The sequence below is a fragment of the Oryctolagus cuniculus genome, chromosome 7, assembly GCF_051225735.1.
Source record: "Oryctolagus cuniculus isolate XC-2025 breed Fujian yellow rabbit chromosome 7, ASM5122573v1, whole genome shotgun sequence".
NCBI lineage: Eukaryota > Metazoa > Chordata > Mammalia > Lagomorpha > Leporidae > Oryctolagus > Oryctolagus cuniculus.
The window spans coordinates 60,499,152-60,570,125 of NC_142873.1; the positions used below are offsets into that span (position 1 = coordinate 60,499,152).

At 44.6% G+C, this 70,974-nt stretch overlaps 3 protein-coding genes, 1 long non-coding RNA gene and 1 other non-coding gene across 9 annotated transcripts in view; 2 read left to right on the forward strand and 3 right to left on the reverse strand.

Moving 5' to 3' along the window:
• Positions 1–18,004: 18,004 nt before the first annotated feature.
• Positions 18,005–19,933, reverse strand: LOC100354796 (uncharacterized). Of its 3 annotated transcripts, none has more exons than XR_016237118.1 (3): positions 19,638–19,933; positions 18,450–18,646; positions 18,005–18,222 (listed from the first exon to the last, which is right to left on the reverse strand). It is a non-coding gene; the product is annotated as an uncharacterized LOC100354796 (transcript). The 3 variants fall into 3 exon arrangements; XR_016237119.1 differs by lacking the exon at positions 19,638–19,933 and adding an exon at positions 18,939–19,067; XR_016237117.1 differs by lacking the exon at positions 19,638–19,933 and adding an exon at positions 18,730–19,033.
• Positions 19,128–23,798, forward strand: LAMTOR5 (late endosomal/lysosomal adaptor, MAPK and MTOR activator 5). 3 transcript variants are annotated; one of them, XM_070077915.2, is made up of 4 exons: positions 19,128–19,434; positions 19,929–19,990; positions 21,884–22,001; positions 23,347–23,798. In XM_070077915.2, exons 2-4 carry the CDS (start codon positions 19,930–19,932, stop codon positions 23,405–23,407), a joined length of 240 nt encoding a protein of 79 aa, XP_069934016.1. In that variant the 5' UTR covers positions 19,128–19,434; position 19,929; the 3' UTR covers positions 23,408–23,798. The 3 variants fall into 3 exon arrangements, with proteins under 3 accessions (XP_069934016.1, XP_051713361.1, XP_002715477.1); XM_051857401.3 differs by having other exon boundaries at positions 19,128–19,413; XM_002715431.6 differs by having other exon boundaries at positions 19,128–19,183.
• A 442-nt stretch (positions 23,799–24,240) lies between these two features.
• Positions 24,241–31,097, reverse strand: LOC149125589 (uncharacterized). Its single transcript, XR_016237120.1, has 2 exons — positions 30,959–31,097; positions 24,241–24,458 (listed from the first exon to the last, which is right to left on the reverse strand). It is a non-coding gene; the product is annotated as an uncharacterized LOC149125589 (long non-coding RNA).
• On the forward strand, positions 28,977–52,493 carry SLC16A4 (solute carrier family 16 member 4). Its single transcript, XM_008264713.5, has 9 exons — positions 28,977–29,145; positions 30,137–30,248; positions 35,009–35,141; positions 35,856–35,999; positions 36,163–36,324; positions 37,963–38,469; positions 40,186–40,397; positions 41,258–41,351; positions 51,788–52,493. Exons 2-9 carry the CDS (start codon positions 30,162–30,164, stop codon positions 51,961–51,963), a joined length of 1,515 nt encoding a protein of 504 aa, XP_008262935.1. The 5' UTR covers positions 28,977–29,145; positions 30,137–30,161; the 3' UTR covers positions 51,964–52,493.
• A 17,465-nt stretch (positions 52,494–69,958) lies between these two features.
• RBM15 (RNA binding motif protein 15) overlaps positions 69,959–70,974 on the reverse strand; it is a 7,489-nt gene continuing 6,473 nt past the window's right edge. Inside the window, exon 2 of the mRNA XM_002715788.6 lies at positions 69,959–70,326. Within this exon, the coding sequence (XP_002715834.1) occupies positions 70,304–70,326 (23 nt within the window). The 3' untranslated portion in view covers positions 69,959–70,303. The remainder of the gene's footprint in view (positions 70,327–70,974) is intronic.

Below are 70,974 nucleotides of genomic sequence, written 5' to 3' on the forward strand. Positions count from 1 at the left end.
ACATAGGAAAATACCAATGAGACAAGAACACAAGCCCAGGATCAAAGGAGTCCAACTCCCAGTGGAGGTCCAGGTTATGGAAATGCATTTGTCTCCCTAATTCAGGCCACCCAGTGGAATAACGGCTCTTCCTTGGGGAGCTATGGGAATGGGGTTATAATCCATCAGTACTTTCCCCATCCCTGATTGTTCATAGAATCAGCTGCTTTTATTTATTTATTTTTTAATTTTGGTAAAGAGGCCAAAATTGAGCCCTGACAAGGCTGCGCAGGAACCCTGCCTGGGCAGGGGCCATGGGACACACACACACATGCACACAGGCCACCCTGATTTCTGTAGGCTCACGGATTTCCCTCTTCCCTCCTCCCCAGTTAATGCTTCCTCTTTCCCAGTGGCTCTTTTCAGAGAGGTCCTCAGGCCAACGGGCCTTATGATGCCCGTGGATGTCCACCTTGAGAACTGTTGTCCAAAGGCCAGTGGCTGATTCTTTAAGGACACAAGGACTGGGGTGGCTACAGGGCTATCAGCCAACCTAATGGGGTGTCCTAATGTGTCCATCCTCTGCACACACCCCACAGAAGGGGCCACAGAAGGGGCCACAGAAGTGGCTCCCAGGCCATGGACAATGGTAGTGCTCCCCCTCACCATCTCCCTGCTCCCCCCGCCCCGTCTCCCTAGGCTGGGCTTTGAACAAGATAACAGCTAAACAGAATGTGGTAGATTCCTGGAAAGGAGTGGTATGTGTCCCTGGCATAGAACGTTGGTCTGTTAGAAGGGGCCTCTGTGTCCCCCGGGGGTGTCACCAGGCAAGGAGAGGTGGGCACAGAAGAGAACCCAGGCAAAGAACACTCCTGGGAGGGGTCACAGGCCCAGGAGGGAAGATCACTGGTTTGGAAACACACAAGATGACCCCTCTGCCTGGGTGCACGTGCACGCATGTGTCTGCACACAGGAAGAAAAGTTGCAAATAAAGAACATCAAAAGTTGAGACTTTTTCAAATATTTTATTTATTTTTTTGAGGTAGAGTTACAGACAGAGAGAGATATCTTCCATCTGCTGGTTCACTCCCAAAATGGACGCAATGGCTAGAGCGGGGCCAATCTAAGGCCAGAACTAGGAGCTTCTTCCAGGTCTCCCACGTGGGTGCAGGGATCCAAGCACTTGGGCCGTCTTCCACTGCCTTCCCAGGCCATAGCAGAGAGCTGGATCAGAAGTGGAGCAGCCGGGACGCAAACAGGGGCTCATATGGGATGCCGGCGCTGCAGGTGGAGGCTTTACCCACTACACCACCTACTACACCTACCACACAGCGTACTACACCACAGGGTATGACACACTACCGGTCCCTTGCTGAGGCTTTTTCTTGACAGGGTGGGGTTGCTCATGACTGTGGGTTATTTTGTTTTATCTTTGCACAGTTCATATATTCTAAGTGTTCTTTTTGAGCTTGTGTTCTTTTTATAACACAACACCAAAGAAAGGTTAACTTTTTTATTGAAGATGTATTTATTGGCTTGAAAGGCAGAATGACAGAGAGTGAGGGAGAGGCAGAGAGAAATCTTCCATCTGCTGGTTCACTCCCCAAATGGCCACAATGGCAGGAGCTGTGCCAGGCTAAAGCCAGAAGCCAGGAACTCCATCTGGGTCTCCCCTAGGCATGGCAGGGGTCCAAGTACTCAAATCATCACCCACTGCTTTCCTAAGTGCATCAGCAGGGAGCTGGATTGGAAGTGGAGCAGCCAGGACTGCACGCAGTGCTATGAAATCGGATGTGGGCATCACAAGCGGCAGCTTAACCCACTGCACCCAACACCAGCCCCAGATCCTGCTGTAAAATAACTAAGTGAGAGGAGGAGGAGAAACCAACAAAGAACAAGTTTGGGGTTAGGGAGCCGGCACTGTGGCATAGTAGGTTAAGCCTCCTTTTGCAGCGGTGGCAACCCATGTGGGCTCCATTTCTGATCCAACCCCCTGCTGATGGCCTGGGAAGGCAGCAGAGGATGGTCTGGGTGCTTGGGCCCTGCACCTACCTGGGAGACCTGGAAGAAGTTCCTGGCTCTTAGCTTTGGATCGGCCCTGTTCCAGCCTTTATAGTCATTTGGGAAGTGTCTCTCTCTCTCTCTCTCCCTCTCAAATAAATAAATAAAAGTTTGGGGTCACTGAGCAACGGCTCAGCTCCCCATTCTCCTTGTCGCTTGTTAGCTGGCATCCTGGGACCCTTCGTGTGGCTTCCGGGCTGGTTTCCACCCCTGGGTCACCTGAAGAGCAACCTGCTGCCCTGTGGGTTGTTGCCTTCGCAGCAGGAGGCTCGGCAGCCAGGCAGAAAGTGGCAGCGGTGCCAGGAAGAGTCTCAGTTTCCTCTAGGAAGACCAAGGGTGTCGAGAGGAAGTAGGAAGCCAAAGGAACCCCAGAGGAGGTCCCACTGGGCCATGTTCCCCCAGCCCTCCTCCAGCCAGGTACAGAGCATGGAGAACAAGTAGAAGAGAGCTTTGGGGCTCCGATTGCGTCTGTGGCCTAACAGAGCTGACGCTCAGGGAGCCGGCGTCTCCCAAGGCAGGCAGCAGGCATGTTCTTTCTGAGACACCCTGGATGTGCCTACAAGTGGGGGCCGAGCCGGGGTGGGGGGCGGCGCTGACGGATAGGCCTGCAAGCCGCTGAGAACCATGGCCAAGCAGAGAAGCTGGGCCTGCAGGGCAGAGGCACCGGAGACACTGGGGGACCGCAAGACAGGGCCGGGCGTGGGAAAAGGGGCAGCGACATTCCCAGGGGCCCAGTGGCGTCTGCTGAAGGGAGCAGCCCCGGCTCCACTCTGCCGCCGACGTCTCGCTCCAAAGCACTCAAGTTCGTTGCAGCCAGAGGCCCCCAGAGCTCCCGGCTGCATCGCCCAGTCTCTGAGGCCAGTCCTAAGAGGAGCAGCTAGAATTTGTCAAGAAATTAATTGAAAACAGCAAGGAGAGTCTTGTGAAATTGTAATTGAGCAGTCATTTGCTGCTTTCTCTAAGGCCGACTGGACGCCAGCTTTCTCCCTCTCTGGGGCCTGCTGACCCAGGGCCCCCAGTTCCTGGGAGGAGACCATCCTGGCACCAGCAAACAGCAGCTGTTCCCTCTCGCACAACTGCAAACCATGTTCTCAGCCATCTCCCAGCCCAGCAGGGCTTCAGGCTGCCTGGGGCACCCAGGGCTCCTCTTACAAGAGAGGCAAGGAGAAATGCCTATGTGTGCTCCACGTGCCTGAGAGCGGCTCTTTCATTTCTGATCTGTTTCATCTTCTACCTCCTTTCTTATGGGAGGGATTACACCAAACCCAGCCAGTACTCCCAGCGTCCAGAGCAGCACCCAGGGTTTAGCTGCAGGCTCGTGGTTTGATGGGTGGGAAGAGTGAGGCCGGGGGAAATGACAGGACAGCCAAGGTCACAGAAGCAGCGGGAACACAGGTCTGCAGCTGCCAGCCCGCTCTGGCTGCGCCTCACTCTCCAGTGGGTCAGCCCATGAGAGGGGGTGAGGACTAATGAGACACAGAGCCCGTGCTCCGGAGACTGGCAGGAAAGAGCGACATATAGGACTGTGCTCTTGAACAGTGATACTCAGAACACAAACCAGGCCAAGAGCGCACAGCCAGTCTTCCCAGCGTGACTGTGGACACTGTTTCACAGGTGACCCAAGGGTTGCTTAATTCCCCTGGGGAGAGCGTCTGCCTTGGACTTGGCTATTTCCTAGCGAGGGGCTTGGACTGTGAGGTTACACGCTAACTCGCCATTCGATAAAGCTATAAATAATGTCTAGACAGTAGAAAAGATAACACCAGGGTTTATGGTTTTTGATTACCTGGCTTTATTTCATTTTAAAAGATGTTTAATTTTGGGGCCAGCACTGTGGCATAATAGGCTAAGCCTCTGCTTGTGGGACCGGCATCCCATATGGGCGCCGGTTTGAGTCCTGGCTGCTCCACTTCCAACCCAGCTCCCTGCTAATGCTCCTGGGAAAGCAGTAGAAGATGGCCCAAGTCCCTGGGCCCCTGCACCCACGTGGTAGACCCGGAAGCTCCTGGCTCCTGGCTTCTGATTAGCCCAGGTCTGGTCGTTGAGGCCATTTTGGGAGTGAACCAGCGGGTGGAAGACATTTCTCTCTGTCTTTCCCTCTTTGTAACTCTGTCTCAAATAAATAAATATATAAAATCTTTTAAAAACAACAACAAAATGTTTAATTGTGGCCAAAGACACATATCATCAAAGTTACGGTCTTAACCACTCTTCAGTGCTCAGCCACTGATATGAACGTTCACACTAGTGTGCAACCATCCCTACCTCCCATTTCCAGAACCCTTCGTTTTGCAAAACTGAAACTCTGTACCCAGGAAACACTACCTCTTCGCTCTCCCCAGCCCTGGGCAAGCCCCTCCCCCTGCTGTACTCTCTATGTCCATGAATGTGACCACTGAGGACACCTCGTATAAGTGGACGCATACAGCACTTGTCTTGTTGTGATTGTCATATTTCACCTTGCATGCTGTCCTCAGGGTTCGTCCATACTGTGGCAAGTGTCAGAATCCGCTACCATTTGCAGGCTGAAGCATATTCATGGCATGTACTCCACTTTGTTTATTCATTCATTTATAGATAAACACTCGGGCTGCTCCCACCTTCTGGATTTTGTGAATGAACATGGGTGTATGAGTATTTCTATGAGTCCCTACTTTCAATTCTTTTGTGGCATATACCCAGAAGTGGAATTTCTAGGTCACAGAGTAAACAAACATTTGATTTTTTTCACGGCTGTGACACTAATTTACATTCCCAACAACAGCACATAAGGGTTCAAATTTCTTCACACTCTCACCAACACTTGTTACTTTCTATTTTTGTTTTTTTTTTTTAAGATTTATTTATTTATTTGAAAGTCAGAATGACACAGAGAGAAGAGAGGCAGAGAAAGAGAGAGAGATAGAGAGAGGTCTTCCATCTACTGGTTCACTCTCCAATTGACTTCCACAGGTGGAGCTGTGCCGATCTGAAACCAGGAGCCAGGAGCTTCTTCCAGGTCTCCCACACGGGTGCAGGGGCCCAAGCACTAGGGCCATCTTCTACTGCTTTCCCAGGCCATAGAAGAGGGCTGGATCAGAAGTGGAGCAACCGGGTCTTGAACAGGCGCCCGTATGGGATGCCGGCACTTCAGGCCAGGGCTTTAACCCACTGCGCCACAGCGCCGGCCCCCATTTTTTATAATAGTTCTGAGTCTTCCTAATGGAAAAGAGGTGGTATCTCATTGTGGTTTTTTATTTTGTTTCTCTTAACAGTTAATGATGTTGAACATCTTTTCGTATCTGCTGGCTGTTTGTATATATCTGTTCAAGTTCTTTGTCAATTTTTAACATATATATTTATTATTTGAAAGGCAGAGTAACACAGAGAGAAGAAGAGACATAGATATCTTCTATTCAGTGACTCACTCCTAGGATGCCCACAATAGCCAGGGATGGGCCAGGCCAAAGCCAGGGGCCAGGTCTCCCATGTTGGGTAGCAGAGGCCAAAGTACTTGGGCCATCACCTGTGCCTCATAGGCACATTAGCAGGAAGAAGGATTGGAAGTCAAGACAGGACTCCATCCCAAGCAGACCAATACAGAATGTGGACTTCCCAAGTGGCAGTGCGGTCCAATGCAACTGAATGTCCACTCCCCTTCGTCAATGTTTAAAGTCAAATAATTTGTTTTTTTGTGTTCAGCTGTAGGGATCCTTTATATGTTCTGGATAGGGACCCCTTTATCAGATACACAAGCTGCAGGAGTTTCTGCTCAGTCCCTTGGTGGCCTTTTCACTCTGCTGATAGTGTCCTTGGATGCACAAAGGTTTGCAGTTCTAATGTAGTCCGATTTATCTATTTTTAAATTGCCTATCCTTTTTTTTTTTTTGGTATCACGCCCAAGGAATCATTATCAAACACAATGTCATCAAAATTTTCCCCCAAGTTTTCTTCCAAAAGTTTTGTGGTTTGTATTCTTCTGTTTAGACCTTTGATCCATTTTGAGTTGATTTTTGTTTGTGATTTAAGGTAAGGTTCCCACCTCAAGTCTTTTGGAAGTGGATAGGCAGCTACCCCAACACAATTTATTTAGAAGGCTGTCTTTTTCTCCCCAAATGCCCTTTGTATCATTGTCAAAAGTCATTAACCACAAGTGCAGGGGCAGCAAGCTTCAGCTACAGACTAGGAAGTCTACTGCAACGTGTCCTTTTTCAGTGCCTATAGCTGCCCAGCTCCTTAAAATGCGAGTAGGGTCGGCTTTGCTTCCTGAGGGGTCCGCCTTTGTGAGTCCCGGCGCCCGCAAAGCACTTAGGAGAAGTAAGTACATCCGTTCCGTACTCACAGGAGAGCCGTGGTTTTAACTTGTGGGCATTGTGCTTCGGCAGTGACAAGGAATTAACACGGTGCCCCGGGAGAAGGCTGGCACGAAGATCACTTCCGGTTGGGGGAGTCAAAGAACTTGTCCCAGGCTGGGCATTTGGCATGGCAGTGGAGACACCACTTGGGAGGCCCTCAACCCACGCAGAGTGCCCGGGTGCCAGTCCTGCCTCTGCTCCTGAGTCCAGCTTCCTGCCAATGTGCACCCTGGGATGCAGTGGTGATAGCTAAAGCAGTTGGGTCCCTGTCACCCATGTGTGAGAGCCTGGCTGAGTTCCTGGCTCCCCGCTTCAGCCTGGTCCAATCCCAGCTGCTGAGGGCATTTGCGGAGTGAACCCATAGATGGGAACTCACTCTCTCTCTTTAATAAATAAATATTTTACAAAGCAAACGTGTCCCTTTGGAGATTTGCCACGTGGTCACTGCCTGGACTTGGGGGTCAGTGTACTGGACATCTGGGGCCCTGGGAGCGGCTGAGAGAGTGTTTGCCTTCCTGTAGGCTTTCTCTCTCAAGGGTCTACTCAGCCCAGTCCCCTGGCCACCATGGAGGTTAGCCTCCTCCACCCAAAGTTCCCCCACGCATTGCCTCTCTTCCCGGGGCCACCACGGGAGGTCCCTGCTCCACCTCCAGGTCAGCCCAGCTCCTCCCAAGACCCCTCTTCTCCCCGACAAGAGGCCGGAAGGGCCTGGCCTTTCCATCAACATTGCAGGACATCTTCCCTTCTGCCTTAACCAGGGAATTGCTTCTCTTGGCTGTCTCCCGCCTCCAGAAACCTCGATGAAATATCTCCCTGACAGCTTCTAAATGTCACCAGCATCAATCACGGGGCCGCGGAACAAACAAGCCTGAGACAGAGCAGCCGTCTCTGTCAGATCCACGGCGGCACTGATCAGGAAACTCGCTTTTGGCCACGGAGTGACCTTGGCTTTGGCCTCATGTGTCCCCAGCTGGGACTCTATTCCGGAGGGAGCTTCTGCCCCCGCTTGGCACCAAGGGTCAGCCTTGAGCACGGAGACATGTGGACTCTGCACATCTCACCTGCGCACATCCTTTGATGTGTGTTGAGGTCACGGTGGTGTGATCCCTGGGACTCCTAACCGTCAACATTGTCGGAGGCTCCCGGAGGCCACAGCAGCTGGCACTGCAGCTGGGCATCTTAGTGTCCTGGATTCTGAGCGACAAGGACACTGCGGCAGGCCTCAGCTCACCCCCCAGCAGCCCACGCATGGAAGCACCCAGAGGTACCTCAGCACTGGTGAGGCAGTAAGACCCTCGCCCGCAGGGGGCTGCCTCCACCCCTGCCTGAGCCTCAGTTCTCAGGACCCCCTGACGGAGACCCCAGGTGGAGCAGGGCTCCCTCCGCGCTGGCCGAGACTGGAGTGAGCGGGGTGCGGGGAAAGCCCTGTGGTCTCTAAGCCGGGCTACTTGGGCTGCTCTCACAATTGAGGAGTGAGGAGTGTGCATGTCCTGTGTGTGGCTGGGGCAGGCCTGCGTCGGTTTTCACCGGTTGCTGGCAGGCTGACCTTTCAAAAGCCTCAGTTTCTGTATCTGCAAAATGGGGCTGAAGATAAGGATGTTTCCCCGGTTTAACACTTAAGGCTGTGGAGCGCAAACACAGTCAATGCCTTACAGCGGCATAGGTGATAAACCATATAGGCCACGGCGCCCTACAAAACCACCCTGGAGCTGGAACATTCATATCCCCTAGCAATCCTGTAGTTGTCATAGTGTCGTGGCAGGGCCCACGGCCCATGTTTGTGGAGATGCTGCCTGAGGCCTCCCACACCGCCTACACAAGCAGCTCCTGCCATGTGTCCGGTACATAATCCTCGACAGTGACCATGAACGATGGGGCTGCTGGCTTCTTCACTTACCAGACTGCAGTTATAAAACAAACATTTATTTAATTTGGAAGGCAGAGTTACAGAGAGAGAGAGAGAGAGAGAGAGAGAGAGAGAGAGATCTTCCATCCACTGGTTTACTCCCCAAATGGCCACAGTGGCCAGGGCTAAGCCAGGCCAAAGCCAGGAACCTGGGACTCCATCCAGGTCTTCCATGTGGGTGCAGGGGCCCAAGCACTTGGGCCATTTTCTGCTGCTTTCCCAGGTGCATTAGCAGGAAGCTGGATGGGAAGTGGAGAAGCCGGGACTAGAACCGGTACCCACGTGGGATGCCAGTGTCACAGGGGTGGCTTTACCCACTATGCCACAGCACCGACTACATACTCCCATTTTGTAAACAAATTCTTACTATTAAAGTGTGTGCTGTACCCCCTGTGTGTGATGTTCCCCTAATCTCTGGATGGCATCATTTTCTCACATGCATCATTTAATCTCACATTGTGTTGTTCGTCATGTCCAAAGCATTCCAAGTCCACCATTAACATGGCCAGTCAGACACCACACTGAGTAACTGACCTGGAAACCAAATTCAAGGTGACCAAGGACGACGGAGGTGGCAACTCAGCCATGGCTATGGCTCACCGGTCAGGCTGGTCCCATCACACCACAGCCATGACCTTGAAGAACAAGGACAAAGTGATGGACGCAGTTAAGGGTGTGATTCACCGAAGGCAGTGAGGCCAAGGAACAACTCCAGGAGGGCCTCCTCAGAGGTGGAGAGACCTCCACTCACCCGGCTTCAGCTGAAGTCCGGTCAGCACCATCACCGGCCCAGCCGAAGCAGACGGTTTACATCATAACGGTACTGCCCGTCTGTGATGCTGAATTCACTGCTAACTCAGGGTGGGTCAATGACGTGAGACTCTCACTCATCAGGCAACGTGAAAGCGAGCAGTGCACCTGCACGTGCTGGGAAGAAGGCAGCCGAGGGATCTGGGGAAACCCCAGAGAAGCTGATGGTGTTGGAAGATTACTCACCCGAGAAAGTCTTCCAGGATGGGGGACATCCCCCTGTTCTGGGAATGGATGCCTACAAGGGCTTCCACCCAGAAGAGGCCCAGGGAGGCCAAGTGCCTGCAGGCCCCGAGGCTTCTCAGGATGGGGTAAGGGATAGGATGTGGCTTGGGGGCGACCCTGACTGCCACAGATTGAATGAGCTGTGATCTGGCACAGTGAGGACCCCGGGGCCACCAAGCATATCAATGAGCCCACACCACCAGGGCACGGCAGTGGCACTAAGTAACAGATGGCCCAGCTCCTCCTCCAGGATGCCCTCCTGAGTTGCTATGCCAGCATGCCTTTAGAGATTTTGCTTATCTGGGTTTGTGTAAGTGCACTCTAATCACACAGCAAAGTCGCCCAACAAGACAACTCTCAGGACTTGTCCTTCCAATTTATTATTTGTTTGAAGGGCTGAGTGACAGAGAAAATGACAGAAAGGGAGAGAGAGAGAGAGAGAGAGAGAGAGAGAGAGAGAGAGAGAGAGAGGTCTTCCATCAGCTGGTTCACTCTCCAAACAGCCACCATGGCTGGCGCTGGGCCAGGCCGAAGCCAGGAGCCTAGAACTCCATCCAGGACTCCCACGTGGGTTCAGGGGCCCAAGTGCTTGGCCAATACTCCTGTGCCAGGAGTCAAACCAGCGCTCCTAGGGGATGCCAGAGTTGTAGGCAGCAGCTTAACATGCTGGGCCCCAGGACCGACCCCCTTAACTATTTCTTTAGGGGCAGAGACCGATTTTGCCCTTTGTGGGTATCATGTGCATAAAAAATAAAATAAAATCACAAAGTCTTGGGGGAAAATGAGTGGAAAGGGGCTGGAGGTCTCTGTGCTTCTGTTCCCAGGCGCTGTCTGCGCTGCCTCCTGATGTGTTCACCCACTCGCACGGGAGAGCAGTCCTCGTTCCTCAGTTCAGTGATCCACTGTTATCTCCTGACAGTCATCCGTGCCGGCCTCAGAGCATCCCTTCTCCACCTTGACAGGGGGGATTAGAATCATCTCTCTCCTCCCTTGGCAATTAAGGACATCAATTTCCTAGCCTCCGACTTTCTCCTGGGGAGCACGCCGATGGCCTAGCATTATTAACGTGGCCGCTGAGTCACCGCGCGGGATCTGGAGGCACAGGGACCAGTCTGGGAGTCGCTGGGGACGTGACGGGGAGAAGGCAGCCCTGGTTGTTTTATGAGAAGAACTCGCAGGCCTGTGCTATCTAAACTGGCTCAAGAGACAGAGTCGAGGCAGAGCCAACTCCCCTGGGTCCCACATCCCGGAGAGTGGCCCAGCCTGCAGGACCTGCACAGGTTCACCGGCCTCTGCAGACCTCAGCATCCACAGAATGGCAGTGGGATGAAAACGAGACAGCATGGGGCCAGCGTTGCTGCGCCGTGAACTAAGTTAGCACCTGCAACGCCGGCATCCCTATTCAAGCACCGGTTCGAGTCCTGGCTGTTCTGCTTCCAATCCAGCTCCCTGGGAACGTGCTTGGCAGAGCAGTGGATGATGACCTGAGAGCTTAGGCCTCTGCACCTACGTGAGACACCCAGATGGAGGCTCCAGGCTCCTGGCTTCTGCCTGGACCAGCCCCGGCTGTTCTGCCATTTGAGGAGTGAACTAGTGGATGGAAGACCTGTGTGTGTGTGTATATGTGTGTGTGTGTGTGTCCCTCTCTCAATCACTCTGTCTTTCAAGTAAATAAATCATTGATTAAAAAATCAGACAACACGTATGAATGGATATGCTTTGTAAATGTTGATTTTTTATCTTTAAATTCAAGAGTAAATGCAATGTTCTCAAGTGCAAAACTGACAAGCACACAGATGTTAAAACTGAGGCCTCGAGAGACGAGATTGTGGCAGCTGAGTACTCCGGTGCTGTTGGCGCCTGTGCCTGCCCTCTTCCCACCTATGTCCTAGCAGCTGGAGGCAGTGGGGAAGGGCTGCCTGGGGCCAGTTTCCTGTGAACACCACAAAGGGGAGCTGTCCACCTGCTTACCGGAGTAACAGATGCCTCCCCCAAGCCTGATGCTGTTCTGGGCGTCATGTAGGGCGAAGACCAATCACCAAGTCTCAGACCCGAAGTCTAGTGATGGGTTCCAAATTATTCTCCTTCCCCTTGCTCTCTCGTCCTACCTCCCAGAAGCAGCTGTGTCCCTGACACGCGTGGGGAGGGACAGATGCCTGCCCACCCTTCGTCCTCTCCCTAGAACCCCATGCCTGGAAACAGCCGTGCTGGCCGCAGGCTCGGCACAGCGCAACGCGTGCGAGTCGATGTTGGGAATGATCATTGGTCTGCAGGGTTTCTCTTACCCAAGATTCAGCTTGAGCTTTGGGGGTTTTGTTTTGTTTTCATTATCTTGAGCTTATTTACTGTGTGGGACACAAGCTCCTGCGGTGGGAAAGCTCTGCCCGATTTATTGCAGCTGTCAGTACAGGACTGGGCAAGCCAGGGGTGAGGGCTGTACCTCTCCAGTGAGGCCACAGCATGCGGTAGGCGACGGGGGACTTTCAGCTGCCCTTCCCAGCCCCTTATCTCTAGGCACACAAAGCAAATTGACCAACGGCTCGCAGATGCCCTGTAGAGCTTGGAAGGCAGAAGATAGAGCAGAAAGCCCCCCTCTGCCATGCTGCCCAAGAGAGTTGAGGAAGGGGCCGCGGGTGCCCTGCCCTGCAAAGCAACAAGCCCTCTGGAGGAGACCCTTAGATGCCTGCTTTCTGCCCAGCCCCAGACAAATGGCTTTGCTGTCTTTCAGGCACGCTCAAGACAGTCACAGAAATCAAAACATTTCCACCCCAGGCTCCTTGCAACCGAAGCCTGGCATGTGATCCAGGCTCTGCTGCTGAAGTTCACCTGCACAGGACTTCAGCTCAGAGGCCACTGTTTGGCAAGAGCGGTGGCAGAGGCGGCTGCTGCAGGGACAGTGGGGGTCACAGGGCTGTGTTCCTGGCATCGTGGTGGGTGCAGTCGGACAGGGGCACCTGTGCCTTTTCTTCCAGGGTGGTTTGCAGCTTTGTCATTCCATAGCCAGCTTCTATTGCTCGCAAGTAAGAGCCCTGAATGGGAGGCTGCTCCACATCTGCCCCAGCTGTTGCTCCTGGGGACCCTGCAGGGCATGCCATAGTGCTGGGCACCATGCCAGGGGCTGCACCTGCCCTGTCTCACGGAGCCCTCATGACACAGGTGTTAGGTACTAGCTTATTTTTTGTCAGTTTACCTAAGATCCCTGAGCGGAGCTGCTTAGGGGGAAGGGAAGCTTTTTTAGGCTCACAGCCTTGGAGGCTCCCAGTCTGAGAGCAGGGGCCCTGTTAGTCTGGCGTCCCATGGGGGCAGAACACGTGCACGTGAGCCAGGAAGCAGGGAGGACGCACACTCATCTGACGCAACCAGCCCTCTCGTGAGAGCCGGTTTTGAGAGCAAAACCCCAACAACCTAAAGACCTCCTGTTAGGCCCACCTCCCAGATGCCGTAATAAGATCAAGTCGGCACCCTGAATCTATCAACCACTCGCATTACTCTATCAACATGAGACTTTGGGGTTTAAGCAGTCAAGAGTCTAAGAAGCCAAATCCTGTTCACACCACAATAGTACTGCTCTATTTTTTTATTTATTTTAAAGGCAGAGTTATAGAGGGAGAGGCAGAGAGAGAGAGAGAGATCGATCTTCCACCCACTATTTCACTCCTCAAATGGCTGCAGTGGCCAGGACTGGCCAAGACAAAGCCAGGAGTCAGGAGCTTCTTCCAGGTCTCCCATGTGGGTGCAGGGGCCAAAGGACTTGGACTATCCTCCACTGCTTTCCCGGGTGCTTTAGCAGGGAATTGGATTGGAAGTGGAGCAGGCAGGACTCAAATGGGTGCCCATGTGGGATGCCAGCATTGCAGGCAGCTGCTTAGCCTGTAACGCCACAACAATGGCACCAACAGAACCCTTCTTGTCTGCACTGATGGTGAACAAGAACTGAAATAGCAGGACATCCCAGGACCTGTCCAAGGTCATACAAGAGGACGATTAAGTGTGGTGCTGATGGGTAAGTTTTTGGAGCTAACCACAGTTTCTAAGCCATCACTTAGATAGCTCTTCATGCTTTGCTCCATGGTGGGGCTGGCAGAGCTGGCAGGTCATGCAGTCTCATAACATTATCTTCTCTTTCCCGACATAAGGAGCAGTAATACCTTACTAAATTTACAGGTGGTAAAATAAAGTCACAAAGATATCTCACTGTCCAAGAAAGACATTTCCAAGACACCATCAGAGACAACTGGCCCCACTGCTAGCTCCCACCTCCAGGGTCTCTGCAGCTCACCTGGGACCAGGCGTGCAGGCGGGTACACAGCAAAAGGAGCCGCAAGCCTGCCTTCAGCACAAGGTCTCGGTGCACAGCCTTGGTGCAAATACATCTTAACACAGGTGATTTCTTTTCCATCCATTTTCAAGCTCTTATTTCATTTCCCCAATTCCAAGACCAATACATCTTGGCATTAGGGCTGATTTGATGTGTGATGTAGACAGTCTAATTAAGGGGAGGGTATTTTATCAGCTCCTCTAAATTTTCTTTGCTCTGACCTACAATTTTTTATACTGGGTTTACGTTGCATTTATTCATAAGGGCCGCGCTCCCATTTGTCACGGCTGCATTACCGGGCCATCTAACGAAGACTCGGCTATAGCAGCCTGTAGCTCATTCATCCTCCACAGCAAAACTAATAACGCAGCAGGCAAACAGCTGCCTGCTCCAGGGCTTCTGTGGGCCTCCAAGGCATCCAGACTTTATTTTTGCTTAGCTTAGCTCCAAACTGTAAGAGACAAGTGTCCGGTGTCAACTTCCAGCCACTGACACCTCATGTCCTAGTCCCCTGCGCAGCCCATGGCTTAAAAGAGGCTGGGGTGAGAGCGGCCAGGAGCCTGCTTCTCCACGCGTTTACTGAGCGCCACCTACAGGCCGGGCTCAGAGTTGTAAAGCTGCAAATGAGTGATGCCGTCGCTCTTGGCCAAATGTCCAGGGAAAGAAACAATTCTCTGCTTAGCCAAGTACCAAGGCTGTGGGCAAGCCGGCAAGATCGTCCACTCTCGCCTCTTGGCTCTGTGAGGGCGACCTTCCCAACCCGTCCTGTGCCACACGACCGTGCTGTCTCTGACTTGTGGACCTGACGGATGCACCAGTGCGTGTTGTTGCTGGCAATGCTAACAGACCCCAGCGAACGGAGCGGCTTAACCCACAGAAGTTTGCAGTCCCAAGTTCTGTGGGGCAGAGGTCCACGGTCAAGATGTCGCAGGGCTGCTTCCGCTGAATGTGAGTGGGGAAGGTGCTGCTCTGGGCCTGTGCTGCCTGCATCTCCTCCCATCGCCTACCCTCTTTCCGCTTCTGCATCCGCATTTCCCCTCTTTGCAAGCACACGGGTCGTGCTGGAGGAGGGCCCACCCCAGCAACCTCACTGCGGCTCAGTTCCCTCTATCAAGACCCTGCCTCCAAATCGTGCCACATTCTGAGGTGCTGGAGGCCAAGACTTCCACACAGGAATTCTTGGAGAGCAAAGATGTGGCCGGAGCTAATTTAAGTAAAGCTCACAGCCAGCCCCCAGCAGCACCCTGCAATTGGCACACTGGAAAGCAAGCTAAGAGTTCACAGTGGAGCGTTCTGCACTGGCCACTGCTTTCTGAGCCTCGGGTTTCTTCTCTGGAACACAAGAGCCCTGCACTGGGCCCCCGAGAGCCCTCGGAGTTCCAGGGCCCAGTTGCTGGCGGAGCGATGGAAGTCAAGGCCACGGAGCAGGGAGGGTCTCTGTGGGCTTCCCCTCTCCCAGGCAGGCTGGTCTGAGCAAATACCGAGATCCGAGCCTCAGGGGTGTTTTATACTGCCAACGGGGACAGTGATAGCATTTGTCCTTATGAAGGTGGAGGCTGCTAAGGCTGTGAGGGGCCGGGCACACAGCTGTCACTCCGTGTGTGTGACCTGCGATGGGCATCACTCTGGCATCAGGAGTGAGCTGGCTTTGCATCCAGATCTTGGTTCTCAGGTGGCGGCTGCTGGGAATAAGGACGGGGTGCCCATCCCCCACCTACTCCCCTCCGGCGTCCTGTGCTGCAGCACGAAGGGACAGAGAGGCATGGAGGCCTGGGCTGGCAGGCTCCTGGGGACCTGGTGGCAGGCCCTTCCCCACCTCCATCGTCTCCCAGGCCTGCCCCATGCTACCTGACCTCACACGCACGTGAGGGCCGGAATCTCAGGTGACAGTTTTGCTCGCTGCATTTTATAATCTGTATGAGCTACATTAGACTCTGGGAAGGTCTCACAAGTGTCTCTCTCCCATTGGGCACCGCGGGACACAGCAGCTACATTACACCAGCCTGCTTGAGGTCTCCAGCCACCACGTAGCTCACGGCCACCGACTGTCAGTTATACTCTGATGTCTGTCCTCACCTGGGTGACAAGCAGCTCGGGGAAGCTGCTTTTTGATTCCCACGCTGAGCCAGCCCCTCTGACTGGTGGGTACCCCTACATCACACGAGTAGGTGGAGGGAGGCGGGCAGGCAGGATGCAAATCCCTGTCGGTCTGACTCCAAGGCCGCCCACCTGGCCTAACGCTGTCTGGGCCATGCTTTGCCAGCCCCTCTGACTCATGGATGCACTGCTCTCAACCCATGGTTGTCTGTGGTGGTGGTGCCCCCTGGTGGCACAGGAGGGCTCCACAGGCACTGGGCAGCAGAGTCCTCTGCACCCAGGGCACAGCTTGACTCCGCCAGAGCTGTGTTTCTCAGAGGCATCCCTCAGAGACATCTGCTTGGGGTAAGGGCCCAGCAAACAGCAGTGAGATGACTTCTGGGGTTGGGGCTCCCCCTCTGCATTGCATCCTCCCAGTCAGGGCACGCGGACGAGGGCCTGCTGGGATTTCCATTTTTCCAGGCACTGGTTTATGGAGGAGGGGAGACAGGAGAGGATAATGCAGTCGGCATTCAGGACTTGAAGACTCTTTGCCTGCCATGCAGTCTTTTCCCCGGGCCACCATCAAGACGCTTCAGTAATCTATGGAACTCCCGTGGTGCTCTGTGGCACTCGGGAGGCAGACCCAGAGAAGGAGCTCTTTCCGACATTACAAAGTGAGCATAAAAAAAGTACAGGGGCTGGCAGTGCAGCGCAGCAGGTAAAGTTGACACCTGTGACACTAGCATCCCATATGGGCACCGGTTCAAGTCCTGGCTGTTCCACTTCCAATCCAGCTCCCTGCTAATTCACCTGGAAAAGCAGTAGAAGATGGCCCGCGTGTTTGGGCCCCTGTCCACATGGGAGGCCTGGAGGAATCTCTTGGCTTCTGGCTTCAGCCTGGCCCAGCCCCAGCCATTACATCTGGGGAGTGAATCAGAGGATGGAAGACTCTCCTTGCCCCTCAGAACTCTGACTTTCAAATAAATAAGTCTTTAAAAAAAAAATACTAGCAGGCAAATGCTCCCTGTGCCAGACTGCATGGGGCAAACCAGTAGCAGCAGAGAGCGAGCCACTTGGCGGAGCAGGCTGCCCTCCTGCCTCTGGTGTGTGCCCACTGCCATCCTCCTCCCTCTGTTCCCCTTTGCCGGCATTCCTTGCAGCCTAAATACCAATGAGCAGCCTCAGTGCCATCTGGCTTGGCGGTCATCTGAGATCCGCGGGAGCCACATTGACCATTGCTGTGGCTGCCAGCCTCTCACGGCTGCTGAGCACTTGAAACGTGGATCCTGTGAATGGAAATGGGCTGGTAAGCATGAAATGTACATTGGATTTTGAAAACTTTATGTTGAAAGGATATTTTGGATATACTGTCTGGGTATGTAAAATATTTTCTTAAAAGTTAATTCACATGTTTTTAGACTTCTCTGATGTGGCTACCAGATCATTTCACATAAGGATTGCCCTGTCATCTTATTTCTGTTTGCAGGCTGCCTAAGAGGTTAAACACATACACACACACACACCAAAAACCCAAGGCTGCACCTCGCAGCCCGGTAAAACGTTACACACCGAGTAACCACAAGGGGGCGGTCCTGCAACGCATGACCAGCAGGAAGCAGGCTGGCTCCCCAGCCAGCCGTCACAACTTGGTTTCCAGTAGTTAGTAAGTACTTCACTTACATGTCTGATTGCAATCTTGTGAGGTCAGCTTTTAAATCCTTTTTCCTAAAAATGTCTATGGTCCATATTGTGTTGTCCTTTACCAGAAATAACTCTTCTAGGGCAGGAATCCAAAACCCTTGAAAAGCAACGCACAAAGTGGGATTTGAAGGAAGCTGGAAGCTCCCCTCTGACCTCTGGGAATGAAGAGGGACTTTGCCCTCCAGGCTGAAAGCGCCCTGAGCTGGCCATAGTCAGCAGGGAGCCCGGGTAACAGCTGCAGGTGAGAGGGCTCAAGCACGCTTCCGGTAAGGCGAGGCTTAGCAGAACTGGCAGGACACACAGGTGCGCTCCTGTTTTCACCAAAGTGCTACCATCTGAGTGCACGCTGGCACTACCTCTGTGCCGGCAATTCACGTCCATCAAGTCTTAAAAACAACCATATCCTTTGGCCCGGTAATTCCACTTCTAGTAGCTTACCAGGAAAATTTTAAACTGCACAGAGATTTAGCCAAGAGGATATTCACCCAGCAAGCTAGTATCCAAACTGTACATTAACATGGAGTTGGTCAAGTCAGTTAAAGCACATACGGCTGAGACATGGAATATTTTGCAATTAATAAAAACTAAGTATTTATTTTTAAATATTTATTTTATTTATTTGAAAGAGCTGCAGAGAGAGGTAGAGACAGGGAGAGAGGTCTTCCATCCGCTGGTTCACTCCCCAGATGACTGCAATGGCGGAGCTGTGCCGATCCAAAGTCAGCAGCTTCCTCCGGGTCTCTCTCGCCAGTGCAGGGGCCCAAGGACTTGGGCCATCTTCTACTGCTTTCCCAGGCCATAGCAGAGAGCTGGATCGGAAGTGGAGCAGCTGGGGCTCAAACTGGCGCCCATATGGGATGCTGGTGCTTCAGGCCAAGCCTTTAACCCACTGTGCCACAGCACCGGCCTCAAAACTAAGTATTTATTAACACGAACAGACATTTATGCTAAAACCTGTGCAAAGGCTCAGCAAAGGAATCATGTCCAATATTTTTTTTTTTTGCTTAGAAAAGAACAAAAGCCATTTAGAGCATACCTCTGCAAATACATCCACCTGAAAGGGACTGCAGTCACTTCTGGCAGTGGAAGTGTAGGAAGTGTGGCTGGTTTCCTTCCTTTATTTTTAATCTTGGCTTTGACAGCTTGTAAAGCTGTTTTCAGGGAGTGTCACCCCAGTCCTCCTTATGCGTTAGGTATCACACGGCACCTTCTGGCCCCAAACCTTCCTGAGCCCTGATCACAGGAAAAGCAGTGTCTTAGTTAAAATTCCAACACGTTTTGCCAGCGCCCCGCTCCGGGTTTTACCCGCGGGCCACCTCGTCCTTTGTCCCGGGTGTACGCCCTTCAAGGAGCCCGTGGCTCCTCTGGCCACTTGCTCCATCCCGCCGGGCCCGCAGGGTTACTGTCAAACACCATCCTGTCCTTGGGTCTCGGAGTCGTTTGCACTGAGACCAACGGACAAGAACCACTGGGCCAGACTGCAGGCCAGGAACTGAGGCGCTGGGGCCTGGCTGCAGACTCTCACCCCGCGCAGCCCGAACCCTCAGGGAGACGGGAGCACGGCTCGGCGCCGTCTTCCGGGAGAGAACTCGGACGTGGCGCCGCGGCGAATTTTGTCCCATCGGCGGCGCCGTCGCGGGCAGCGGAAGGCTCGCGTCACGTGACGGAGGCCCGCAGTGAAGCGGAACGCGACGGCTCCGGGGGCCCGGGCGGGGGTGCGCTGCCGGCCGGCGGGATGGAGGCGACCTTGGAGCAGCACCTGGAGGACACGTGAGCAGTGCGGGCCTCTCCGGCCAGTTCTGAGGTCGCAGCGCGGGTTACGTGCGGGACAGCGGGCGAGACCCGCGAGCGCCGGAGGGCGGCTCGGGGACGCCGTGCCACCCCAGAAGGCTGGCCGAGGGGACGGGGCCGGTGGCCCGAAGTTAATATCCCGCTGGGGCCCGCAGCCTTCCTCTCGGGGCGCCGTCCGCAGGATTAGGTCGTTCAGGAGGGTGTCGCAGGTGTGCCGTCGGCCGCACCGGGTACACACACACACAGATCGTGTGTGCGATCTGTCATTTGGTGTTTAAGGAAATACCTGTTCCTTAAATGTGTTAACGTCTGTGTAAACTCAAAGCTGCAAAAGTCTAAGGTGTACGTGCAGACACCACCCTCCCAGCCACTCCCTCGTCATCCCACTTCCCTTCCGGGAGGCAACGCCTCTTAGTTTGTCCAGTTGTCTTACCTGAGCTGTTACGTAAAGCGTGCGGTTAGAACGGCGAAAAACCCCGCATCCGAACTGTTGCGTGCGCCTAGGCTTCCCAAACCCAGCAGATACTCATTCTTCTCTGCAGCTGGCTTCAATTACTACTTTAATTTTGCTCGGGGTTGGGGAGTGTGGTAGGAAAGAGGTCGAGAAACCCATTTAAAGCACTTAGGCAATGCCTGATAGCATGGCAGGCCCACGGGCGTCATAACCGTTTGCATCCACTTTCTCAAGCCCTCTGCCTCACCTCTCCTGTGTTTCTGGAATTAGGATGAAGAACCCGTCCATTGTTGGAGTCCTGTGCACAGACTCACAAGGCCTCAATCTGGGCTGTAAGTATCTCCTGCCAACCCTTTGCTGGACTGCGCCACACCTGGTGTTGACCAAATAGTATTTGAGTCATTTCAAACTGGGCCTAGACAGGACTCGCCCATGAGAGCTGTGAGCATGTGCTGAGCCATATGCGAGGCTCCACCTGCCTTGCTGCACTTTCCACAGTATCCCTGCATGATGGGTGGGTGCAGTGTTCTAGTCCAAGTACACCAACAGTGAAAATAGGAGATTCTGAGTTTGGCACAGCTGAGTTCAAACACTCCCCCCACCCCCACCCCGTTCTTTCATTTGCTAGTTGTGTGAACTTGGGCCTAAATGAACCTTTCAGGAACTTTTTTTTTTTTTAATATTTATTTATTTATTTGAAAGAATTAGAGAGAGGGAGAGACAGAGAGATCTTGCATCCTCTGAGTCATTCCCCAGATGGCTATAATGTCCAGGGCTGGGCCAGGCCAAAGCCAGAATCATCCAGGTCTCCCACAAGAGTGGCAGGGACCCAAACACTTGGGCGATCTACTGCTTTCCCCAGACCTTTAGCAGGGAGCTGCATCAGAAATGGAGCAGAAGGACACAAACCGCTGCCAATATGGGATGCCGGCATCAGAGATGTGTCATGGCACCGGCCTCCATGGCATAGCTTCACTGGGCTCTTGTTTACTGAGACTAGTGCTTACAGAATTGCGTGCTCTTCCTTGAGTTCCAGGTACCATTCTAATGGTAACTCACGCACTCCTCCTAACAACCAACGTGAGGCACAGAGGTAAAGTAGCTTGCCTAGGGTCATAGGGCGGTAATTGGCTGAGCTAGAAATGGTGTCAGGGTCCAAAGCCTCTTCAATCACAATGCCGTGAGATTATATAATATGCTTAAGACAGTGCACACCCAGATGGAACATGCTCAGAGAATGACAGCAATCACAGATGAGGAAATGATAGATAAGGAAAATGATAGATAACTAGAGCATTTAGTTAATGTCAGAACTAGTAAACCCAGGACACGTCTTAGTGCAAGAATTTTTAAAGCTCTGAATTTTTGCTGCAAGGGTAACAAAGCGGTAATCTATAACTCAGTTGCTTGGAGAAAAAAGGCAAATGTTTTGACGCTTTTGCCAGACTCACTAATGGAAATACTGAAATGAAGTGTGAAACTCTATTAGAGTTGCTTCAAGAAAGCTTCAAGGTGCAAAAGATGGCGCCGTGCTGGTGAGTTGCTGTCAGGAAATCCCTCTGCCCACCAGCCACAGGCACGGTTCTGCTTGGCCTGCCTTCATACACACATACAGGACACAGTAAACTCAGCAGTTACATTTTGTGCTTGGGACCCAAGGTTCCGTTATCATATACAAGCTAAAGCAGTCAGGAGTAGAAGACAATCGTGTGGGCATTTGAAAACAGCCAAGTAGCTATGCTAGCAGAAATAACTGCTCACAGAATGTTCACACGTGCCATCGAGGAGATCTGAGACTGCGTGACTCCTCAGGAGAGGAAATCCGCTTTCCCATGAGGAATGAATTAGCTTCAGCAAGCCTCTTGCGCGTATTGACTGCTTTTTGTCAATCTCACCTCTAAGCTTTTTGTTTTCGCAAGGTTCCTATCCAGTGAATTTATGGTTTTCAGAGTGACCTGAATTACAGCGTCCTGGTATGTTGAAGCTGTTTACAGATGGTGATAGGTGTGTCAGTTATAGCTTACTGATTTATTGATTTTTGTTGCCCGGCTTTCTCACTGATGTAACCACTGAGCGTCAGGGAACAGTCACTTCATGTAAGCACCAAACTTAAAGGACCAGGACCTGAACCTCCTCTTTGTGAACCATTCAGTGAGATACTGTTGCTCCAAACTTACTTGTGGCTCACCAGGTGCCCTGATACCATCGTTCTCTCTCTCTCTCAGGCCGTGGGACGCTGTCAGATGAGCATGCTGGAGTGATCTCTGTTCTGGCGCAGCAAGCAGCAAAGCTAACCTCTGACCCCACCGACATTCCTGTGGTGTGCCTAGAATCAGATAATGGGTGAGTAGAGGCCTCAGATCCTTTCCTTTCTGTTCAGAAAAACCCCTGGACAACTTGACTGAGGCCTGCTCTGTGTTCCTCAGTGACTCCATACTCAAAGTATGTCGGAGCAGGTTCTTGACCCTTTGGGCCATGGGAGCAGACAAGAATCTTGGAAGCCAATGTGCTGGCAGACCACAGTGACACTTAAATGAAGAGTAAACTGTTATTAGTCTCCCAGGAAAACAGAAGTAATTAAGTACCACAAAAGAAAACTAATCAAAGCATCAAGCCTTTTTTCTTTTTTTTTTTTTTTTAAGATTTATTTATTTGAAAGAGCTACACAAAGAGGGAAAGAAAGAATCCTCCATGTGCTGGTTCACTCTTCAGGTGGCCACAATGGCCAGGGCTGGGGCAGGCCAGAGCCAGGAGCCTCATCCAGGTCTCCCACATGGGTGGCAGAGGCCGAGATTCCATCTGCTGGTTCACTCCCCAGATGGCCAGAATGGTTGGAGCTGGGCTGATCTGAAGCCAGGAGCCAGAGCTTCTTCCAGGTCTCCCACGTGGGTGCAGGGGCCCAAGCAGTTGGGCCATCTTCCACTGCTTTCTCAGGTGCATTAGCAGGGAGCTGGATCAGAAGTGGAGCAGCTGGAACTCCAACCAGCGACCATATGGGATTCCAGTGCCCCAGGTGGCGGCTTTACCCGCTTTGCCACAGTGCCAGCCCCCATCAAAACTATTTCTAAAGTAATAGAAATACTAAACGTATTCCAAGTGAGGGTCTTTAGAATACGATGATGTGAAGAGATAATACAAAACTATGCACAATATTGTTTTGTCCAAAAGAGAATATATGCAAATAGGAAAATTAAAAATAGTTGTCTATGAATAATAGGATTAAGAATTCATTTCATTTTTGTATTTTACACTTTTTTTTTTTTTAATTTATTTATTTGAAAGGCAGAGTTACAGAGAGGCAGAAGCAGAATCTGCCATCCACTGGTTCACTCCCCAAATGGCTGTAATGGCTGGAGCTGGTCCAGTCCGAAGCCAGGAGCCAGGAGCTTCTTCCAAGTCTTCCACATGGGTGCAGGGTCCCAAGGACTTGGACCATCTTCTGCTGCTTTCCCAGGCCATAGCAGAGAGCTGGACTGGAAATGGAGCAGCTGGGACTTGAACCATTGTCCATATGGGATGCCGGCACTGTGGGCGGCAGCTTTACAGCACCAGCCCCCTTAAGCTTTTCTGTATTTCCCAGAAGTTGTGTCCAAAATAAAATACTGTTTTTTAAAATTGTGTCCTAAACCAGACAACATCTTGTCTAACTTGTGATGCTTTACTGAGTATTTTCCTCTTTGCCCTTCAGGAACATCATGATCCAGAAACACGATGGCATCACAGTGGCAGTGCACAAAATGGCCTCTTGACATCTGTCAGCAGTGCTCCAGCAGCATGTCAGAGACTTGATCCAACATGTTATGGAGCTTCTAAAGTTCCAGAAGTTAGGCACTATTCTATTTATTTTAGAGTTAGTTGCTTTTTAACACTGTATGGACAGACCAATCAGGTTATTAGTAAAGTTTATATTGTACTGATCCAGGTTACTTGTGTGTTAGATTCTTGTTATGTCCAATAAATCTGCTTGAAGGCAAGCTTGCAGCTTTTCTGGATTCTTTAAACTCTTATTAAATGCTCATTTTTAAAAAATTATCAAATTGTAATTTTTTCAAAAAAGGACTCTTCTAAATTACTTCCTCTTTCAGAAGCTTTCTGTAATGTCTGTATTCTCACGGAAGTGCCTATAAATATTTAAATCAAGCATACTCCTACTTCATTATAACATATTAAGTACTTACTACATGCCAGGATTGAATGCTCATTACCAACTCTATACATTAGGTACTGTTGATTGCCCTATTCTACACTCGTGTAACTAAAGCTAAGGAACTGGCAGTCACCATTGGAGTCAGGACTCTCAACTCACAGCCAGTCCTCTTCATCAGACCACCAAATAGGTATGTTTGGTCAGAAAAAAAAAAAAAAAAAAAAAAAAAAACCCTTAGCGTTTGGAAGTGTAAGTCAACATTATCTTCTCTTCAGCCTTTACATAGTTCACAATAATTTGTATAGAAAGGCACAAAAGTCCTCAATGTGTTGCTCTTTAGCAATTTAACACTTGACAATATAGAAAGATTTCCAGATTATTTAGCCCAAAATAATAGGCATCTACAATGTATAAGCTGCTATGTGAAGACAATGATTTTTTTAAAAAAATATTTTTTTATTTGAAAGGCAGAGGTACAGTGAGGCAGAGGCAAAGAGAGAGGTCTTCCATCTGCTGGTTCACTCCCCAAATGGCCCCAACAGCCAGAGCTGGACTGATCAGAAGTCAGGAGCTTCTTCTGGGTCTTCCACACGGGTACAAGGGCTCCAGGACTTGAGCCGCCATCTACTGCTTTCCCAGGCCATAGCAGACAGCTGGATTGGAAGTGGAGCAGTCAGGACTCAAACCGCCACCCATACGGGACGCTTTACCCAAAGGTGACGGCTGTACCCACAGCGCCGGCCCCAGAGAATAATGATTTTGAATAAGACATGGCTCCAGCCCTTAAAGACTTTGATAGAAGGGGTGTGTGTGTGTTTACCACACTTAACCTGAGATACATACAGAAAATGGGCACTGAATAAATACTTGAACAGAAGAATACCTGATAAAACAGTCGTACCATAAGAACTGGACCAGCAAAGACACACGCTTTCCCAAGCAGAAGACGAGGATGGAATAGCCCAAAAGGAATATTTATGTAATAGCAGACACTTTAGTATGGCCTGTGAGAGAGTGGAAAAACTGAAAGGTAGGGCAGCTAACCTGAGGAACTTGAATATCCACTTTTTAGGGATGTTGTGCCTTATCTTGTTAACAAGGGGTTTTGGAACAGGTTAAAGTAAATATGGAATTTTAAGATTGATCTGTAGACCAAACTCATTTTTTTTCCAGAAGAAAAACTTCCTCTTACTCACCTAAGTATCTTTAATTCCTATCCTAAACTATTAAGAATCAGTATTGAGTTTTTGCTACATGCTAGGCAATACTAAGTAATTTGCAAGCATTTAGTCCATTTAACCTTAAACCTTATGAGGTATTATCCCCAATTTACAGAATAAATAGTATCAGCAAGATAATTAGCTCAGAAACAAATATGAGACAGAGAAAGCAAACTGGCAGAAAGGGAACAAAGAACGAAGAATTAAAGGTGAGTTTTCTGGCAGAAAGGGAACAAAGAACGAAGAATTAAAGGTGAGTTTTCTAGTCTAGGTGACAGGAATAACGAGTGCCTCAGAGCCAGTCAACTCGAGCAGAGGAAAAGATTAGAGAGATCTAATGTCTGGGTTTGATTCTGGCTGTTCAGACTGGACTTGACAGAGCCTCCTGGTGGTGATGCTCAGTAACACACGACCTGAGTGCTTCCTATGTGCTAGTCACAGTGCTAAGTCTCCCACTGCATTTGGAACAAAATCCAAAATTCCTGCCACGGCCTCCCAGGCCCTACATGACGCAGGCCCTGCTCCCGAAGTGCCACATTTCCTGATAGCCTCAGTCCGCCACTGTCTAGCAGTGTCTGGTACACAGATGGCAACTGTGAAGTGAATGAAGGGAACACATTAACACCCTTTCTCACCCTTCACAACCCTTTCAGGTAGGTTCTAGGGTACTTGATGCCAAAGGGGCAGATTTTCCAGGCTGTACAGAGCTAAAGCTGAAGGGTGACGGGCTTTCCCAGCACTGCATCTAAAAGTTACCTTTGTGTTGTCAATGGGGCCACAAGGTGCCCGACTATTTGGCTAATATTTTTTTTCTGGGTGTGTCTTGGAGCATTTCTACATTTCAATGAGTAGACTGGGGAAGAAGATGGCCCTCCCCCATGTCGCTGGGCCTCAAGCAATCCCTCAAAGGCCAGAATATAAGAAAAGTCTAAGGAAAAATTCTCTGTGCATCTTCAAGCTAGGACATTGGTCTTTGTCCTGCCTTTAGACCTCGACTTGGACTGGACAAGTCTGTTTTCAGGCCTGGGGACTCAAGCCAGAATAGACCTATGCTACCAACTCTCCAAGGTCCCCGGCTTGCTGACTGCAGATCTTGGGCTTCTTAGTCTCCATAATCGTGTACACCAATTTCTTGGAGTAAATCAGTCTCAATCCTCTTCTCCCCGGAAGTTCGTTCCCGCTCTGGAGAGCCCAGACATCAGGTTTGATGATTCACTAAGAGGACTCAAAGGACTGTTTGTCGTTTATTAAAGCAAATGGATATGAAGCAGAATTAGCTGAGAAAAGATGGATGGGGCAAAATCCAAAAGAACCCAGGTGCAAACTTCCAAGAATCCTTTTTCAGTGGAGTCACACAAGATGCATTTAATTCCTGAAGCAAATGAGGTGTGACATGTGTGAAACATTGCCAACCAGGGAGTCACTAGAGACTCAAAGTCCAGGAGGGGGCTGGTCACGTAAGCTCCCCCTGCCCAGCACACACGGACTCGCAGACTCCAGAGGATGGCAAGTGTTCAGCACCAGTGTTTGCAGTCCCAGCACAGTGAGCTGCTCGTCACGCAGAGAGTGGCGGGAAGCCTCATGAAATCAGAGCACCCAGACACCAGTCTGCGGCCACCCTTGTAAGCCAGCCTTTCGGAGCACAGCAGTCTCAGGGCTGCTATGTTTAACTCTTCCCTGCACAAGAACTGAATGAGGACAGGCAAAGATTTAGTTAACAACAGAATCTCTTCATTCTAGATGGTAACGCTGCATAAAACTCTCCAAGTTCCTAAATGTTGAGAATTCTCCACTAGCTATATTTGCCAGTGGAATGAGGGCAGTGGTGGTGGCTTAGGAAAGCGAGCGGCTTTCTTGTTGAACAGTTTTAGGGCAGAGTTAACAGGTTAGAGCTCAGGGTTCCTGTTGTGGCAGACTGGGCCACCACTTGAAATGCTGCCTTCTTGTGTCAGAGAGCTGGTTTAAGTCCCAGCTGCTCTGCTTCTGATCCAGCTGCCTACTAATGTGCTCCAGGAAAGCAGCAGAAGATGGCCCAAGTGCTTGGACCCCTGCATCCACTTGGGAGACCTGGATGGAGTTCTAGACTCCTTGCTTCAGGCCTAGCCCAGCCCCAGCCATTGGGGCCATTCGGGGGTGAGCCAGAGGATGGAAGATCTCTGTCTTTCTGTGTCTCTTTCTGTCATTCTATCTTTAAAATGATTAAAATAAGTCTTTAAAAATAAAAAGGTTAGAGCTTGAAGGAATCATTCATATTTAGTTAAAGACCCTATCAGTTTTATTAAGTCCACTAGGTAAAGATGCCAAAATGTTCACTAATATCTCAAAAGTGGCTTAAGAATTCTTTGCTCTTGCTATTAGCCCCCACCTGGCTAACCAGAATAGATCTATTAATAATGTGCATTCACCTTAGGTATCTATTGTTAATTCTCACAGCAACCTTGCAGAGATAATATTACTTCCATTTTAGTTTTGGAAACATTCAGAGACACAAAGTACAGAAAAAGCCAGATGTAAACTTCCAAGAGTGGAGTCACACAGGATGCATTTCATCCCTGCAGCAACAAGCTACGACAACACCTGTGAACTGCCGTCAACCAGGGAAACTCCTCAGACTCCAAGTGGCAGGCGGGGCTGGGTGGAGGTGCTGGGCACATATGGAAGCTCTACCTAGCACATACCAAACTCTGCACGAATAAAAGTTGAATTTCTAACCCAGTCTACATGTCCTACCACGGCTCAAAGCTTCCTGCTAATGTACCCACATGAAAGATAGGTTTGGAACTTCTCTGAGAATTTTGTAGCCCTCTCAGCCTCTGAATGACTCACTGTCCTGCCACATTTCAAAACAGAGCCCAGCCCTCAACCTCAGAGTTCTCTATCAATATCAAGCCTCGGTTCATCTCACCCTGTGATTACAATCAAAGACAGCCCTGCTTCAAAAGAGCAACGGACATACCACTAAGCAATCAGTCCTACAGACAGGAACTAAAAATGTGTTCTGGAATGTGTTGGCTCTGAAACGCATTTACCTTCTCATTGGATTTTTGCTGTGTGTTGAAAGGTTATTTGGTCCCTACAACCAAACCCCACAAAACCGCATAATCGTTCCATGGTCACACTTCAAGGACACCCTCCCCAAAGACTAAGCTGTCCTTCTGCAAGCACTTTCATCAAAAATTATTATAAAGTTTGGTTTTAAGAGCCTGAGAAGCCTCTTGCTTTCAAAAAAGGAACAGGCATACATATGTAACAATTTTCCAGATAAAACAAGAAAAACAACACCTTAGTCTACAATAAACTCTGGTTTAAAATCTGGAATGTTGGTGTGAGGGGGATGAAAGGCAATTTCCTGGTGACTTTTTAAGATTTTTTTTTAATACAGAGGGTGGGGCAGAGGAAGGAGACAGAGTGGGGGTAAGTGGAGTTGTAATAGCCACATAATTTAGGAGACACAGCCTTTACCATTTTCAAAATGCAGTAAGAAAGTTTCATTACAATTACTCTAAGAAAAATCATTATTACAAGTAGACATCTTTCATGGGAGGTGCCTGAAGTTGAGGTAATCAGATAGCAATAAAGTTAATTAAAATGGGGCCCAAACTAGTAACCTGAAGGCTGGGGTCAATACACAAAGGCCACCCACAGAGGTCTCTTACGGAGTGGTGGACTGGCTGGAGTGGCGTAGGGAAGTACTTCCCACTGCCTGGACAGCTGCATACTTCTTCCTTAGGAAAAGCAAGTCTTCAGGATCTCCCATGGGAACTTCTGAGACACTGGTATTTGAGTCCTGGAGCCCCGCCCTCTGCCTTGGGCAGTTACAGAAAGGATTTTCCTTTTGGTTTAGTCAATGACTGTTTTTGAGCCCCGGGTAAAAAAAACTCTACCTCACTAAGGGTGCCTGGAGGGCGGGCCTGGAGGGAATCACATTACAGCCTGTCCTCCTCCCCTCAGGAAGTGCAGTCCACCTAAACTGGCCTGCTCTCCTCAGCTCTTACAAGGCTCACTTGTTTTCACGGAGCAGTGGGGTAAAATGCCTTAGGAGAGAAACGTTCTAGAAGACAGTGTATTCCTTCTGAAATTGCCTGGTCTGTAGAAGATTCCTTCGCTGAGCACACCAAGGGTAAGATGGAGATGTGACCGTGGGGTGGGTGGGGTTGCGTGGGGTTGGGTGGTTGCTGACCCTGTCCCCATCCAGCCTGCTCACCACACAGCCCATTCCCCTTCCCAGTAGGAGACTGTCTTCAACCTCACAGTGGGAAATGAGTGCTCAATCTCTTCTGCACATTTTCTTTTTGCCACCTCTCTTCATGTATTTTACTGAACCATTCCTAAAATCCCAGCAGTCCTGAATACGTTAGCATGTGTCTCCCTAGAACAAGAACATTCTCCTGCACAGCCACAAGACATTCTACCCAAGAGCCCTCACCCTGATACAGTATTCTCTATTACGCAGTCCAGACTCAAATTCCCCCACTGCTTCCAAATTGTCCTCTACAACTTTTCTTTTCCTAATCCAAGATTCACTCAAGAAACAGGCATTGCATTTTGTTGTCACATCTACTTAGTTCCTTAGAATACTTAGTTTCGCAAGTGCTTTGTAAAGGGAATGCCTAAACCCAGTGCTCCCCTCCTCCCTTTTTATGTCTCTAAAAGCAGGGGTGGAGAACGGAACACCTAAGGCCCATGAAATAATTTGGTCTGGCCCTGCCAAGGTGGGACACACAGATGAGACACTAAATTAAATAAATCTACAGCCAGCTACTTTTCAAATTGATAATTTTGTATGGCTCATGGATTATGTTATAAATATCCACATGGCTCTTGGCAGAAACAGATTCCCCAGCCTCCTGAAGTCAAGAGCTCACCCAGAGGACCAGGAGGGTGATATGTGTCCCCAGGAACTGACCTGCAGAGCTAGGGGAAGGATAAGGACCATAATTCTAGGCCTGGCTATTCCACAACCAGAGGGCAGGATTTGTAATGCTTAGTAACATGAGGCAGACGTCACATGTAATTGAGGTTAAAATACAGTGCAAGCGGTTTTACATTGGAGAGAGGTGGAAGTTAGATACATTCCTCATCAAGTGAACTGTGTCTTGCACTCATCATAGGACTGCTGCACTTCAGAGAAGCACCATGCTGAAGAGGGAGGGGAAGGCTCCACCTTACACTGAGGCCCTGGATGGAGGATGGGGATGGATGATTGTGTTTCATTTTTTCCTGGTAAGAACCTGTTCTCCCCTTTCCTACTACCTAGGCTCTCTGGAGAGGGGATCAGAGCAGCTTAATAAGACCACTTAGCAATTTCTTGACGTATGCATGAAAATGGAATACCAAGAGACCAGAACTACCAATAACTGCTGAGGTCAGAGGTCAGAGGCCCACACTGAGCCCATCTTCCTTGAGTGACAGCAGCAATATCCAGTCCTCTACTCTCCCTCCCTACCATCCCTCAGGCCAGAGAATGCTCCAGTCATCATCAGCCACTGTACCTTCCTCGAAACCCCACTGCAGAGTCCTGAAATGTGCTTTTGGGGGCAAGCTCCCCAGCTCAGCCCAGCATATATGAAACCCTGGCAGCAGTGGCTCCCTTCCCTGACAAAGGCTGGGCTTGTCCTCTGTTCTGCTTGGTGTTCACTTCCCACCCCAAAGTGTATTCCTGACGCACTGGAAAAGAAGGATGTGGATTCTGAAGCAGGAGACTGAGTTTTCTCCTTTATCCCTAAGTAACCGCATTAGGCATTGTTTTTAAATTAATTCCCCTCAGCTTCCCAGGAGCTCCAGGGCATGCTATGAGACAGCAGTGACCCCCGCACCAGCCTGCCGTTCTGATACTGGTCAGTCTCCACAGTCGGGTCCTAAACAGCCCCGCTGAGTGGCCAGCTCCACGGTTAGAGGGCTCCCAGGTAAGCTGTTAACTGAGATGTACTCACAGAAACACCATTTTCTCAGGTTGCTCCTCTCCTGGTCAGCCTTCTGCAAGCAGCTCATAGGGCTGGAAACATGGATCCTGGTGACTAGTAATATAGTGTACAGTGTGAATTCTTCCAAGATAGAAAAGGGGAAAGCAGTGCTCCCCCTGGCAGCACACATACTACAGCTGGAACAAGAAGGGGAAGCAGGGGCAGAGATCCCTAGCCAGGACTTATTTAATGTCAAACTCCTAATAGAACACTATTTGTTAAACATTAGCTTCACTACCAAAAGATATGTCAACTTTTTTCCCCAGATGTGTTACTAAAGGAAGACTACAGATGCCCTGAGAGCTCTTCCTGTGGCTGGGCCACCTCCCAAGTCAGGCTTTGCAGAATTGTCATTGTGGTGAGAATCTCACATTCTCCCGTTCTCCTCCCAAGAAACCATTCTTACTTTTACTGTTATCCTCTGTGGATGGGAAGTTATTTGACCAATCTAGTAGTTGTTGCTACTAAGAAAAAAAAAAAACTGATTAATTAATTAGCCCATTTGGGGAGTGTGAAGCCACTTCTTAGAGCACACACAAATTACTGAATCCTTACAGGCTCCTCACCCACAGTGGTGATATGGATGCTTGTGTTTCTGTGAGTTACTTTTTTTAGGGCTGACATTGTGGCATAGCAGGTAAAGCTGCTGCCTGCAATACTCACTCTATATGGGTACTGGTTTCTGTCCTGACTGTTGCACTTCTGATCCAGCTCCCTGTTAATGGCCTGGGAAAAGCAGCAGAAGATGGCCCAAGTGCTTGGATCTCTGCCACCCATGTGGGAGACCCAGAAGAGCTCCTGGCTTTGGCCTGGCCTAGCCCCGGCTTTTGTAGCCATCTGGGAAGTGAACCAGTTTGGAAGATCTCTCTGTATGTCTCCCTCTCTGTAACTCATGCAAATAAATTAATATTTTTTTAAATGTACTTTTCTACAGTAGATGAGCTCCTGAAAAGATGAGTGCGAAGTAACAGAGTGTTCTTCCAGAGCTCCCTTCTTCCCACACTTTGTATCTCTGTGTAACAGTTTTCTGTATTCAGTTAGTCTCACTAGTGTCCCATGGGGTCAGGGACCATGTCTGCAGGCTCCTCAGTGTCCACTGACTACCGTATACCAAGCCAAGATATACAGCCTGGAGCACAGCAGACACAGGATGGATGGATGAAATGAACTGAGACACATTTATGAGTAAGATAGGGGACAAGTGAGGAAATTGGAGAGATGCGCAGGAGCGCTGAAAGATACGCTAAGGACAGTGTCTCCTGAGGCTATGAGGAGCTAATAGGGAAAACTGAGCAGGAGAGTGATAGGATCAGATTTAAGTCACAGAAACAGCTCTGCCTACAGTGTGTATAATGGATGTGAAGTCTGGGGGCAGGAGGGGAACCCACCAAGGTTGGTGCAAGGCATACAATTAAATAAGATAATAAACTCCAGGAGTCTACTTAGTTAACTAAAGGAAAACCTAGACCTCAGGTGAGATTTCCATTATTATTGTTATCATCATCATCATTTTAGATTGATTTACTTGAAAGGCAGAGTGATAAAAGAGTAAGAGATCTTCCAAACACTGGCTCACTCCCCAAATGGCCACAACAGTTAAGGTGGGCCAGGCTCTAGCCAGGAGCCTGGAACTCCATCCAAGTCTCCCATGTGGATGGCAGGGGACCAAGTACTTGGACCATCTTCAGCTGCCTTCCCAGGAATACTAGCAGGGAACTGGATGGAAAGCGGAGCAGCTGGGACTTGAACTGGCTCTCAGACATATATGCTAGTGTTACAGGTGGCAACTTAACCTGCTGTGCCACAATACTGGCTCCAGCAGGAGAGATTCTCATTTATCTGAGTCAAAACAGAAACAAAGCTAGAACACTTCAAATTAAGGGAGGGGAGCAAAGCAGATGCAAAGGCATTGACCTTGGCCTTCACACACAGCAGAAGCCACAGACCAAGTTATCAAAGCAAGTTCTATCCACTCTGTAGCTATGCCCAGACACAAAGATCAAAGAAGAAAACTGGCCAAATTCAGGTGGCTAAGAACTCAAGGGGCGAGCAGCCTGTAGACACCGGCACAGAAACCATGTCCACAGAATAAGGACACTTGTTTCACAGAATGACACACCTCATCTTAGGGTTCTTGCTCATGAGAACACAACTGCCATCCTTTATTCTGAAATAAGAGAAACAAGTCTGGGTCATCTGAGGTTTGTGTATGTTTTCTAGTTTGATTTCCTGATGTAACTGCCCTGAAAAAAAAAAACAAACAAACAAAACAAACAAACAAAAAAAAACATGGTTCTAAATAACATGAACTGGGGCCTGATAAAATCTCTTTCAGTTCTGAATATACTGCCCTGTGGTCTACATCACTGCTCATTCTAAGTTTTGTACTTTTCTGTCAAATCAGAAAGAGAAGTGAATCTGCTACAAGACTTCCTCCTCACCAGCCCAACCCCTAAGCATAACCACTGACTCTTACTTCATTGCCCGCAGACAATACTAGGCTGACAAGAACTCAGTGATGGGGATGAAAGGAGAGCAAGGTCTTGAAGATTATTTAGAAAGTAGGGGAAGTAGGTGAAGGGTCTAAGAGGAAGCAGGACCCTGACTCAGGTGAGGAGGTGGATGGTCTGAATCAACATAACTGAAAAGAAAAGGCATGGGCTAAGGGTAAGATCCACCTGGGTTTGGCCAACTTGACCAAAGGTAGACAGATAAGGTGAACAGTTAGGAGAGGGAAGCTCTTGGGAAAACAGAGATGTAACACAGTAACAAAATCACAATTAACTGCTTAAGTGCCAAGAATTAAGTATACGTCCCCAGAATCCCTCAATCTTTACAGCCCTTTGAGCTAATTCATAATTCCATTCTGCTCACTTTGCTGAAGTTTCCTCAAAGTCACACCTCTAGTAGGAAGCTAAGCCGCAATGCAAGCCAAGGATGGCTGCAGAGCCATACTCATAAACTACCCCTCCATGAGTAACCTTCAGAGTGGATGATGTTAGGACAGAGCACAGAGGAACCAGTGAAAGGGAACCCATGGTTCTGTGGTTTCTTTAGCAGTGCATAGCCATTGAAAGCAAACAAGATGGCCCTGAAAAGAGCCAACACAACATCAAAGAAAGGAAGAGGGGAAGCTAGGAAGCCACTGAAGACAGTGAGCATCCAATGGCTTCTGGGCTTCAACAGTGAACACAACCCCTGGTTAGGTTTCCCTTTGAGTCCCTGCTCCTGACCCTATAAGGGATAAACTGGCTAGCAAGCCAAAGGGAGAGGAGGGATAACTCTTCATTGCCTGCAGGCTAAATTCCTACAAACAAGTTAGTACCCCACAGAAGGAATCAGTATTTAAAGGATTCTCCCAGTGGAGGGATAGAGTCGTGCCCACCAAGGATTAGGTGGGATAAAGGGTGGGCACATGACCCACCCATAGGGGATCCATATGTCCTCATTAACCATCGCTGTCCTGCCATCATTAAGCATTCCCTTTCACTCCAGAGTGTCCCGATTTGGACTGATAAATTACATAGTCAACCTACTGATGGATCAAGTGAGGGAAGGTTCTCAACTTAGGAGCAATTACAACAAAGCTAACCTAAGAACTGAGAGGACCAATTCTTCCTCTTGGACAATTGTTTTATCCCGAAAAGGTAACTGGAATCTACTGTTTGTATCAGACACCAAGGTAACACCAGAGTAAAGCAGTGGTTGCTCTGGAGTCAGCTCCAACACCCCCATTGTAAGCAATTTTTTTCTTTCTGAACTTCAACTTGCAGATCTCTTTAATATTCATAAATCTATTCTGTAGCCTGGAAATGAGAATTAAATGAGATTCTTTAATGTAAAGTGCTCAGCCACTCTAATCGAAGGACTCCCCCATAACATAAAAGATGTACAGATAACCACCAATAAAGCACACCAGTGAATACTGGCAGGACAGGGAATCCTAAGTCTAGCAGCTGTAACCTCCTTTGCAATTGCTCACATTCCGCCTGACTTGCACTTTGATCTGCTCTGATTTAGGTAAATGTGTTTGTGATGGCAATGACCAAGACTTTTGCAATTTTCTTTGTGGTCTTTAAAGAAGAGTTTGAAGGTACATCGGAGCAAATTGGCTGGATTGGATCCATCATGTCATCACTTCGTTTTTCTGCAGGTATAAAACTGGTAATAAGCTTGCTGTCCATGAAGAAAGACCACAAAGGGCAATTTCAAGGAGATTCCTGCATCAGTCATTCAAGACTAAGCACTGCTAACACTCACATTCATTTATCAACATGAGTGCTGAGAAAGTACAGAATTACAATGCTTAGCCTCTCCCTGACTTGATGACTAAGTTGAGAAAAACAGGGTTCAAACAAAGTTAAAGCATCAACTACTTAATTCCATGATTCAATTTTTTATGGATTTTCTTTCTACACTCTGGTAAAGCCTTCATTTAAGTTCACTGAGGAGGCCCTTAACTGGGAACAAATTATGAAGTTCTAATCACTGAAGTACACTCAAAATGCTGAACCAGTTTTTCCTCCTCTAGTTTTTTTTTTAAGTTATAATATAGTAGATGATCAGATTAGCCTTATTCTAATCATAGACTGCCATATGCAATCTCATTTTGTAGATGGTTCATAATGCATTTTCACTAAGCCTTCCCTCCAAATCTGTTTTTTTTTTTTTTTTTTTAAACCCTCCTTCTAAAAGCGAAAGAGTGGTAGTATAAGAAACCCAACACAAGCACTTTTTTGGAAGGATGCACAGAGTGCAAAGTAGAGTCCCCTTGTTTTCCTTCAATCAATCATTCATTCTCATGGATCAGAGGGGAAGAGATTCTGAGTATATTTACCTAGTACTTGCCTTTGCTTTTTCTCCTCAGGTCCCCTGGCTGCCATTATTTGTGACATACTTGGAGAGAAAACTACCTCCATTCTTGGGACTCTCCTTGTTTCTGGTGGATACCTCATCAGCAGCTGGGCTACAAGCATTCCCTTTCTTTGTGTGACCATGGGATTTTTACCTGGTGAGTCCACTGTAAATTTAAGACTAGAAAAGATAGCAAAGAAATCGTCCCATCTACTGTCAATGGATCCAAAAGGCTTATTTATATTTTCTAAGATCCAGGAGACTATCTCCTCTGGTACCAAGCCACTCACACTGATTCCAAACAATTATTTTTCTTTTAGGTTTAGGTTCCGCTTTCTTGTATCAAGTAGCTGCTGTGGTAATGACCAAATACTTCAAAAAACGACTGGCTCTTGCTACAGCTATTGCCCGTTCTGGGATGGGCCTGACATTTCTATTAGCGCCCTTTACAAAATTCCTGATAGATCTCTATGACTGGACAGGTGAGTCATTCTAAGTTTCTAAAAAATGTTTACTCTGCAAGAGTTCATGGTCAGCACTCTCCCTTAGATATCTGAAAATGAAGGCTTTTAGAGCAATCGATTTCACAACATATTACCCCAAAGGAAATGAGCATCATGGCTAAACATGCCCCTCTTCCTTAGCAAATATGACAATAGAGATTTCGAACACCTTGCAGGTTTGCCTGCTCACACAGGCAAACCAGAATTCACCAGAATTCAGTGTCTGAGGAGATGGAGGGCACTATGTGCAGCTGAAAACACCCTGTAGTTAAGAGCGACACTCATGGGCTAACAAGACACCCTGCTTCCCTCACCAAAGTGCTCACTTTCACTTTTTTCCTTTAGAAACACACCTGCATTTAAAATAGCCTCCTTCATCAAAGAAATAGCTTAGTAAAGAGAATTATGTTCCTTAATAGCTAACCTTTTATATATTGTCCATTATGAATTTTCACAACACAATTCCCTCACAATTTCTTTGTTCTTGAGAGTAAACATTTGCGTTAAAATAATCTGAAGGCGCTGGTGCTCTGGCACAGGTTAAGCTGCCATTTGCAAATAAAACAAACAAAAAATGCTGTCACTTGCAAGGCCACATTGCATATTAGACCAGTCAAAGTCCTAGCTACTCCCCAACCAATCCAACTTCCTGCCAATAAGCCTGGGCCCCTGTCCACCCATGTGGGAGATGAGAATGGAGCTCCTGGCCGTTGGCTTTACTTATGAGGCTATTTGGGGAGTAAACCAGTGGATGGAAGATCTCTCTCTGGTCTCTCCCTCTCTTTCAAACAAATAAATATGGGCCAGCATTGTGGCGTAATGGCTGAAGCCACTGCCTGCAAAGCCAGCATCCCCTGTGGGGTTTCAGTCTTGACTGCCGCACTTCCGATCCAGCTCCATTATGTGTCTGGGAAAGCAGCAGAGGACGGCCCAAGTACTTGAGCCTCTGCACCCATGTTGGAGACCCAGATGAAGCTCCTGGCTCCTGGCTCCTGCCTGGTCCTAACCCTGGCCTAGTCCTAACCACTGCAGCTGTATGGAGAATAAACCAGCAGATGGACGATCTCTCTCTCCCCCTCTACCTCTGCCTTTCAAATAAATTTTAAGTGTTTTCAAAAAATTAGTGGAAAATATGTGTATATGCAAGTACATCTATATCTACGTAGCAGTTTTGTTGAACTTACTAAGTGAAAAACTATTGAGTAGTTTCTGGGTGAGTGGGAGCAACTGACTAACTATATGGCAAAGTAGAGTATAATGTCAGTTCAGTCCTGTAACTAATCCTGCATTTTCTGTACCTAAATCTATTCTCTCAATTCAGGATATTTTAAACCCCCACTTAAAACACATTACTTTCTACCATTTAAAATACTCCCCCTTCCATCCTTCCAGGAAAAAACCACTCGATTTATTCTTTTCCTTCAGCACAACCACCTTTCCTCCCATCCCAACATTGGTAAAGCTTTCTGATTTTTCTATCTCAAAAAGACTCCATTTTTAGAGGGTTACAACAGTGGAATTACTGGACTCTGTAGTAGGGTCTCTTACAAGCCTATGAATACAGCTGTTGTCAAATGAGAGGTTTTGTTAACTTCTCAATTTCTCTCTCCTATTTAGGGGCCCTGATATTATTTGGAGCTATTGCGCTGAATTTGGTGCCTTCTAGTATGCTCTTAAGACCCATACATATCAAAAGTAAGAACAATTCTGATATTAAAGACAGTAGTTTGCCCCAAAACGGTCCGGTGGAACTATGTGAGACAGAAACATATGGCGATGAAACACAAGAATCTACCAACAAGGGCAGCCCCAAGCAGAAGGCTGGACAAGCTGGTAAAAGTTTAACAGTCTCACAAAATCAAAGGGAAGAGTTCAACGAGCCTCAGAGGAACAGAATGCTGCTAATAAGTAATGAAGAAACTTATGAGAAAAAGGCTATTTCATGGAGCTGCAAACAGAAACTCTTTGATACTTCTCTCCTTGGGAATCCTTTCTTCTACATATTTACCTGGTCTTTTCTTCTCAGTCAGTTAGCCTATTTCGTCCCTACCTTTCATCTGGTGGCCAGAGCCAAAACACTGGGGATTGACGTAATGGATGCCTCCTACCTCGTGTCTGTAGCTGGTAAGAAAGCCTACTTCAGCCTCCTACTCAAAAAGAAAAATGAGCTGAATTTTACAAACTTTTATTATTAATATAAACTAAAGAAAAACAACAATAAAAAAGAAGCCTGGTTTAAGTTCTTGCTTTTTATTTCTGAGATGTGTGACCTTGGGCCATGTTTTGCTTTTTCTGTACCTTAATTTCCTCATCTGTAATATAGGGATAATGGCATCTACCTTCATAAGGTTGTCTGGACTAAAAAGTAATGCAGGTGGAGTTTAATAAAGTGCCTGGCCCACAGCAAATATTAAATAATTTTCTACTGAAACTTGTAGCTAAGTATTGCTAGTCAATGGGTTGGCTGATATTTAAATAAATGAGAATGTAAACTAAAAATAAAAACCAGTTTTAGTTGAATATTCATAAAAATGGAAACAGGACTCTCTTAACTGACAAAACAGTGAAAAGGGATGACATGAAACTGATTTGCTCAAACTACTTGGAAATTCTCAGCCATTTAACTTTCCTTGTACTAATTTCTTCAGGAAAAAAAAAACTGCATTTATCATGTTCTTACAAAATTGAATGTATGCAGTTTCAAATATTCCAATTGCAAAGATCTTCTGCTTTAATTAAATAAAACTTATACACACAAGAAAGACAAATGACTACACATTTTTTCCCATTAAAATGTCTGCTAATATCAATTTAAATCAGATCAGGGCCATACAATGGCAATAAAAAGCAAAACATAAAGCATCAAGATGTGTCCTAGGAAATAACGATCTCCACATGCTTACAAGGACACTTAGATAAAAATTCATTTTGGTGCAAAAAACATTTTTTAAATCCATTTAGGTTTTTCATGATATGCATTTTCTATGAACTTCTTGAAGATCCCTCACAGGAATGACAATGTCCATTTTTAATTCCCCCTTTTAATGGAGGAATTGATGTTTGAACTACAGGAAGAATATGAAGGCCAACACAACTGGAGTTCATGCTACTCTTGGTGAAGATCTCTATTTTAGTATTTAATTGCTACATTATCTGTATTAGAATAAAGGGTAAGAATACTCTGTTATCATAAAACCGAGTAGGGGAAAAACATGATTCTTAACTTTTTCAAGTTATACCGTAGCTCCAATATTCAAAATAGGATCTCCCATTTCCAGGACTTCCTACATATTTTCAAATAAAGCTTAATGACCTTTGAAGGTCTTAATCCCCCAAACTTCAAATGCAATTATAAAAATAAAAGCACCAACATCTATGTATTTTTTTTTTTAAATTAAGACTTTTTATACTCCAACCTTTCACCACATGACTTCTCCAGAACACTAACCTGAGGGTCTCCTAGCTACTCAGCAATCTCATTTCCTCACTTGTAGGACCAAAGGGAATGCAAGGCCTCTTGAGTTTAGGGTCCACTGTAACTAGGATTCTCAGTTCAGCAGTATGAGATTTCAAAACACAATCAGAAAACACTTGTGACAACATGATGGTCTTCTACCAAATCCTGGAGCAGTCTTTTTGGTATTTTATGAAATGTTGTTTGAAACAGGTAAGAAATGGTAGACCCTATCAGCACACAAATTAAACCAGTTTTTTTTTTTTCCCCCACACATTTTGTCCTTGGTATGGGGTCACATTGAGAAAAGATATCTACATTCATTTTGCAACGGGACCTGGAAAATGGAATTTGGATTTTCTAAGACGACTTCTGTATTGTTGCAGGTATCACTGAAACAGTTAGTCAGATAATTTCTGGATGGGTTGCTGATCAAAACTGGATCAAGAAGTATCACTACCACAAGTCTTACCTCATCCTCTGCGGCATCATTAACCTGCTTGCTCCTCTAGCCACAACATTTCCACTACTTATGACCTACACCATCTTCTTTGCCATTTTCACTGGTGGTTACCTGGCACTGATACTTCCTGTACTGGTGAGTAGAAACACTGATTAACACTGGTAAACCATTCAGTAAAAATACCAGTGACAATCTCTCCAGAAGAATCCGTATTTTGTATTAATTTTATAACTTAAAGAAATCACACCAAAAGCCTCAGAAACCCTGTAGCTATCTCCTGTCCAATTATCCATTTTACCTTGGGGGAAGGGATGATGAGAGGACTCTCTCCATGGGACAGGGCAGAGGTGAAAACAGAAGGCTCAGCAGGATTCCATTTTGCTTATCTTCCTCCTCCATAAGGCTTGTATTCACTTCTCTCCTTCAGCGCCAGGAATTCTTCTGGTTCTCCTTAGACACAATCTTGAAGAGTTCCCTGAGAATTTCAAAGGGGTTTCCTGACCAGTGTGGCTTCTCTCCTACTCAGATTGTTGCCTGGACCCTATGGACCTTAATAGGGACATGGGGTTTCCCATCCTCTCTGGTTTTACCCCAAATTGAATCCTATGGGTTCTTAGAACCAGGTCCTTCATGTCCTGGAACAGAACCCTGAACATTTCTGGTCTCATATCAACACTAGGTGCTGGACACCTGTGGGCATAGGCAAAAATCAAGCTTCCTAAAACTGAAATCAACTCCTTGTGATATCTGACTCCCAAACTACCTAAGAGATTTAAAAAGTGCTTTACTAATAAACTGAATATACTGTCTGCATGGCAAAAATTACCGTTCCCTATTCGACCTCCACTTTCTTTCATATTACTGGGGCAAAGGTGACCCAAATCACCTCAAAAGTCCAAGCAAGATAACATAAATAGAATTTGTCCTTTTGTAGGCAAAGATCTCAACGAAATTTCTTCCTTAACATGGATAACACTGAGTTCTAATCCCTACAGGTTGATCTGTCTAAGAATTCTACAGTGCACAGTTTTTTGGGACTTGCCAGTTTCTTTGCTGGGATGGCTGTTCTTTCTGGACCACCTATAGCAGGTAACAATTTAAAGTGTAAAAGCAATGACAGAAAACACTGGTAAGGATTAATGGTAACATGTAATGACAATATCAAGGTAAAGAAACTGATATCCCTGCCCTTCCAGTACCTACTCTCAATAGGACAACACAAAATCCGAGGAGTAATTCAATAAATGCATCCCAAGCAGATGCTTACATTTTCTTAGGGGCCTTGGTGCAGAAATTGGATGTATGTCTACTTGTCTGGAGGAGACAATCCAGAGTTGTCTCAAAGATACAAATGCTAAAAAAAAAAAAAAAAAAAACAGAACCACTGGCATCTTTATATCTAAACAGGGGTCACAATTTGAAGGCTGCTGGCCTGGCAGCTTTGCTCTCTGAGGTGCCAAAACCGCTATCTAGGGCTGCCTGGGAAAGAACAGATGGAGGCAGGTGCTTCGTATGCTATCTGTGCTGGTGTGGGAGGATATTTGGGGTCAGAATCTCTCTGTGCAGGGCATATCTGAAGCCACTGGTAAATATATGCAAGTATATGGAGGAGTTCTGATTATTTAAGTTAACTTTAAGGCAAAGTACAGTTTTACATTCACATTTTCCCTGACTGGATATTTTGTGCTTGGACATTTAATCCAATACTATTAAAATCTCGACTAATCACACAAGAATATTTCTAGGGAACAGAATTAAACCTTAGTTTCATATACACAATGAGTTCTAAACATACATGAATATACAGATTGCTACAGCATTTCTAATCATCCACAAAAAGAAACTTAGTTTAAACTCACTTTTTCAGCCCTGAAGTAAGAAAACAGAGAAGGGATCTGATGTTACCCCACTATTCTTTTTTTTAAAGAACTAAGTTTTATAATGATGCTAAGTCTGTAATTTTTAAGATTTGTAAAATATTAAACATAAAAGAAAAAGAATATAAACTTAAGATACAAAAGTTACTTCGAGGGACCGGAACAGTGGTGTGGTAGGTAAAGCCACAGCCTGCAATGCCGGTATCCCATATGGGTGCCAGTTTGTGTCCTGGTTGCTCCATTTCCAATCTAGCTTCCTGCTGATGGCCTGAGAAAGGCAGTAGAAGATGGCTCAAGTGCTTGAACCCCTGCAACCCATGTAGAAGACTGGGATGAAGCTCCTGGCTCCTGGCTTTGGCTTAGCCTGGCCTGACCCTGGCCATTATGGTCATCTGGGGAGTCAACCAGGAGATGGAAGATATCTGCATCTCTCTGTAACTGACTTTCAAATAAGTAAATAAGTCTTTGTTATTTCTAGGAGAAGAAAAACAGCACTCTCTGAAATTCACTTTTGACATATTTATTCTAAAGGAAAAAATTATACAAATATACAACAAACTCCCTTATGAACATTTATGAAGATACTGCTTCCCATACTGTTTGTCTCTGAGACTATACTTCATACCTGGAAAGAGGCTACAATTTTCAAGTCAAGTCCACAATTGTGATGTACTGACTGGTAGAAAGAAATCAATTATCAGAGTTACCTAGCAGAGTGACTCCATTATTAATACTCAGGATAGGGAACATACAATACAGTTCACTGATGCATTTTTTTGTCTTGATCCTTCCTCACTGGCTGTCCCAAAGGTGCCCTGGAGTTTTTCAAGTCTATTAGGCCAAAAGTACCAGGTATAAAATATCTTATTCAAATGATAAAGGAAAGTAACAAACCTACATCAATGTTTAATGTTTTAGATGTTGCTATATACACTTTAAAATGTTTAGAGGGTTCAATATATGAGAAGACAAAGCAAGTTTGGTGAGAACCATTACCTAAAAAGAAAAAGCTAAAGTTGTTCATGTAAGTCTTCAAATCACTTTGTTGGGTAATGATCTTTTTTTACTTTGTTAATGAAAAACAGTAGACTACAACAGAGTACATTAGAAAACAAAATATATAACTTTATTGTGAAACTTTTATTTCATGCAAACATGCATCTATATAGCGTAAAATACACAACATATAAATTATGTCTCATTGTCAATTAGTAAAAAAAAAAAAAAAAGTTTAGAAGTTTCTTATTACCCAAAGTCTACACAGATGTTACTGAAATCATATAGAAAGATTTTTAGCCCACAAGTTGCTTGTAGTTTCTTAAACAAGATCATATGGATATTTAATTCAGTTTAATCTCCTTTATATCATGATCTCTCACTGACCACAATGTTATACTGCTAAGCAGCTTGCTGAAGGGAGGGATTGTAGGAAAAGCTTCAGATTTGTCCCTAACTTATCACTCTGGCACCCACTACTAAATAAACAACTGAAATGTTGACTTACAAATTAACACTGTTCTCAACAGGTATGGGCAGTCAGATTACTGTCCTTCACTTTAACTAAATCAAAAGACTTACTGATGATAAAACAAATATTAAATTCTCAAACTCAGATTTTCAGGACTGAATGAGATTCTCATTTTACTTACCTACAGCTGCTATTAGTACCAAATTGTAAAAGCTGAAATTCCTATAAAAGATTACAGGCATTTTGAATTGGGAATATGGTAAACAGTAAAATTTTCACAACAATCCACAGTCAAAACTCTAAGTAAAAATGGTAACATTGATTACATAAGCAATATTTTTCTCCTTCCTGTATGAAAACGAGAAAAAAAAACAGTTAGCGCTATATAACATATTTTTAATAATTCAAGGAAAGAAAACAAGCATAATAAATCCATAGGAATCATGTAAAGTATATTATATGTTTTAAGAAATACACTTTAACTCTACCTCCTCCTTAGGTACAACCCTGCCCACTCCAACCCACTCCATCTCTAATACTCAGTAACAAATTAATTTTAGTTAACAACATGGCTTGCATTAGACTAGGGCAAATTTAGGGATGTTCTAGGTTCCCTAATCCTGGAAGTAAGCAGACTTAAGTCTTGGGCCAAATGTCATTGCTCTTCAAAATCTAGCTACAGTTTTATTAAACTTGCAAAAGCAATATAAATACAAAAACAATACCCTGAGTAGAAAAGCAAGCATACAATCATATCCTCCAACATAAGAGAGAAACAATATTTGTAAAACTCTTAATCTTGCAATCAAGGCATTTGACATGTGAGCTCAAATGCTAGAAGCTCAGTTTCATCAAGGGTCCATATTAGCTGCCTAAAAAGTAAAACAATGCAATCCCCTTCTTCTCCATACAACCCCCATACCCAACTAACAAATGCATACATTATGCTAATATATACTTTCATACATATTTAATTAAACCACCAGAGGTAATTATCTGATTATAACTAAGTATCCATTCGATAATTATCAAGCAAGTTATTATCATAACACTCCACTAGATGCTACATGGGACACAGAGAAGACAAAAGTTGCTCTCCTGAAATCCTCCCATATTTCACTGGGTCCAGGGGGGATTCTCCCTGCCACACTCTGCCAGAACTTGATAATGACAAAACAAAAGAACTTCTAACACGGAGTACAATCTGCATTGTTCTACTTCATTAATTGAAAATTTGGTTAAGCTACATAAACCATCTCTCCATTTTCTTACCTTTACTTGAAAACATTCTGAGCTACGCAATAAAAATGACCTTAAAATATGTTGATGTTTGGGATAGCCATCCGGCACATCAGTTAAGACACCACTTGGAACATTCTCACCCCATTTTGGAGTGCCCAGGTTCAAGTCCAACCCCGCTACCAATTCCAGCTTCCTGCTAATGCATACCATGGGAGGGAACAGGTGACAGCTCAGGTATCTGAGCCCCTGTCACACACGTGTGAGACTTCTATTGGATTCTGGGCTCTTGCCTTTGACCTGGCCCAATCCCATCTGTGGTGGGCATTTGAGGAGTTAATCAATGGATGGGAGATCGATCTCTCTCCCTCTCTCTCTCCTTCTCTCTGCCTTTCAAACAAATAAAAAATAAAGAGAAATAACAAAGGAATGTGCTTATTTTTAAAAAGCTGTGTTAACCTTGATCAAGCAGATATCCCATAAAAGTGATGTTTTTGTCCAACAAGCTTTAGGAAAACCACTTCTAATCCTGAATAGCTAGCTATAAGCTGATTAGACTCTAGAATAAGTTAAAGCCAATAAGTTAAGGCTAGCACCTAAAGAAGTATACCTCTCCCTCTTGTTATCATTTACCAACTTCACATTTCATCAGGAATACCATGGAATGATATGGGTAATTTTGCATCAATTGTGTTTTATAGGAAAAGACAATGGCTCCAACAGAAAACAAAATAACGCAACCTTGTGGTCTGCTAAAAACCATCATGGAAGTTAGGGTGAGTGGGGGACAACTGAGAACTCTGCCAGAGCAAAGTTCTCTGTCCTCTAGAAATCCTGAGGAATATATCATACCCTGAGGAAGCAAAAGAAAAGGATGCAAATCAACTTCTTATCTACGAATAATTTCCCCCACAAACAACAAAGCCACACAAAATTTCATTTGGAGTTGTATTCCTAAGACTGATGAATACCTATAAAAACTTAAAAAATAAATCTCAAATAACTCTACTGTGTTTTACAAGTGAGGAGGAGCCCTTCCCTGGCAAATATAACACTATGCCAGGCCAAGAAATTGTATCCAAATCCTAATAGAAACCACAATCCTTTTAATAAAAAGAGCAGCACAGAGTCAAGACTTAAAGTATTCCCAGTAAATCTTAATACAAATTTCTATCCCAGGACCTTTAGTGAGTTCCTGTCTTAAAAAGGCCCAGAGGCTCAACATTCCAAAATCATGTTTCCTGAGGCTGTTCCTACACAGAGAGAAAGTATTTGCACACACACCACAGTAAAAGGACAAGACAGCTAATAACCAGCTAGTGGCCAGTGGCCGTACAAATGGGAGACATTTGCTATTTCTGTAGAACCAGAAGTCCACCACTATGTTAAAGCCCAACAGCAGGAAGTTCTGATTCATCACTGGCTAGTAACAGAATTCTCAACTACCTACTTGAAATAGCATCAAGGAACTTTGTTTTTAACAACCTTCTGGGAATATTTCACATCTAGCTAGATGACCAAGAGTAAACTTTCATGAAACATGAAAGATTATGTTTTTGATGATTATAAGAAAACTGGTTTGCAAACTGTTCAAAGAAGCTCAGCCCAATCTTCTAAATGGTTTTAACTTATCACAGGAAACATTAGACAGTCCTATGCCAAACAAGGTTAAAGCCACAGACAAAAGGAAATAATTTGCATTAATAATTTAAAATGAAATAATTTCAATTAAATAATTTTGTAGCATAGGAATCAGCTGGGTGCCACTCAGGATGAAGTATGCTGGAGAGAAGTCAGTGAGTGTGTGTGCATTAACAAGCACCTCAGGTGGACTTGTATCAGGTGGCCTGCAGACAGTGAAAAACTAGAGGACTTCAAGCTTTAGTTAAGTCTGCATCAGTTCTAGTTTATTCCTCAGAGTGCTGGCTACATCCCGTCATACTGAGCATGAAGTGAACACTCAGATGTATGCATGTTATCCTGCATTATGGCTGGCATGGTCTCATCTTTCCCTGTCATTCACAATGTTTGTGCTATGATGACAAAGGAATCCAGTGTTTTGAATAGCAACCTGTATGTGTGCTTTCATTTAAAATGTTTAGAAAACAGCAGTTTCTGAATTACCAACAGTAATTTCTTTTAAAAAAAATTTACTTAGAAGCAGTAAACTGCTTAGGGTTGGAAGTGCATTTGTATACAGCTTTTTCACATTGTCACCCCCCAAAAAATCTTATAAAATCAGATCAAATTATAATCTCCTTTTACTTTCAGTGGTAGAGAAAGGCTATTTATTTCAATAAGTGGTGATGTTTCACTACCAGTGAACTTTAATTTATGTAGCAGTCTCTTAAATCTAAGTTTGATTATGACAGCTAATACAAGTTGAGTATCTCATCTAAAATGCTTCAACCATGAGGCTAAATTTTAGACTTTTTTGAATTTTGGAATATTTGCAAATATGAGTATATGAAGAGATAGCCTGGGAATGGGACCCAAGTCTAAATTAAATTATAGTTCAAATGCACCTTATATACTTTTGTTAAAGGTAATTTTACACAATATGTTTGATAATTTTGAATATAAAACAATTTAAAGTTATAGAATTTTCCACTGCAGTGTCATGTCAACACTCAAAAAGTTTCAGGTTTTGGAACATTTGGATTTTAGATATTCTGTACTTTCCTAAGATAATAATAGGAAACAGGGCAGACGTTGTGGCATGGTAGGTTAAGCTATCATTTGGGACACCTATATTGGAGTGCTGGTTCAACTCCCAGCTACTCTGTTTCCAATGCAGTTCCCTGCTAATATACCTGGAAAGGCAGCAGACAATGGTTTAAGCACTTAGGTCCCTACCACCCATGTGGGAGATTCAGGTAGAGTTGCAAGCTCCTGCGTTCATCCTAGCCCAGATGTAGATATTATGGACAGTTCAGGAGTGAGCCAGTAGATGAAAGGATCTCTTTCTTTCTTTCTCTCCCCCAGGTCACTCTGTCTTTTAAATAACAAATCTTTAAAAAACATGATACAGCTCTGTATCCAAAATTTCATCTCATATTTGCTCCTATAAATAGCATCCTAAAACGAAGTGCTTGAGGCCAGCACTGTAGCACAGCAGGGAAAGCTGCTGCCTGTAGCACCAGCATCCCATACAGGCACAGTTCTAGTCCCTGCTAATCCACTTCCGATCCTGCTCCATGCTAATGGCCTGAGAAAGCAGGGGAAGATGGTCCAAGTCCTTGGGAGATCTGGATAAAGCTCCTGGCTTCGGATCCACCAAGCTCCAACCATTGCGGCCATTTGGGGGGTGAACAAATGAATGGAAGACCTCTCTGTCTCTAACTCTGCCTTTCAAATAAATAAATCTTAAAAAAAAAAAAAAACTAAGAACTTAACTGAACATTATTATCCTATTGAATAGTAATTGGATCTTAATTAGTATTTTAAAAATTGTATCTCGATTATCAAGTATGAATGGGAGAAACAGATTTAAAAGTGATTCATCTAATTTTGTATAATACATGGAAATAGTTCTAAAATATGCTAAACGATTCACTGCCCTGATTAAGTATAGTAAACATATTTTACTCTGTAGCGTTTCAGAAATACATTCTGACTTTGAGTACCTATATATGAAATAAATGAAAATCTCATAAGCAGTTTTCCCCTCAATCTGTTTTCACTGTTTTCAGCTGTATCGTCCTAACATTTTAGTTGCACTGTGACCTCTGACCAACAACCTAGTCTGTTCCTAGAGTGTTACCTCTAGCACCCCACCTTCTAAGCCAGTTAACATGTGAATACTGGTAAATTTGCTATGCTGGTGCAATGACGACAAGAATGACAAGAATAAGAAGGGATGCTGCTGTCCCAATGCTTCCTTTCTAGAAATTACTAGAAGAGTTCAGTGACTGCTCCCCTATTTCTGAGATTATAAGCCAATCACAATCAATTTAATACAAAGACGTGTCCTAGTTCATTTCACTCCTCTCACTTATCTCTAATAAACACTTAATTGAGATCCCTGGTTGAACAAGGAGTCAATAAGTAAAAAATTCAATGTAGTTAGCTGAATTAAAAGGCTGTAAGACATTCCATTCATTAATTTATTACATTAGAACAGGAAACACAAAACTATTCTAAAAAACTAAGTCTTGGGGCCGCACTATGGCCTACCAAGCTGCTGCCTGCAATGCCAACATCCTATATGGGTGCCAGTTTGAGTCCTGGCTGCTCCACTTCCAATCCAGTTTCCTGCTAATGTGCCTGGGAAAGCAGTGGACTATAGCCCAAGTGCTTGAGGTCCTGCACCCACATGGGAGACCTGGATGAAGCTTCTGGCTCCTGAATGGCCTGGCCCAACCCCAGCCATCATGGCCATTAGGGGAGCAAACCAGCAGATGGAAGATCTCACTCTCTGTCTCTCCCCCTCTCTCTAACTCTGCCTTTCAAATAAGTAAAATAAATCTGTTCTTCAAAAATTAAGTCTTGGGGCCGATGCTGTGGCGTAGCAGGTAAAGCCGCAGACTGCAAAGCCGCAGTCTGCAGTGCCGGCATCCCATATGGACGCCAGTTCAAGTCCCAACTGCTCCACTTCTGCTCCAGCTCTCTGCCATGGCCTGGGAAAGCAGTACAAGATGGCCCAAATCCTTGGGCCCCTGTACTCGCATGAAGGACTAGGAGGAAGTTCCTGGCTCCTGGCTTTGGATCGGTGCAACTCCGGCCGTTGCAGCCAGTTGGGGAGTGAACCCTCTCTCTCTCTTTCTCTCTCTCTGCCTTTCCTTCTCTCTGTTAACTCTGCCTTTCAAACAAATAAACCTTAAAAAAATTAAGTCTTAGAGCCATAAAAACAGAGGAAAGATATTCATACACACACAAACACACTAAGTATACTATACATATCCCATGAAGCAAAATTATCTTAGAAGAGAAAATCAAGGGGCCGGCGCCATGGCGCAGTAGGTTAATCATCTGCATGCAGCACCGGCATCTCATATGGTCGCTGGTTCTAGTCCTGGCTGTTCTTCCAATCCAGCTCTCTGCTATGGCCTGGGAAAGCAGCAGAAAGATGGCCCAAGTCCTTGAGCCCCTGCACCCATGTGGGAGACCAGGAAGAAGCTCCTGGCTCCTCGATTCAGCACAGCTCCGGCCACTGCGGCCAATTGGGGAGAGTACCAATGGACGGAAGACCTTTCTGTCTGTAACTCTACCTCTCAAATAAATAAATAAAATCTTAAAAAAAAATAAAAATAAAAAAAGAGAGAAAATCAAGACAACATAAGCTTCATGAGGGCATGTACTTTTTTCATCTATTTTGTTTACATGTATATCCCAAACTGTGCAAGATACAACACTAAAATTTTTTGAATAGGTTATCTGACATAACACAACTCTAGAAAAGTGAAGTCAGTCAGTGGGCCTCCAGAGGTCTGTGAAACCTTTTGAGGAAGTCCACAAGGCCAGACACAATTTCATAACAATACTAGGAAGTTATTTGCCTTTTTCAGTGTTTACTTTTGTAACAATGTAAGTGTGTGGTACCCTAGCACAATTATCTTTTGTTACCCTATAATCAGTAAAGAACAAAAAAGTGCTTCAGTTACAAGTTCTAACGTTTGCCATTACCCAAAAGATTAGAGACCCCTTCCACTCCTGCTTTTAAAAGTTGATTTCCAGGCCAGTGTTGTGGTTTACTGGGTAAAGCCAATGCCTGCCATGCTGGCATCCCATATGGGTGCAGGTTTGCATCCCTGGCCACTCCACATCTGATCCAGCTCCCCACTAATGATCTGAGAAAACCAGAAGACGGCTCACATGTTTGGGTGCCTGCTACCCACATGGGAGACCTGGAAGAAGCTCCTGGCTCCTGTTTTCTATTTTCTACCTAGCCCAGCGCTGGTAATTGCAGCCAACAGGGGATGGAAGACAACTTCCTCTCTCTGTTACTGTTTCTAATAAGTAAATAAATCTTAAAAAAAAAAAAAAAAAAAAACAAACACCACTATCATGAGGACTAGTCATAATTTGATCAAGAAATTACCTCGAGGGCCAGTGCTGTGGCATAGCAGATAAAGCCGCCACCATCTGCAGTGCCGGCATTCCATATGGGTACTGGTTCGAGTCCCAGCTGCTCCACTTCCCATCTGGCTCTCTTCTATGGCCTGGGAAGGCAGTGGAAGATGGCCCAAGTTCATGGGCCCCTGCACCCGCGAGGGAGATGGGGAAAAAGCTCCTGGCTCCTGGCTTCAGATGGGCTCAGCTCCGGCTGCTGTGCCACTTGAGGAGTGAACCAGCAGACGGAAGACCTCTCTCTCTTTGCCTTGGTTTCTCTCTCTGTGTAACTATGACTTTCACACAAATAAATTTTAAAAAGAAAAAAATTACTTTATATTCTCTCAGCTCCTGTTACAGTACTTATCATGTGTAAGCTATATGGTTAATACCTACCTCTCCACTAAACTTTAAGCTTTTAAGCTCAGTGAAGGACCCTGTTTGGGCTCAGAATTGTATGAACACCAAGCATATATGGCAGGAACAGCCAGTACTCAAATGTTTGTTGGGCAAAGAAAAAAAAAATACTGATTTCGCTTCTCTCTTTGGAAAATATTTTTTCATGGTTATTAAGAATAGTGGTCTTCCAATGAGATTCACCACAAAGTGAAGTGGTATGTTACCCAAATTTGCCAACTTTCCTTATGAGATTGGAGATGAGTTCTAAGTCCACAGTGTCTTTTTCACAGGTTTAAGTCCCTAACTCAGTGGGCACTGATTTAATTTTACCAATGAAAAATAATACAGGTAAGAAGCTTAACTAATTGTCTAATGGGTCACAATACAGATCAGTAAGCACAGCAGGCTCCTTCCCCCGAGTGCAGTTCATGGTTGAGAAGTGCTGCTGTAAAGATCTGCTTCACTAACAGAAATCCCTTCCTTCCTCCCAGGTTGGTTGTATGATCACACCCAGACGTATACTGGCTCTTTCTATTTCTCTGGCACGTGTTACCTCCTCTCTTCAGTGTCTTTTTTCTTTGTACCACTGGCTGAGAAATGGAAAAACAGTCTGACCAGAAAGAGAGAGGACGGCAATCAAGTAAGAACTGAACACAAGAAAATCTAAACTAGTAAGTCACTAGAAACAAAAGCTTGAAAGAAAAGTTTCCTCAAACTTTTTAAAACTTTAAAATGTTTTTAAGGTTCTTCTTGCTTTAGCATTCTGAGGAATGTCTAATTGGTAGTAAAAAAAAAAAAAAGAATTGCAACATAAATTGTTAGTATTTGATAAAATACGCTAAAATCTTAATCTCTTTGAAGCACTTAGCTTTAAGTATTAAATGAAAAGCAGAGACTATTATAAGAAATTAATCCGAGTCCTCAATTGTGCCAGGGTAATTTGGTCACTGAAATATGTGAGGATGGAAAACTGTTTTTCTTAATTTAAAGGCAGCATTACATAAATCCTTTGGTTGACTAAATTCTAAAATCTCAATGCATATTAAAATCTTGCTTTGTGATGAGAATGGTATATACCCCTCAAAGTTTAACTGTTTATTGATTGGAGGTAATCCTTGTTTTCTTATTACTTTGTTTCTTAAATTTCTGATAAATATGTACTGATATGTATTAAAAAATAAAAGTTGCCTAAGAAAATCTTTATCAAGATCATTCCAATAGCATTCCTGCCCAAGCAGTATTACTTTTTCATTACTTTTTTAAGGTTTATTTATTATTTATTTGAAAGAAAAAGAAGGAGAATCACTGAGAGATCTTCCATCTTCTGGTTCACTCTTCAGATGACCACAATGCCCAGGCCGAAGCCAGAGTCCAGAGCTTCTTTCAGGTCTCCCACATGGGTGGCAAGGGCCAAAACACTCGGGCCATCTTCCACTGCTTTTCTTTTTTTTTTTTTTTTTTTTTTTTTTTTTTTTTTTTTTGACAGGCAGAGTGGACAGTGAGAGAAAGGTCTTCCTTTTGCCGCTGGTTCACCCTCCAATGGCCGCCGCTGCAGCCGGCGCACCGCGCTGATCCTGGCAGGAGCCAGGAGCCAGGTGCTTTTCCTGGTCTCCCATGGGGTGCAGGGCCCAAGCACCTGGGCCATCCTCCACTGCACTCCCTGGCCATAGCAGAGAGCTGGCCTGGAAGAGGGGCAACCGGGACAGAATCCGGCGCCCCAACCGGGACTAGAACCCGGTGTGCCGGCGCCGCAAGGTGGAGGATTAGCCTATTGAGCCACGGCGCCGGCTTTCCACTGCTTTTCCCAGGCCATCTAGCAGGGGCTGGTGCTGTGGCATAGTGGGTAAAGCCACTACCTGCAGTGCCAGCAAACCATACGGGTGCCAGTTCAAATCCCGACTGCTCCACTTCTGCTCCAGCTCTCTGCTATGGGCTGGGAAAGCAGAAGATGGCTCAAGTCCCTGGGTCCCTGCACCCACGTGAGACCTGGAGGCTCCTGGCTTTGGATCGGTCCAACTCTGGCTGATGCAACCAACTGGGGAGTGAACCAGCAGATGGAAGACCTCTCCCTCCTTCTCTCTCTCTCTCAATAAGTCTAAAATAAATAAATAAATATCTTAAAAAAAAAAAAAAAAAAAAAAAAAAAAAAAAAGGAAGTGTAGCAGCCAGGACATGAACCAGTACCCATATGAGATGCCACTGTCACAGGTTGCAGCTTTTATACATTACACTACAACATTCTCCCACACTACTTCTAATTACAAAATATTCACACTATATAAATAGATGTTACATTAGAACTCCTAAGTTCTGGGGCTGGCGCTGTGGCGTAGCGGGTAAAGCCGCTGCCTGAAGTGCTGGCATCCCATATGGGTGCCGGTTCGAATCCCAGCTTTTCGACTTCTGATCCAGCTCTCTGCTATGGCCTGGGAAAGCAGTAGAGGATGTCCCAAGTCCTTGGGCCCCTGCACCCTCGTAGGAGACCCGGAAGAAGCTCCTGGCTCCTGGCTTTGGATCGGCACAGCTCTAGCCATTGTGGCCAACTGGGGAGTGAACCAGTGGATGAAGACCTCTCTCTCTCTCTCTGCCTCCCCTTCTCTCTCTGTAAATCTGACTTTCAAATAAAATAAATAAATCTTTTTTTTTTTAAAAGAACTCTTAAGTTCTATAGGAAAGTTGAAAGTTGTTTTAATGGGAAATACATTTAAAAGAACTTTATTATATGTGGACTAAAACACTGTCACTTAGACTAAGCTCATATGTGAACAGAGTCCTCCATTATTTTGGTGATCTTTAAGAGGTAAAAACAGAGTTCTCTGTAACGTCAACCTCACTTAGAATCTCCTTTAGAATGCTTTTTAAACTATTATCATCATTATTATTCTATCTTTCTATTCCTCCTGCTTTAAAATGTCTACTGATTCCCTATAGAGAAAAATCCTAAACTGAAAGCCTGGATTAAACTCCAAGATGCCATAACCTGTCACTTCCTATGTACACCTCTGCACAAGCTTCACTGTGTGCTACAATCCCAAAGGCTGACCTGTCTCCACCATGCACACTCTCATTTATCTTTCATAATCTGACTCATCCAAAGACTCACTTCCAGGGCCAGCACTGTGGCACAGCACATAGAACTGGGTGCCAGTTCGAGTCCCAGCTGCTCCGCTTCAGATCCAACTCTCTGCTATGGCCTGAGAAAGCAGCAGAAGATGGCCCAAGTCCTTGGGCCCCTGCACCAGCATGGGAGACCCAGAGTAAGCTCCTGGCTCCTGGATTCAGATTGGCCCAGCTCCAGCTGCTGCAGCCATTTGGGGACTGAAGCAGCGGATAAGACTTTCTCTCTATGCCTCTCAAATAAACAAGTAAATCTTAAAAAAAAAAAAAAAAAAAAAAAGGCTGGCTCCTCTAGAAAACCCAACCCAGCAATGTCATTCTCTCATCTGGAATCTCATCCAACTTTCAACAGAGTACTATACTATATGTGCCCACATGTTAATCTTTTCCATTAATGTGCAAGATCAACAAGATGGGTGATGTTTTATTTATCTTTTTATTCCCCAAGGCTTAGCATGAGTTTTGGAACCAAATTAATCTAGATTCAAATCTGCTATCTTAAAGACAACAGTTTTGTTTTAAGTCAGTTACAGAGAGGGATAGACGGGCATCTTCCATCCACTTTTCACTCCCCAAACGGCCACAACAATTGGGACTGGGCCCAGCCAAAGCCAGGAGCCAGGAGCTTCATCTGGGTCTCCACATCGGTGCAGGGGCCCAAGCATCTGGACCATCCTTTGCTGCCTTCCCAGCACACAAACAGGGAGGAGCTGGGACATGAACCAGCGTCCATTATGCCGCAACACTGGCATCCAGCTAATACTCTTTAACTTTTATTTATTCAAGAGAAATAGAGACAGAGAGCTCACATCCACTGGTTCACTCCCCAAATGCCTACAATGGCCCTAGGCTAAAGACGGAAACCAGAAGCCAGGAATTCAATCCAAGTCACCCGCATGGGTGGTAGGGACCCAAGTACCTGAGCCATCACCTCTGTCTCTCAGGCTGAGCATTAGCAGGAAGCTGAAGTCAGATGCCAGAGAGATCAATGGAACCCAGATAACCCCATATGGCATATTTCCTAACCACTAGGCCAAATGTCTGTCTAAGATCCTACTTAATATGTAGTTTTTAGGGAGCCAACGCTGTAGTGTAGAAGTTTAAGCCACTGCCTACTATGCCAGTATCACATATGGGCACCAGTTTTACTCCTGGCTGCTCCACTTCCAATCCAGCTCCCTGCTAATGTGCCTGGGAAAGCAGTGGAGGATGGCCCAAATCGTTGGGCCCCTGCACCCAAGTGGGAATCTCTGAAGAGGTTCCTAGCTCCTGGCTTCGGCCTGGCCCAGCTCTGGCCATGTGGCCCTTGGAGAGTCAAACAGTGGATAAAAGATATCTCTCTCTGCCTTCCAAATAAATAAACATTTTAAAAAATGCTTTTTACATTATTAAATGTAATGTCTAACAATTTTTACATTTTACATACAAGACCGTATGAAGAAAACAGAAATACCACTCCTTTCCCACTTAAAAATGACAAAATTAATTAGTAACAAATCCTAGCCCTTGATAACTTGTCATCAAATGATCTCATCAAAGTTTCTCAACCTCTGGAACCCCTCTGCCTCTGTAAAATGAGGATACCACCAAGCTACCTCATAGATGTATTATGAGGATTAAATGTAAAATACCCTTCATTCATAGTAGCTGTTACCTTTTTTTTCTGCTGCACCAAAACAGAAGGAGGGCGAGTTGAGACTAGCTTCAAGTTCTGATTCCCAGCTCTAACATCTGATTTTAGCTTCCTGCTAATGCAGACCCTGGGAGGTAGCAGTGATGGCTCCAGTAAATGGGTTCTGCTCCCACCCACATGGTGTACTTGGATTAAGTACCTGGCTCCCAGCTTGGCCTTAGCCCAGCCCCTGGCCATTGGAGGTATTTGTGGAATGAACCATGAAGCTTGCTCTCTCTCTCTTTGCCTCCCAAATAAATTAAAAACAAAAGAAGCAAACAAACAAAACACAGAAGATAAAAGAAATCAATGACGGGCCAGCATTGTGGCAGAGCAGGTTAAGCTACTTTCAATCCAGCTCCCTGTTAGTATGCCTGGGAAAGCAGTGGGGGATGTCTCAAGTGTTGATCTCTACACCCATGTGGAAGACATAGAGGAAGCTCCTGGCTCCTGGCTTTGGCCTGGCAGTTGCAGCCCTTTGTGGGAAGTGAACCAGCAAATGAAGATATTTCTGTGTCTCCCTCTCCTCTCTGTAACTTTGCCTTTCAAATAAATAAATAAATAAATCTTTTAAAAAAATCAATGACTTACTGGGATCTGCTCTCGTTAATTCCCGCTTCCCTTTTGAGCAGTTGTCATTTTCAAAAAAAAAAAAAATTCAAAATTAAATTACCTAGGCAACTAGCTCTTTTCCTACTATCTAAGCAACCATATATTAAATAGGACCAACTAAAGAACCCTAAATTCAATTGTTCTAGACAGGCTTCATGAATCTTAAGTAACAGAATTTCTTCATCCTATTCAGTGGTAACAGCTCCTTCCAAATCTAGATGGTATGAATTAAGAAAGCCTGAATCCTACATTGTAAGAAGCTAAAAACTTCTATAACTAATGTGCTCAACATATTAAAAATTATGATGTTCCTGTTCACCTAATGTAATATTGTCATTTTCATAGACAGTATTGTTAAGATGTCATTTAACATTTCTAGGAGTCTACAATTTAGGATTATCATCCCAGACACACACGGGGTTGCAAGAAAAGCACAACTGTCACTGCTTGTCCCTTTTTAACCTTCAACAGTGCCTATGTAACAAAGAGAAAACAGATATTAGACTTAACTTATATGCACAATTAGGGTACTGAGGTGATTAACAAACTGACACACAAAGTAGTGGAATCACAATTCAAACAAACATAATCTGATACAAAATCCTTTACTTTCCCCTCAGTACTACCTTGGCTTTTTTTTATAAATCATTTTCCGTGTGTGTGTGTGTGTGTGTATGTGTGTATCTGTGTAAAACATTATCTGGCTGGTGCCTCAACTCACTAGACTAATCCTCCACCTACAGTGCCGGCACCCTGGGTTCTAGTCCCGGTCCAGGCACTGGATTCTGTCCCGGTTGCTCCTTTTCCAGTCCAGCTCTCTGCTGTGGCCCAGGAGTGCAGTGGAGGATGGCTCAGGTGCTTGGGGCCTGCACCCGCATGAGAGACCATAAGGAAGCACCTGGCTCCTGCCTTCGGATTGGCGCAGCACATCGGCTGCAATTCACCAGCCATAGCGGCCACTTGCAGGGTGAACCAACGGAAAAAGGAAGACCTTTCTCTCTGTCTCTGTCTAACTCTGCATGTCAAAAAAAAAAAAAAATTATCTAACAGAGATATAATTTAAACATAAAAGTTCAGTATGTTTTCTTCTTAGCTACATACTGAGTTGCATTAACAGTTAAGATATCAGGGCCGGCGCCGCGGCTCACTAGGCTAATCCTCCACCTAGCGGCGCCGGCACACCGGGTTCTAGTCCCGGTCGGGGCGCCGGATTCTGTCCCGGTTGCCCCTCTTCCAAGCCAGCCCTCTGCTGTGGCCAGGGAGTGCAGTGGAGGATGGCCCAGGTGCTTGGGCCCTGCACCCCATGGGAGACCAGGAAAAGCACCTGGCTCCTGGCTCCTGCCATCGGATCAGCGTGGTGCGCCGGCCGCGGCGGCCATTGGAGGGTGAACCAACGGCAAAAGGAAGACCTTTCTCTCTGTCTCTCTCTCTCACTGTCCACTCTGCCTGTCAAAAAAAAAAAAAAAAAAAAAAAAAAAAAAACAGTTAAGATATCAATTCTTGCTGTTTTTACTCTAAGAAAATGCCACATCATTATAAAAGAGGGAATTTTCTATATATATTGATTATAAAATACTACCTCTAATACTAAGTCACTAATTAGTACTTTCCTGGCTATAACCTTTATTATCATGTCAACTATGTAAGGTAGGTTGGGTAAGTATTATTATTCTTACTTCACACATAATGAACAAAAACAAATCAAGACCATATGATCTGCCTAAGGTTATACACAGCCCAGTCCTAAATAAAGCCAACCCTAAAACCAAATTATTGGTGCTGATTAAATCATGGTCCTAGCCGGCTCCGCGGCTCACTAGGCTAATCCTCTGCCTAGCGGCACCGGCACACCGGGTTTTAGTCCCGGTTGGGGCACCGGATTCTGTCCCGGTTGCCCCTCTTCCAGGCCAGCTCTCTGCTGTGGCCAGGGAGTGCAGTGGAGGATGGCCCAGGTGCTTGGGCCCTGCACCCCATGGGAGACCAGGAAAAGCACCTGGCTCCTGGCTCCTGCCATCAGATCAGCGCGGTGCGCCAGCCGCGGCGGCCATTGGAGGGTGAACCAACGGCAAAGGAAGACCTTTCTCTCTGTCTCTCTCTCTCACTGTCCACTCTGCCTGTCAAAAAAAAAAAAAAAAAAAAAAAAAAAATCATGGTCCTGACTTTTCTTCTGATTTTCTAGGAGTTTAAATTTACAATACCAGCAAGCACACTTAAATGAACTGTCAATTTTTATATTTTTCATATATTCTAGGCATATTGATATATAAATTATGTATGTTTTGCAAAAAATTAGCTCCCTAATAAATAAACTTGCATAAACATAAAATCAGCTTCATCCATAAGGGGGAAAAATCCATTATTATTGATAGCATCTCTGTCTTTGAGACATAATGCAAAAACCTGGATGGTGATTTCTCTATGAGGTCTACATGGTTGAAACATGAGACAACTATGTAGACATCAAGCCACTCAATATAAAACCAAAGCCCAACACTTTACAAGTCTTGAGTGGCTTGATGTCTACACAGGTGTCTCATATGGTTACTCATTTGCCGCAAGTATCTACCAACTGTCTCATATTTTATCATCTATAACTTAACATATGTGTATAAATGAAGAAGGACTAAAGTACATGGAATCAAGTTTTAAAATCAACTTAAAATTCTTCATGTTTTATTTCTGTAAGCCATAAATTGGCATTCCCTTGGATCACTGAGACAAGGAATTTTAAAAAAGAACCTAGTCCCTAGTACATTACAACAGAAGCTAGTATATTATAAAAACTTCAATCCACAATGAACAATAACATCTTGGGGAAGCTTTTCTAAGGATGCAGGGAATGAACTAATATTAGGGTAATTAACTGTCTGGGCTTGGTCAAAAATGAGGGAGCTGTTGAAAACTGAAGGAATGTTAAAGTCAGGACAAGTTGGCCACTCTTATTAAGGAGCAGAGAATATGGCTGGATACCTGATAGCACATAGCTACACAGTGAAGTTTTTTCTAGCCACCTTCCAAAAGAAAAAAGCCCACAAATTTATTTTTACTCTGTGCAAGTCCTGGTGAGCAAAATAAAAGCTAATAAGAGAAACATACAACATTTTAAATGAGAATCCACTTTCCATCATAAAGTAACCAAGGGGGGCCCAGTGCTGTGGCATAGCGGGTAAAGCCACTGCCTGCTTGGGTACTGCTTCAAGTCCCGGTTGCTCCACTTCTGATCCAACTATCTGCTATGGCCTGGGAAAGCAGAAGATGGGCCTCTGCACCCACTTGGGAGACACAGAAGAAACTCCTGGCTCCTGGCTTTGGACTGGCATAGTTTGAGCCTTTGCGGTCATCTGGGGAGTAAACCAGCGGAAGAAAGACCTCTCCCTCTGCCTCTCTCTAACTCTGCCTTTCAAATAAATAAATAAATCTTTAAAAAAATAAAGTAACCAAGAACTTGTGAAGTAAAATTTTCTAACATGATTTTACTTTACACACTGACAAACTTTCAGCTTTTACTTCTTAGGCTATTTTTGTAAAATATGATTTGAGTAGAAATAAAGCCAACATGCCCCCTCTTTGCTTTGTGTCAGTTAATATTAATGTTCTTTTAGCTGGGAAAAGAGAAGTCTATCCTTTAAGAGTACTATGCTGGGCCGACATTGTGACACAGGAGGTTAAGCTGCCGCCTGTGATGTTGGCATCCCGTATGAGTGCCAGTTCAAGTCCTAAATGCTGTATTTCTGATCCAGCTCCCTGCTAATGTAACCTGGGGAAACAGCAGCAGATGACCCAAGTGCTTGGACCCCCTACTACCTATGTGGGAGACCTGGATGGGAGTTCCAGGCTCCTGGCTTCTCCCAGGTCCAGCCTTGGCCATCGCAGTCATTTAGGGAATTAAATCAGCAGATGGAAGATATCTCTCCCTTTCTCAATCTATAACTCTTTCAGATAAATGAATAAATAATTCTTAGAAAGAGAGACAGAGAGAGAGAACTATGCCAGGACCAAGGAAATAAGATAGGAAAGTGAAGAGAAAGAGCTAATAACTGTCTCTTCCATCCACTGGCTCACTCCCCAAATGGCTGCAATGACCAGGGCTGGGCCAGGCTGAAGCCAGGTCCCAGGACCTTTCACCTAGGCCTTCCATGTGGGTATAGGGTCCCAATTACTTGGGCTATCATCTGCAGCTTCCTAGGGCTGGATCAGAAGTGGAGCATCTGAGACTTGAACCAGTGACCAAATGGGATGCCAGCGTTGCAAGCAGTGGCTTAACCTGCTATACCACAGCACTGGCCCCATAATATTTTCCTTAAAATATCTCAAAGCTAGTCACAGTTTAACATAAGTTATTTACATAAACCAACCTGTAAATCAAGAGTTTATCATCCTTAATGAAACAAGTTTAAGCCTAAATGCTCCAGCCGTGCTGCACAGCCCTCTGAAGCCATAGCAATCAGGTGACTCACCAATTGTTGGTATCTTAGGTTCTACGAATAATGGGTTTCTGCCTGGGTGATAACAAATCTATGTGCCCCAACAGATGAACTCATCTCGCTTGGCTAAGGGAGGAGAAAGGCTTAAAAAACTGGTCAGTAGTACAGTAGTTGCTTTATAATGGAAATAAGAATCAGACTTCGCTATAAAGAGACTTATAATTCATGCAGACTTTGTAAATGTCCTCTGTACATATTTTATATTCCAATTTTCACTCACTAGAAAAGTACAATAGAATAAGATCTATGAGGATAAGTCAATTTTATGACCTCCAAATTAAAAGTAACTCAAAGTGAGAATTATCATATTGAGATTATTGCTTCAAGAAATATGAAGTCAGAGACACAAGAAAAATAAATCCATATTTAAACCCTACTATATTTAATGACTTGATGTCAGTTTCCACTCAAGTGGAAATTGGTAGTTCATATTTGAGTTCTAGTTCACTGATGTATATCCTTATGTGAAAACTGACACCATGCCAGTTAAGATACGGGTTTATAAATATGGAATTTAAAGAAACTTACCCTTTCCCTTTGTGCAGCTCTGACTTCCAACCCAGTTTCTATAGAAACAGGAGGACAAGTGCCAGTGCCAGAAGTCTGCCAATTAGAACTCATCTTTTAGTTGCTGAATAATAAAGCCAGATCCCAAAGTCGACTATAGGTTTTTGATTGTCAGTAGTTCCTAAAAAGAAACCCAAGGGGAAAAAATACGTTTAACCAATTACTGTATTTAGATATGTTCTCTTTAAAATTGGCTATTAAAGTAGAGGAGGGAGATTCAATACACACATATTAAAAAAATTATACTGCTTTAGATATCACTAAACTTAGGGAGTAGCAAATATAAAAGGTGTCTTTGAATGTTTAAAATACCTGTAAGTTGCTACATTAAAGGAAAATACACTCATGTATCACAGAAATAAAGCAATTCCAATCACCAAATCTTAAACCTCAGATGAACTCATTCATTTTGTTTAATGAGTTTTCAGTAAGATTACAACACTGCAGTGTTGTATCACAAATGAAAAATTTGTCAGGAGAAATAAATGATGATATAAGTTTGTACTAAAAAAACCTCTCATCTATAAATAATAAATAAACAAACCCTCAAGTTTTCCAGATACTGATGACATGGGCTTCTCTTACTGACACTGCTGTGCTTGATAAAAACTCCCTCCAAATCACAAGAAAAAAAAGTAAAAATTTTAAAACTGTGGTATGGGGGCCGGCGCAGTGGCTCACTTGGTTAATCCTCCGCCTGCGGCACCGGCATCTCATGTGGGCGCCAGGTACTAGTCCCGGTTGCACCTTTTCCAGTCCAGCTCTCTGCTGTGGCCTGGGAGGGCAGTGGAGGATGGCCCAAGAGCTTGGGACCCTGCACCCACATGGGAGATTAGGAAAAGGCGCCTGGCTCCTGGCTTCGGACTGGTGCAGCACTGGCGATAGTGGCCATTTGGGGAGTGACCAATGGAAGGAAGACCTTTCTCTCTGTCTATAACTCTGTCAAAAAAAAAAAACACACCGGGATGTGAGAATAATCTGGCCACAAGTTTTCACCTGACATCAATATGGTTGCCTGGTAAATGTAATTTAAAATCTTATTATAAAAACTGACATTAAGCATTAAGAATATCATTCATGTATCTAAATTGATATATTGCAATTTAAGAGTATTCTCCAAACATTCACAATGGACCATTCCCTTTAATCCATATGAGCTTTAATATTTATACTATTTGTTGCAATGTGAAGGAAATCAGTTTACTTATGAAGCTAGTACCACAGTACAATTAAAAACCAAAAGCAATTCGCAACTATTATTTAGTCCAACTCATCTCCATCCTCCCACACTAAGTTCTAAATCTACCTCTATCAAATTTTCTAAATCACAAAGCACCTATCAGCAAACATAGTATCTTAAGCCGAATCACCTGTAGCTGTCAAAAATATAAATAAATAATATTCTCTCACAATAAAGACAGTGAACCAGAACAGAATGTGAAGGGTGGGAAAAAAAAAAGCATAACAACAAAATAATTAAGAATCAACCAACCCTAACTAACCCAGATAAGAGTAGTTAACTCTTGCCCCTATCTTGAGGAGACTGTCTCTGGTAATTGTCTGGTTACCTGAGACTCACTTCCTATGTCTTCTTGTTGAAACTATTTAATGCTTTAAAGTAAAAGTCACTGAGTAATGCACAAAGCATAGGATCTTACACCCAAAGAGGATTCTAATCATTAATTTCAACCACAGAATATTTATACATCTACATCTAAAGCATTGCTTCTCAACCTTGAAGGTACACACAAATCACCTGGGGATCACATTCCATTCAATGGGACACATTATATTTTCAAAGTTATAGTTTTCATTTTCAAACAGTCCTTAAAAGATTGCATGGGTATGTTTGTGAGTAACTAAGATTTTTCCCTAGAGCGATGGTTCTCAACCCTGGCTGCACTCATTAGAACCAGCTGGGAGATTTCAAACTATTTGGGACTTCCCAGAGCCCTACTCATATCAGTTTAAATCAATCACTGAGAAAGAGCCCTACCTATTGGTGTTATAGAACCTCAGGTGACTACCATTTAGCCAGGTTTCAGATGTCTTCTGTAGAAAGCAGAAATATTCTGATTAAGCAGTCCAGTTTAGTAAAGTGTTTCTATAAACACATAGGAAACTTGGGGGCTAGATAAACCTACCGATAGCCAATTTCTATATGCTAAAATACAAATCAGCTTTGTGGGACATTAATTTTCCCAGTGTGCCTTAAAATGCATAATAAAAATATATGCACATACAGCACACTAAGGTGTTAATTTTGCCTATAATGATGGTTCCATTGTGAACAGATGTAATATCTTATGCATAAAAATGTTTCATTAAGTCCTTTTAGCAAAAAGGAAATCTGCTGGTCAACTGAGAAAGGTCAAATACCAAATTCAGCATTTAAAAACTGTGTTCACACACATGTCTGGCCTGCATAATATGACAGCTATTTCACAAGAAGATCCTCTAAATTAATTTTCAGCATGGGAGTCTGGTTTGATACCACTAGAAAAAATTAAAATTATATAAAATGCATGATCAGTATGTTACATCAGAAACTATATGAGGGTAAAAGTTCATAGAAAATACATATTATGAAAAAACTGCAAGAACGTCAAAATTTTTTCACCAAAACAGATTTATCCCATTTTCTACAAACTTTTGAAGTACACTCATATATGACTACAGCAGAAACTATCATGACAGTTTTTTGAGAACAGAAAGTACATGAAGTGGCATGTTGAGAAAACGATGAACTACAAGGAAGACCATTTTGAAAGCTCAGGGCAGTCAACAATGAAACTGCATTTAAATAAAAGAACACTGCTTCTCTTTGAACAAGAACACATTCCAAGTCTTGGAGAAAATCTGAAATGCTAATTACTTATTCTCCTTGACACATGAAGGAAATTTATGTAACTTCCTTGAGACAGGGAGTCAAGCCTTTATCAAATCCTGTCACTCCCCTGCTTATCAACTCCAATGGCTTCCACTGCATTCAGCATTTACAACCCAAATCCTTTGTCTGTGGCCACATGGCACTGACTTACAAATGTACTGACTCCCTTCTTTCATTAGAATGTGAGTACCATGAGAAAAAAGAAAAGTTTTCTGTTTCTTCACCAGTATGCTCCCAAGATCTAGAATAATGCCTGGGATATAACCAGTACTCAAATATCTGCTACACTTAACAAACACAAACACAGTATACATAATTCAAAACAGGAAATTGTTCAATCATGTACAGGGCAGATACACTCAACCTAATCTAATACAGGTTGAGTATCCCTACTTGAAATGCTTGGGACAAGAAGTGTTTCAGATTTCACAGTTAATCTGATTTTGGAATGTTAGCTTTACCAGGTGAGCACCCCCAATTCAAAAAGCTGGAATACTCAGAAACCTGAAACTTTTTGAGTCAGCATCACTGGCACTCAGAATGTTTTAGATTTCACATTTTCAGATTAGGAATACTCAATCTTTTAACTCCTTTCTGTATTAATCCGGCTAGTAACCTAATTAGAATGTAGTAGATACAGTTGATTGTCCATTAGTGCACACAACTTTCATGTGCATACATACAATGAAAAAAATCACTATTTTAGTTTTTAAAAGATTAGTCACATCATTTTCACATTAACATCTAAAAACACAAGGATATCTCAGTCAGTTCCTGGCTGTGTATTCCTTACCCAAGTAAAAACAAGTGTTTCTGGTGTTCCTTCAGCATTTCATAAACAGAATAGCAGCCCTTCTTCAGATGGTTATAAAGTAAAATTAAAGACTGAGTTCCTTGGAGAAATAATTACTTGACTATAAAACTCCTAAGTGACATTTAAAATTAGAAATTCCATGGTATTTTGTTTTCCTTGTCTGCTAGAAGAGCAGAAGGTGCCTTCTAAATGTACCTTCTAGAAGCTCTTCCTTTCAGTTTCTTAGACAACATATTCTTGCTCTCCTACCTCAGCTTTTTTCCAGCACCATTTTTTGTTGATGCCTTATAAAATATGACATCATCCTAGGTTTCCACCTCAACACTCTACCGTCTATAGGCCACCATTATTCAACATGTGGCTCACTAACCACAGAATGTTTCAGAATTACCTAGGAGCTTGTCAAGTAACAACTTCTAAACTGTCCTGGTCTCAACAAATCAAAAATTTTGGGGGTAGAGCCAACAACCTGTATCCCAAATTTTGCATAATGTTGAGCCACTATAGTTGGAAATCCACTAACCAGGTAATTTCTTAAGCTCAGTTTTAATTCTATCCCTAGCCTCCAGGAAAGTACAACAGCATAATGCCCAAGATAGCCCTAGCTCAGACAAAAACATGGTTAGAACACTGGCTCCATCACTTACTAGCTGTCAGATATGGTTTATGGTTAGATTTTAAATGACACATGTATACAGTTCTTGGCCTAAAATGGGCATTCAATAAACGGCTGCTATCAATATGCCCCAAATGACTATCCATTTCCACTCCTACCCTCCTCACATTGGCTTGCCCCTCAGGATTCCGTTTTTGCTGACCCAACAATCTTTTCCATCAATCAACAAGGCTGCTATATTCTTACTCATGCCTGTCTGCCTGATTATGTCAATACCAATGACCTCCACCAAAATGCCACGTCCTTCTTTGTTGACTATTCCAGTTTGAAATATACACTCATATACCAAGATCACCTGTAAAAATTCATTAGCAATTAACCAAACACTGGCCTGGGACATCTTTCCTATAGCTATCTTAAAATTGTTAAAATTCTCCCCAATATTTAACTATTTACTTGTTTACACCTAGTTTCCATAACTAAAAGTCTAAATTGCTAAAGAAGGTAGAGACTGGTGTTTTACCTCTTATTTTCAGCACCTTAGTTATTAGTTACTAAGATACAGCCAGCATTCCAGTTAAAGAGAGACATTAGCTGGAAGCAGAATGTTACTTGGGTTATGGTTATTTGAGTGGAGCACATTAAATAATTTTATTTCAAGGTTAAAATGCCTTCTTGGTTACCAAGACCAAATGTATTTGAGGTTTGGAGAAATTTTGTCATTCAATCAATTCCTCTGCTAAGAATTAAAAACTTAGCAGCTATTAAATGAAAGGCTCTTTTAAGCAGGGACACTCAGAGAGTAATTAGGAGATGGAAGTGGTGGTCAGAGAAGCCATAATCAGATATATATAAGGGTACTTCAAAGAGTTCACGGAAAATGGAATTAAAACAAGCTTATTTTGATGCCTAAGTTTTTGATTTCCACGCAATTTTTTTCTTAATACACAATTTCTATGAACTTTTTGAACATTTCTTGTACTACTGCAAAAAGAAAAATCAGTGCTGTACAAGTCACAAGCACATTTATTGCCTCAGATACACAGCTTATAAAGAATTATGATTTGTAAACAATTAAAAGACTTATACAAGTCGAAACTTATAAAATCTGAGTAGTTTTCCTGAAGTAAGGGTAATCCCTATTTTCAATTTTAATAACAGCCAAACTTTACAAAATGAGCCCAATTCTGAGGTGATCCTGAAATGCTTTGTTACAGAATCCCACTCAGATCACAGGAAACACACTGGGAAATCATACAAGTCAAAAGGACAGTTTACAATTTATAAAATCAGTACTCTGGACCTAACACTCAACTCAGTTAACTTTTCCTTCATACTGCAACGTGAAATAAATGAAATTTCAGGAGTACTACAGTTCAAAAAATTGTCATTCTGGCTACTTTCCCATTTTACATAATATGGCTTATATACAAATAAACAAATGCCATTTTGCAACACTTTTTCTTGCTCTTGAGTGATAAAGCCTGAAATCTTACTTAGAAAGACAACAAACATGTAGAAATATATAAGTATTGCATTATATTCCTAAATCTCCATGGGGATTTAAAACATTTGCTTACTAATTGGAAAATTGGAAAAACCATTTAAGGGGCTTACGGAGTAGACCAGCAAGAGAAAAAAAAAATACACTGAAAACTGACATTTCCAACAAGCACAAAATGTTTAAGGAAATGCAGAACCATTATTTTGCAAAGTCTTATGGCAGCCACCTCATAAGCAAACATTTCAAAAACTTGCAAATGGCACACTGAAAGCCTGAAAAAAAAAAAAAAACCCATTTAAAAAAATTTTTTTTTCCTTTTTACTGTATCAAAGTATAGGTACACAAATTGTCCAGGTAAACAATCCAAGTCTCAAGCAAACCTTTGAGAAAAATAGCTACTACAGATGAGCTACTGTAATTACCAAAGACTAATTGGTTGGGAGGAAAGAAAACTTCTACCCAATTTTTTATCTCATTCAACATAAAGCGAGACCTAAGTTGTAACATATACTAAAAAAGTTGTGCCTATGCTAAGTTGCTAAGACCTCACACTCAAGCAATGAACAGTGGGGGCTGGTAGGACCACATGGACAATGAAAACGTTAAGGGCAAACAAAAGCCAGACTTTTAATAATTCTGTCTATTTATTTCCCTAAGGTTGCAGTTGCCTGATTTTATAAGTAATCTCTTTGTAGGACAAGGGAAAAAAGAAACATTTCAGCAGAAGTATCATCACCAATCTGACAACATTCTTCGTTATTGTTGTATACTCTAAGACCCTAACCCTTGAAGTTTACAAATCAGGGTTTGTAAATGAGCACCATTTTACACTGCTAAATCCTGCACCATTAAATCACAACAAAGAGTGAAGGAAGGCCAAGGTTAAAGGAAAAATGTCAAAGTCCATAAGGCTCAAATCCATAACCAAGATTTTAAAACTTCGACTACCACATTCAAAGCATTTTTTCAAATGTTAAAATAAATTTTAAAAAAACACATCCAGTAGAACAAAAGGTTTGGCCTGGAATTTTGTAATTAAGACATTTCAGCGAAGGCAGGCAGATACTTAAGTGGCATCAGAGTGCCTCAAGATTTCCAACCAGAAAAACAAACCCAAAACATTTAAAGCCATCACCCTATTAATTATAATGCATTTTGACCTCTCAAAACTCTCTTACCTGTTTACAAGAGTTTATACAGCTGTTTGCCACTGGAACACCACCTTGCAGAGTTATAACCGTGGCATCGTTGTTGATAATCACCTGTTGCCAGGCAATCATCATCCCGCATGGAGACAGACAGCACTAGGGCTCTTCCATCCGAGGTTACAATTCAAAACAAGCCCAACAAGCCTGCATTTCAAGGTGGTCTTCGTCTGCAACTAGTTACGTTTAAAACTGGCAAACAACAACAATGGTGTCTGAAGCCAATGGTGCAGCACTGCTGGCTTCCTCTTGAACTCCAGCGTTGTCACTGTGCACCGAAGTCTCCTGCGGCCAACAGGGGTGTTGTTCTCCTGTACTGGAAACAGGCTTCCAAAGCTCAGGAGCCCCTGTACAGGATAATGCAGGAACTAAAGGCAAACACTTTTTCCTCCTTAAGGATGCCTCCATTTTTTTCCTCACAATCTGTACTACCAACCGAGGTGACTGGGCCTGAGTGTGCGTTCGTACCTGTGAAACCGTCACGGTGCATGCACATCCAAGGCACGTGGAACCATAGGTCAAATAAGGCACAGATACCAAGTTAACGGTTCTAATTACAAACGCTAGCTCTCAGGAACTCTTCATCCATTCAGAACTAAACCCATCACTGCATAACTCTCGTAAGAAGCCCCTGGAGACGGAGGAGCTCCTCAAATGTGTCAGGAAAGGCTTTATTAACATCATCATTTAACATTTAAAAAGCAAACGGAGCATTTCTCCTTCTTTTGGCAATTTGGTGCAATGTTAAGTGCAAGATAAAGCAATTTCAAACTTTTCTTCAAATTAAAAATGAAACTAAGGTCAAACGTGATGGGTGAACAAAATAAATCACAACTTAAATTTCAGCAACTCCGGCTCTTCAAACCAGCAAAGCCCCCGACTCGTGCACTGTGGTGAGGCTTAGGGTGCTTGCCCCGGCTTCTTGCGTGCCAGCAAACAGCACCATTTCCTCATCACGTTGAGGACCGAGAAGCAAATGATCCCCTTCACTGCAAACAAAGGGGGTCACAGTAACACTAGTGATCCTTCAGAATTGACACACCGTGATAGTCAAAATGAAATTGATGATCTCCCTGCTTCTTGCTCAAAACATACAAGATCTGAGCAGCGGCAAATACCCCCTTGGCTGCAAACAAAGGGGTCAAAGGTTTGTCGTCAATTCACTTCCAGGCAGAAAAACATTTTCCTCAAAAGAAACAATTTATTTAGAATAAAACAAAAGCAGCTCAACTGTGAGCGCACGTTTGAGTGACAGCTACTTTTAAGCTGTGTGAGCCATAAAAAGGGTTTTTCTTTACTTTTCCAGAAATCTTGTGTACACAGCACAAAGCAAAGAGGTCATTTTTTTCCACTTAAAACACCGGCATTGGCATCACAATAGCAGATACACAACTTTAAGCTGCCATTTTAGTAAAATGCACAAATACTAAACAGATTAGCTTTCTTCCATCAGAGGCCCATGTAAACTCCACATAAGCCACAACTTCTCTTCAAAAAGGTCCATTAGAGCTTTGAATTCCATATCTTCATCCGCTGTTCACCAGTTTTGCTTGCGGGGGGGAAAAAAAGGTTATTCAGTACAAATGTTTACAATATTAAAAATATATATATTTCCCCTATGCCATTATAGATGAACGTTACATTAACAAGACCTTCCTGGATAGTCCCAACTCAACTTCAAAAAGCACCAATAATACCCACTGGCACAAACCTTGAAATGAATTTACTGTATGAATAGACAAATAACAAGTAGAACAATACGGTGAGTTTTCTTTAAAGACTGCAAATGAGAGTTACAGGACTGAAAATATCCTTTATACTCATGTAACTGAGTAAAATATGTCAAAACTCAGAAAAAAAGTTGACCATCAATTTATAGTCTACCAGTATATTCTAGATATAACTTAAATGAAACTATAAAATGGTGGAGTTTAGTGAAACTTTCACCCTTTCTATTTTCATTTTGTAATTTATATTGGAGCAACACAGACTACTCCATTATAGAAAGGGACACAGCCATTTAAAAATCCACCTTCATCTCTATTACCAAAGACAGCAGCTGTTACTTTAAGAAAACACTCAAAACAATTGTGAAACAGTCAAAGAACACTTCAAGACTCTCACTTTTCAACTGTTTTAAATCATACATAAGAAACTCTTCATTAAGCTTGGCATTTCACTGTGGTTACCTGAAATC

Coding starts and splice junctions, on each gene's coding strand:
- LAMTOR5 (XM_002715431.6), top strand. CDS start 19,149: ATGGAGGCGACCTTGGAGCAGCACCTGGAGGACAC. Junction 19,991..21,883: donor ACAAGGCCTCAATCTGGGCT/GTAAGTATCTCC, acceptor TCTCTCTCTCAG/GCCGTGGGACGCTGTCAGAT. Junction 22,002..23,346: donor TGCCTAGAATCAGATAATGG/GTGAGTAGAGGC, acceptor TTTGCCCTTCAG/GAACATCATGATCCAGAAAC.
- SLC16A4 (XM_008264713.5), top strand. CDS start 30,162: ATGCTGAAGAGGGAGGGGAAGGCTCCACCTTACACTGAGGCCCTGGAT. Junction 35,142..35,855: donor ATCACTTCGTTTTTCTGCAG/GTATAAAACTGG, acceptor TTTTCTCCTCAG/GTCCCCTGGCTGCCATTATT. Junction 36,325..37,962: donor AGATCTCTATGACTGGACAG/GTGAGTCATTCT, acceptor TCTCCTATTTAG/GGGCCCTGATATTATTTGGA.